Source organism: Acyrthosiphon pisum, chromosome A3 (assembly GCF_005508785.2).
Source record: "Acyrthosiphon pisum isolate AL4f chromosome A3, pea_aphid_22Mar2018_4r6ur, whole genome shotgun sequence".
Lineage (NCBI taxonomy): Eukaryota > Metazoa > Arthropoda > Insecta > Hemiptera > Aphididae > Acyrthosiphon > Acyrthosiphon pisum.
The window spans coordinates 13,370,132-13,442,220 of NC_042496.1; the positions used below are offsets into that span (position 1 = coordinate 13,370,132).

General features: G+C 33.5%; 1 protein-coding gene across 4 annotated transcripts; it reads right to left on the bottom strand.

Annotated features, from left to right (window-relative positions):
- Positions 1-4,803: 4,803 nt before the first annotated feature.
- LOC100164834 (Krueppel homolog 1) lies at positions 4,804-49,977 on the bottom strand. 4 transcript variants are annotated; one of them, XM_016808238.2, is made up of 10 exons: positions 49,698-49,975; positions 37,138-38,115; positions 34,069-34,146; positions 27,451-27,718; positions 15,559-15,743; positions 8,164-8,356; positions 7,804-8,001; positions 6,721-7,203; positions 6,257-6,638; positions 4,804-6,067 (listed from the first exon to the last, which is right to left on the bottom strand). In XM_016808238.2, the coding sequence occupies exons 2-10, from the start codon at positions 37,822-37,824 to the stop codon at positions 5,512-5,514; spliced, it is 3,030 nt and encodes a 1,009-aa protein (XP_016663727.1). In that variant the 5' UTR covers positions 37,825-38,115; positions 49,698-49,975; the 3' UTR covers positions 4,804-5,511. The 4 variants fall into 4 exon arrangements, with proteins under 4 accessions (XP_016663727.1, XP_029347477.1, XP_016663726.1 ...); XM_029491617.1 differs by having other exon boundaries at positions 8,164-8,335; positions 49,698-49,971; XM_016808237.2 differs by lacking the exon at positions 49,698-49,975 and adding an exon at positions 38,291-39,000.
- Between the last annotated feature and the right edge of the window lie 22,112 nt (positions 49,978-72,089).

The following is a 72,089-nucleotide window of genomic DNA, read 5'->3' on the forward strand; positions in this document are numbered from 1 at the left end:
TATGGCATCACATTTTGAATAAAAAATATTAATTTTATATATGTATTTTTGTTACCTAATTATGATGTGAATAAAAACCTCGTTTATTTTTAAGAAGCTTAAAATCCTTCTTAATATTAATACCCTGATGAAAAAAATATTTCGTTTATTAATAGAGCTTCCTGATTACAGGCCAAATCACCATAATAAATTATAATAATGGTTTGAAGTATGTACTTCAGTGTAAATATATAGTAGGTATATTGCGTTAAGGAATATCGATTTGATTTGTTCTATAGTAGGTTTTTATTTGGGTTAATATATCAAATGGTTCAGTATTGTAATATTTTATAATTATACTCATACATGCGTTATGCGTAATATAGGTAGAGGTACCTACGTGTTTTTATATACAATAATTATTACCATACCCGATAATTGTAAACAAATCTAACGTCTTAGGGACGTCATCTTCTGCGATAGTGCCAACTCCGCAATGAATATTACGTGAGGTGTGCACTTATTATATTATCATAATAACTAGATAGAATGTCAACTTAAACTTTAAATCGCCAAAATGTTGCTGCAGAACTATGAAATTGACTGTTTAATAACCTTCGTTTTTTTTTTCGTTTATTCTACTTCAAACAAAAACTAAACAACGACATAAACATGGTCGAGTGTACAATAATATTCAAATATTTATAGATTATGCACAGAGTTACCTATTTATATATGATTTATATAGGTATTGTATTATATAGTCAGCGTGTAAGTAGTCGTCTCGGTCTCGTTTAGCTCATTTTCTGGTGTATATACCTACTATACATAGGCGTTTATATGAGGCAAAACACACGCGTGGATACAAATAATAATCGATGAATCGATATATACATATATGATATATAGGTACTATAATGATAAATTGACCTGATTTAGTCCGGAAATTTCCTGAAATGGTCAAGGCCATGACCGACTAGTGCGTGCGTGTGTTCACGTTTTCCCGATTTGAACAAGATAATCGAATAGGTTTTTCACGGTTCATCCAAGTCCGTGAAATATGCGAAAAATCGTGTAACGCACTGTATACTTAGTCTGAAAAATAAAACTGCAGCCAGGAAAAGTGTGCTAAAGCCGATAAATATATAAGTATAGGTAGGTTCCGTATACTTGATAATATAATTAGATATTATTAAATAACTAGCTAAAACCAAACATATATAATATGTAGGCAAAGAAAAACGCGGAAGGTTCAAGATTTTAATGACTTTAACGTATATTTTATATTAACTAAATTTTTAATACAATATATAATATAAATATCGTTTTACTACACAAACATCATTTTTTATTTTCACTTATATTTTTATTTTTGTTCAATATTTCGAACCGAAACGTATAATATATAATATAGTCGTGTTTCAAAACTTCAGGACAATAATTTTCATGACAAAATATAATAATTTTAAGGAACCGAAAATAATATAGTAATAATAATAATAATAATAATAATAATAATAATAAAAAAAAAATCATAATGTTATAATATATAATATTAACATCGAATATCTAGACAATTGTTTCCCAAAAAATTTTTACAATGGTAATAATAATATATTATATACTTTTTAAATACATTTTTGTTCCAATTTATTAAATTTTTTTTTTTTTTTGAGCAACTTAATACAAATAATAAAAATAAGTTTTTTTTTTTTGGGGGGGGGGGGGGAGATGTGCATAATTTAGCATTAAAATCGTAGCTTATTATATAAAAAAAAACATACCACACGAAAAAAACTGAACAGATATATGCGTATAACATAAACTTAACACCAAAAGGAACACAATAGAAAAAAAACCAATTGTATAATTTTAAAACTATAATTGATTTTTGTAACAATAGAAACATCTTAAACATTCTGTCTGTATGAGTGTGTGTGTAAAACTGAAAACCGTATTATTATATGTATGTTGACTATTATTATTCTTATTCAAATATTGTAAGACTAAATATTCCAAACTACGTTTATAGTGTATATGTCATTCATTCATTAAAAAAAAAAACACTGTCTAAATCCAGTAACTATTATGTAATGTAATTAGTTTAATATTATTGAAACTGTAATAATGTATTATTGTTATAATAATAATAATTAAAAAGTCGTAGTGTACTGTAACTATTGTAACATAAACATAGTCAGCAAAAAACGGAAAACTAAATTATAACGATAAAACTACCTTTATAAATTATTAATTGCAATATTATTAAAAAGCTGATCAAATAAAACGGCAAAATGAAACTCAACTTGAATTAAAAAAAAAAAAATAAAACGTTAACGTATAATAAAGTAGGTACAAATAGCGGGTGAAAAATAAACAATAATGATGATAAAACTAGGTACCCATTAAAAATTAGGTCAAAATAGTTTTATAAAATTAAATGTATTATTTTGTAAAAAAAAACCAACAAACAAAATAATAATTATAATAATAATAAAATAATAATAATAATAATAATAATAATAATAATAATAATAATAATAATAATAATAATAAAGGTAATCACTTTGCACGTGAACAGTTACATTCGTCATCAATCAAACAATAATAGAAATATAACGTAGTGAATTCGACTATCAATATTAAAGTATACTGAAAAACATATTCAAGATGAAAGAAAAACTTAATAAAAAAAAAAAGCTAAAAAATAACCATTGAACCGTTTTATTTATCTCAAACTGTAATTAGTATCATTATTGTTATCGTTATATGATTATTATTATGGTATTATTTATTTTATTTAAAACGGCACTAAAAGTATCCTACGAACTATGTATTTGAATTACATCTATTAACTAAATAATATCCAACGGATTATAACTGATTATCAGTTTTAAAATAAATAAATAATTAAAAGAAAAAAATACAGATTCGACGAATCTGCGTCTGGGTATATATTATGTTGTTGGTCCATTGCACGTTCGGGTCCCGCACCGGACGTCCCCGAGTTTGTAGTACTTACAGTAATAGTATGAAAGTAAGTAGGTACTTAATTAGTGTTACAACTTGCGATAGGTGTGGATACGCGTTCATAAAAATTACTGTAGCGGCGAATAACGGTTGTTGTGGACGGCCGGGGGACGGATATAATATTATGGAGAAAGTGAAACCAAAAATTCGATAACATTTCAGTATCATTCGACCCGAAATTTTGAACTACTAGCAATGGCATGTGTGTGTGTGTGTGTGTGTGGCCGGAAACTTTCCGGTTTGGGCTATTGTATTATACGCACAGTAATAATATTATATCGTATAATTAACAATTATATTAAATACAGTGCGTATATTATTATATTCGGACCTATCCGCTAAATGAATATATTATTATATTGAAATCTGCGAGAAAATCTTGCATAATGTGTGTTTGTGTCTGTGATACACAGCGATAGCGTGTATTTGGGCTATTGTTTATTGTATTTATATTGTATGTGTGTGTGTGTGAAATACGCGATTTACACGGACTCGGGTACGCTAAAACAACTTTTGCAGAAGTTCCGTCGTACATCGAAAGATTGAGACATGATCGATTAATCGGATCGCGTATTTTTTGTCTATTGATCAGTTTGATTATTGTTTGCATTTCGTGTCTGTGTCATCCGTCAAATGGTACTGAGATTATAATAGAAACATGTGTGGTTTATATCATTATATATTATGTACTATCGTTTGTATATTATAGTGTGTTGTATGGTGTATGTGTTTATGTGTACATATTTTTATATACCGCAGCTCGTTCGTCTCAGAGAATTAAACAATAATAGAATTTGTATTTTTCCTTTATTTTATTGCACGAGATTGTTTTGATTGGCATGTTGACGGGTAAAAAAAAAACAATAATATTAATAGGTAAATAGAAACAAATAAAAATCATATAATTTAATATTATTGTCCTCCTGCTCCCTACTCTTGAGGTGAGAATAAAGCGCACGTGTAATATGAACGAGGAAAAATGATATATAAAAGGAATTACAAACGAATGGTCGATAAAACGATATTTTGGAAAAAATATGAAGAGAACACGACAGCCGCTTTTTGCATTGGTTTCACGTGGACAACACAAATACGGTGAGCATATCATTTCTATGTATAGTTAACATAATATTCGTATTGTTATGCACGTGATATGAATGTATGGGGGGTATAACCCGGACGGGTTGTAAGCGCCGTACGCGGGGGAGAGAGTTAGGGTTAGACATTTTATAAGATATCGTTACCATTTTATCATTTAATTATTATATATTTATTATGTACAGGATTGGATATTCAGAAAATATTTTGTTTTTAATTGTTTTCATTGTATTTACAAGTAAATAAATATAATAAAACGTCTGTTCTACTATTATCACTATCATATATGTACAAGATTGCGCGCTCTGTCGTGTTGTCATAAGAACTTTAATGTTGAGGAAGGAAAATGCAGTGTATTTGTGAGAGTATGTTTTTCATCTTATTTACATGCTAAATATTATTACACGGTGTTTATTTCTTAAGCTAAAGTCTCCGAAAATATTTTTTCGTATAAGACGTTTTTAATGGGGTAGTTTGCATATACATGATCTACCTACAATATTTCTGGGAGTCCTATAAAATATAAATGGGTTAATTCATGAGACAAGTTCCTCTTCGAAGAAATTATAGTACAAGACAATAATCGTTGTATTAAAATTAAGTAAACGAAGTGAATCAGTTAATTTTTACTAAAAAAAAATATTTAAGCCGAATAAAATAAAATTGCAAAAACCCCTTGGATGAAAATTAAAAATAAAATAAATACAAATTATAACAGTACAAATTATTTGAATGTTTATAAGTAAATAATAATATTTTCGGAACCTAAATGTTGCTTTATATTATACGTTATTCGAATCTCTCGCGCTGAGACATCCGTATAAATTGGATTTATCGATTTAAATGTATTTTGTTTTTATACAACTCACGTAAAAAACCACAAATATTATACATAACTGTACAACAAAAATTTGCTAAACGACGTTTTTAAAAATCACTTAATTTTTAAAATCGAAATTATATATTAATTAGTATGTACAACTATTTACAAACTTGACACGATAGTCGTCGTCGATGTAGGTAGGTACTCATGACACGGTCGACGATGACGACATGTCTTTCAGTGGGACAATTATTGTTTTGGTAAAAATAAAATTATTATTCTTATGGTAATAATAATATTAAGTAAAGTATATGCCTAATAATTAATATAATAGTATAGTTATAATAATAAATAAATATCGTAATTACAATAATAATAAATAATCATGTGCGCGCGCTGCAGCAGGTCCGCCGTTGAGCTTTAGGAGATGGATGTGGTAGTGGTGGCGGTGTTGGTGGATGACGACAGTAGCATATAATAATATAATAGTAGGTCAGTGGCTGGCGATGGAGGGGTAGTTTTGGAAGGGAAGGGCGAGGGAAAGAGTTTATAGGACCTCGCCGTTAATAGTAACTGAACTCTCATGGGTTGATATGACCCTGTTGGGTGTTACCGAAACTGAAGCCCAGAGCCCTTGGGTCACCACCATGTAGCCTAAGTGCCTGTTCGAGCCGTTGTTCCTGGAGCCTGAGCGCCTCGGACAGATCAGGCGACACTTGGCCTTGGTGATGGTAAGGGTTCTGTCCGTTCATCAGTTGCCCTTGCGCCATGGCGTTGTAGTTGATTGCCACGTTCTGTTGTGTCTGATGTGCGTTCTGCTGTTGCACCGACGACTGCCGGTTCTGTTCAGGTACCTGTTGCTGACCCGACGACGCGGCCACGGCTTGCGATACGGCTAATCTGAGTGCTGCCTCCGCCTGAGACCTGAGTATGGCCTCCTGCATACGTAACGTTGGTGAGCTCTGCTCGTGGTTGGACTGTTGGTGGTGGTGGAGCATGGACTGGTGACCAGACTGCTGGTGGTGTCCACCACCTAGCCCGTCAACCATGGACGACATGGAAGCCCGGACGGCTGCGTTCATGGCCATCTGGACGGCCGATTGCATCGAGTTAACTGACGAGTTCGAACCGGAACCACTGAAGAACCAAAAAGTTAACATTCGTATTAATACACATTATATTCATCATATCAAAAATCTATACAACCCTATTTGTTGACCTAAATCTTTCTATAACACTCGTCTATACGTCTTCCATCAACTGGACATAACATGTCAATCCTACCCTACTCCCATGCAATTTAATATTATCAATATTATAGCATACCTGGAAGTGGTGACCAACGGGTTTTGGTGCATGGCATTCGACTGGGTAATACGCATAGCCGCCGCAGCAAGATTGGCCGCAGCTGCTTGCACTACAGACGCCGGGGTTGGTGGTGCTGATCGCGGCGAGTGTGACGGCGATGGTGGGTTTTGCTGAAGTTGCTGCTGTTGCTGTTGCTGCTGTTGTTGTTGCTGCTGTTGTTGTTGCTGCTGCTGCTGCTGCTGCTGTTGCTGTTGTTGTTGCTGCTGCTGTTGCTGTTGAACCTGTGAAACAGCAGCATGGGCCTGTTGCTGGCTCATAAATAATGCAGCAGCCCTCTGAAGATCATTGGCGTTGTACTGAGGTTGCTGGTTCATGTATTGGTGACCTCCATTACCGCTAACTGTAAGTTAGACAAACAAAAAAATGTTTTTAATCGAAAAAAAATTCAAACGCGTTATGCTGGACAGAGGAGGTTTACTTACTCATGCCTCCAGTTCTAGCAGCCATCAGCTCGGCCAACTTAATCGCCGTAGGATTGTTGTTATTGTTATTGTTGTTGTTGTTCGTCGTCGTGTTGTTGTTGTTGTGATGCAACACTAACGGAATTTGGTTGTCGGCTGGTGAAACGGATAGCCGGCCACCCGTGGGAACAACGACGTTTCCGCCTGCTGCAGCTGCCGCTGCAGCCGCGGCCACCGCAGCAACCACAGAGTTATTGGTGCCAGTGCCAACTGAGCCTGTAGAGCCAGCTCCACTGGGACCGTCCACTTCGCCGTTGTTCGATGAAGATGAATCTGAGTGAACAGAATGAGGTGAGGCGGGGCCACCCATGCTGTTGGTGGCCGTCACGGCGGCCAGGAAGTTTTCTCGTTCTCTGCGTTCAGCAGCTGCTCTGCTCAGAACGTACTGCGCGGCGAATTGATGCTTGGGATCCATGCGCATGTGTTCCATGTGTGTCAGCAGGCCTGCACAAAGTAAACGCGAGTTAAGATTACGTCGGTGCTGTGCATAAATCTATAGTTAATAATAAATTGCGGGGCATAAAAAAATTGATTTGTTTCGTATATTATACGCATGCGATTATTTTTTCTCAGTCGGCAACATGACGAGATTTATGCGACATGCACGCCGTAAATCAGTTATCATCGCGATATTGCTAACATGGCACAGTATGTTTTTGTGATGGTCATTATTTTGTTCGGACAAACCGGAATTTGAGTTAAAGATTTATAATCCTAAACTCGGATTCAATCCATTGAGATCCAGGTTATCCTACACATGCATTTATTATATATTATATAGTATGCGTATAACTATCATTAAAATCTAGATAGAATATCAAAAATATATATTTTAATATAGTATGAATTTGAAAAATATTTTAACTATAAAAATAAATAACATTATATTTGTAATTCAGCAAGCTTGAAGGATTCAACAGCTCAATTGATTATATTAATAATATATGCATTTTATATTCTGAACATAATCAATATGAATTGATCAGGACTTGATAGCTATCACTGCTGCACTGGTTTTATCACTACAATGCATTATTGGCTCACCTGATTCGTGGGTGAATACGGCTTGACAAACAGAACATGGCCACATCCTGAGTTGGGCGTACTGAGCTGTTTCCGGATGGCAAGCCAAATGTTTACGCAGACTTCCCTCATTCACGTAGTGTTTACCACACACAGGACAGGGATGGTTGGCCGTTCGACGTTTGGCCATGTACGGACCAGTACCGATATCCGAGTAACCTGTGAAAAAAAGACTAATGTGAAAATTGTTCACATATTTTTCGAATACTTTATTTTGAGGACTTTTTTTTCGAAACATTTTAGAATATTAAGAGTCTTTGGCCTTAGGGTTTCAGAACTATTATATCATTTATCATCAATTATTATTATTATGTCACTCACTTTGTACGACGGCCTGCGACACGGTGGTCGGATCGTTGTGGTGGACTTTCATATGTTCGACCAGTGACTCGCTACCTAGGAACAATTTATGACACAGCGGACAAGACGTAGTGCTCGCACCGCCCATCAAGGCGGCGTGCTGCTGGAGCACATCCATGCGAAGTTCAGCTTCCTGAAAATAAAAAAAATGTTCCTGAAAATAACAATAAAACATACGTCAGGTATAACCAGTAATCAGCGAACCCGGAAGTACGCGCGTGTTCGGGACTTGTTGGCGGGGGAGACACTATATTATAGTATATATTATGATATACACACAGCCGCCGCCATTGCACAGCGTGTTTCCTTTCCGCTTCGCGTGAAGAAACACAATACCGACATGGTCCCTTTGGACACACGTATTAATCTACTATCTACTATCTAGATATACAAAATACACATATTTTTATTTGTATATAAATATATTCTGTCTGCTGTGCGTTTGAATGGCCATTTTGAAAAAAATTATGTTTCCGTTATGTTTTACGTACGCCGTACACGCATAAACCTGACCACCGCCGCCGCAAAATATACGCTCGGAAAGATCAAATTTATGGTGCGCTGCTGTTTAGGCGACTGCGTGCTCGGATTTATCGTTATACGCTCGTGTATATTATAATATACTCTAAAATTTACCGACCGGAGTTTATTGTCGCACAACAATAATATTTTAATCGTTATTATTTTTTCCACCCCGTTCCGATATTATGTGCGATGAAAAAACATACGAGAACAAAACTATACTGTTATATATGTATATCATGTTATATATAAACACAGTTTCTACATTTATACAATATGACATAATGTATATAAATGCTGGCAATGGTGTGCGGTGGCTATATAGAATGTTACGATATCGGCGCCTTGGGAGATGTGTCCGAGCAAAAAGTACTCGACCGGTGGAGGAGAAGTAGGCGACGAGTAAAGGGGATGGCAATAAAACAAACGTAATTTTAATTTTTAAAAGCCCTTCCGACTACTTGCAGCCCGGTGACTTTTATTAAAAGTCCGTCTGCGGCGTCGTCCAAGGAGCGGAGATTTACATTTTTATTAAATATTTTATAAACAAAGTATAATTTATCGGTCTGAGTGTTCTCGAAAGTCGAAAGAATAGGCGCCCGCCCGGACTCGGGACACCGTTAATAATTACTAGCGGTTTTTGCACGTGATTTGTATACGGCTTTCGTCAAAGTATATAGCTATCCACTATCCAGTCCTTGTACACAGAATATACAGCCTGGTAATCTAATAGTGTTTTTTTTTAAATTAGCATTTTTTTTCACAATTGAATATTATACAATATTAATCCCGATAAGTGTTACAAAATTAAAAAAATAAAATAATGGAAATATCGTAATCAACCAATAATGAGTTTTTAATAGTTCAATTCAGCACTGTGTCTATACTTAAATATATTGATAAAATATAAAAATAATTTTTTACTAGTATAGTAGTATTCATTATATTTTTCAATAATGCCTAGTTTAAAAGTTTACTAACCCAACCTCCAACAAGTCATTTGAATATTTAATGTTGTGTATTTTTTTGTACGAGAAACTATAGTCTATAATCGCATAAGTAGGTACACAATTACCAAAAGCGAACGAAAAATGTCATTATTAAGCATTAAATTCACCGTGACCATTACCATTTCCAATATAAACTTTATATTAATGCCAAATACTTTTACTTTGTGTACCTAAATGATTTATGCACCTTTATTGCATAAAACTAATATTTTCTTCATGAGTTTTATCGTTTTGCACGGTGGCGCACTGAATTAAATTATTTATTATAAATGAAATACAGAACGTTTCGCGGTAACATGATTTACTTGCGTACTTTCTTATCACGCCACTTATAGATGACCAGTTTTCAAACTATCTAGTCGTTACGATTTTGACTGGATTGAAAATAGATTTAATTATATTACATTTAAAAAAAAACGAGAGGAAAACAAATATACAGAGAAAAAGAATGAGTGAGAAGGAGAAAAATATGCGATTATAAACCCTTGTTCCACGAAAAAGTACTTAAAAAAATGATTATGTACGAAAATAGCGTTTGCAAAAGAAAGGATTATAATATAATAATAATAATATGACGGGGGAGACGACTACGATGAAATTGGAAAAATTAATGGAATTCCAGTGCGCAAATCCACTCGGTATATAATCATAAGCGTTATCGGCTGCTTGAAATGAAAAACGGGTTGGCATATTATTATAATAAAAATTACAATAATTAGGCGTAGTAGCTGTGTGGCACGTTACAATATTGAATTGGGTGCGCGTATGTTATAAAAACATAAATTATTACGGATGTCACTATTTTGTTTTTTTATTGACAGCTAAAAAACAATACGCCGATGGTCTGGACGCAAGTAATAATAATATAATATTAATTTTATTATTATTTTATTTAATTTACGGGATTACCTCAAAGTACTGTAATAAGTAAGTAAATTATACATGCATATATTATTATTATAAAATGTATCTATACGACATTTTTATTGTATTTCGTCCCGTGTTCCAGCGCCATGCCATCTATACGATATTATATATCTATTGCTATAATATTATGTTCTGTTGTACAACTCTAGCGAAACGTTCGCGGCACACGCACGCACTCACGCACGCACGCACGCACGCACGCACGTAAATACGCAAACTGTAGAGAAAAATGCGGTTAAACTTTCCACGGTTTTTCGTGTACACGCCGCCGTTTCCCCGTCATCGTTGTCGTCGTCGTTCCATTTACGGAAAGTGGTCTACGACGACACGAGCGTCCGCGCCGTGTATTGCCCGCCGCAAAATTTATGGCCTCTTATTAGAATATCATGTGCGCGCGGCTTCGCTATAATATATAGGTAGGCACACACACTCACTCACATACACACACACACATACACGTATACGAACACACACACACATAAATTTATATAAACACACACGCACATATATATATATTATATTGTATGCCGCGCTCTCGCGTCACCTATCTATACCGCGCTCCGCTCTTCACCACCGCCGACGTTCACGGTCCGAAGATCGGTCCCGCTTTTTACGTCCGGATGAGAAAATAATGAGCTGCTGCCATTAAAAATATAAGAAAGAAAGAAATAAATAAAATATTATAACGTGCGCGCTGTGCACCGGTAGATAAGTATAGGAATACAGTATAATATATCGTATACGAGTGAGTAAAAAGCGAAAACGCGCGTGCTGGATATCGATCTTTAATATATATCATATTATATTATTATACACTGCCCCGCGGAGAGACTATTAAAAAGTTATTATTATTATTATTATTATTATCATCATGAATGAATGGATTAGTTGTATGTAATATAATATAACATATTATTACATATTATGTGTGTGCGCATGTGTCTATTAGAATTTAGAAGTGTGCGTGCAGCGATAAACGCGCGTTATAATTCGAATAATGAAATGCGTTAGCCGATGACATTACTAACGATACCGGCGATCTAACAAAACGCGTTCGGAACGAGAAAAATAAATAAAAAGTAAATTAATTAGAACAGAAAATCCTGAATATAAACGTCTAGACGGATTTTTCGTTAACGTAGTAGTACAGATGTCGAAATGTCGATACGAAACTTAAAACAGATCACGCAAAAAATGAAATGTTGATAAAATATGATGGTATTCTTATAATAGTGGCAAGTATTCCTACTTGAAAATTGAAATCATAAAATGTTAAATAATAAAAACAAATAAGAATGATAGAAAAAAAGGACCGAGACGCCGAACATTCGTGTTATTTATTTAGGACAGCGTGCATGTATGCACAATGCGTATAGGTACTTAATTTTTTTTTGTATTTTAATAACGATTATTATGCGTACAGCAATTTGAATGCGAGTGCATTCAATCAAACGACAAGACAACGTGCAATTACCTCCGACACTTGCATTATTATTCAATATTGTGTGCATGTATATACAAACTGTTTCAACACCTGCTATACGCGGGATGCATCAAGCTAGTATATCGCATATAATTGTACATGCACCAGGAAAAAATCGAACATCGGGTGGGATGCATAAGAAATTAAAATAATTGTTTGGTGGCCAAAAAAAAAAAATGTAACTGTACACAAAGAATTGTTTTTTTTTCTTTAAAAAGTGCCTGGAAAAATAAATAACACGCCCACGCCGGATAAAAGAAAGAAACCGAACAAACCACCTGTATGCTCAGAAATCAACAGTCCCTAATTTATTTTTTTAGTTTCGATAGAAATCAACAGAAACATTCTTTCGTTTTGTTTTCGACAAGTGTTAATTTATTCTATTTCCGAAAAATTAATCGTCCTGTGCGTAGTATGTAAATCGGTTCACCTGCTCACGCACTACATAAATAAGCGCCTCGGGATCCGTCGCGTGGCCTATAAGATTTACAAAAATTCTGAATGTATAATATATACGTTACGCTGTAAAAAAATATATATCTGTGTTATCTAGTTCCCATGTTATTTTGGCGTTTTTGTTGTACTTTTTTTTATATATACACAAGGGTCATAATACGCATAGAAGTATGTTAATAAAAGGCTGAACACAAGAAGGGTCAATAACGAATACTCTTAATACCCTTTTCACATTTTTAATGAATATCGTCGAATAGTGGTGTTTTTTTTTATTACGTCATATTTTTGCACAACCCTTTTCATTCTAATTTACATTCGTGTTACACTTCACCGGATTTTCGCCCTATTAAACATTTGAAAATGCAATGATAAAAGAACATAAAAATATATATAAATTTGAAATGCAAAAAAAAATTCTGTGAATCAAGTGCGGTCTGACCGAACCACATGAATTTTGAGGAACGGCATAATCAGTTATGTTTTATTAGTTGGGATTGTTTGCATAGATATATTGAAGGATCTTTTGTGGTAAATCAAAATAATTGCACAAAAACACATTGGAATTGCAACGCCAAGTTTAACGACCCGAGAATGTGTTTATGGTTGTTTCTATTTTTATGGATCGGTCACTTGGCGAATATTATGCAGAAATTCAATTTATATACATACTCTCAGAAAAGTATTTCGCATCACTGCCACAATATTATTGAATAGACACAATCAAGGCCACACGTTGATTTAAAAGAAATATTATTTATATACTAAAATAATAATATACAAATATGTCTTTTTATGGTATGAAAAAAAAGCATAAGGCAATAAACACTTTGGTTAATTCAACACGACAAAAAAAATAAAATGGAAAAAAAGAAGTGGAACGTTTTGAAACAAGAAAAACTTTTACCCTACTGTGTTAAATGTTTCACCCTTTCGTTAGACTATACAAACTTTGAGGCATAAATTAACAATAAATAATAATCAACGATCGTAAATGAAAGGTGCCCTAACTAAAGTTAAAAAAAAACATGAAATGTCATTTTAATCGTATAAGTACCTATCTACTAAAAATTATGACCTGATCATTTTTCAAAACTTATCTTCATATAAATAAAAATAAAAATATTTTAATTTGTTTTATGATTTTTGGGAGTTTTGTTTACGGAATTTTTATAACAAAGCGTGTTCTTAAACAAAGTCATAATGTGTAATGTTTTCAAACGGCTCGTGGTAGTAATAACCGCACTATTGAAATAATTATTATTGCAACTTGGCACACGTTCTGTACACTACACGTACGACAAATAGTACCGCATAAACTTTTTTTCTTTTAGACTGCATATACTTTTGGATTTCCTACAAGATTATATACATGCGAATAAAATATAAAAATAACGTCGAAAAAATACGATTACTGCACATTTACACGTTGGCCCATATATTCTAAGTTTCATTAACAGAATAATAAAAAAACCTATCTAAATATTTTTTTATTGATATAAATAATATTAACTTAACAGAATTTGGAATCAAGAGAATATTTAATTATTTATAGTTCACGTATTTGTTGGTCTTACTGTTTTGTCCAGACCGAGAAAAAAAAGTAATGATGCTTTTGCTTAGTCTGATCACCAGCAGTCGTGACGACGTTCGGCGGCAACGGTATCACCGGTGGGATAAGTGAAGCCGAGAGGGGAAATAAAGTCCATTTTTCGCAGTTTTAATTACAGCAGTGAAAATCGTAACGTGGCAGATTTGAAGAAATAACAAAATTAACTAAAAGTATAAGATGTCCGTAAGAATTAAAACCCTTTTTGCCAGCTTTTTCCCATTAACTTTTCAAATAAGCCACCGGGTTGTCACTATATTTCATTGGCCGCGGCGCTATCCGCTACTCCACACACCCTCGTCACCCGGTCGAGTACATATAATAATATAATAATAATAATAATATGGTGCGCGCTTGCGTGTAATGCAATCTTAGCGACCACGACGAAGACGGCATAATATTATATACATATTACATATATAATAATATAATATAATTCTATAACGAGGAAAATATTATTGCGGTCGTTATCGTGACAAAACGATTAAAAATCCGTACGTCTAGCCAGTAACTGCGTATATTTTATGGACATTATACGTGCATAATATATTATATACATATGCTAGAATAAGAGTTATATGAATTTGCAGCATTGTGTGTGCGGTAAAAAAACAACTTCTCAACCTATTTAATCTATCATATATATAGGACCTGATGTGTGTAATAATATTTACATATTTTTTTATTTTATTTTTATAGTTATTTCATTTGTATACAATATATATCATATTTGAATTTTCTATAAGTCCCTGTTTTTTTTTTTATAAACGCAAACACACACAACTATAATTATGCTGTACACCATCATTCGTGATGACGTCATAAATCATAGGTTATGACAATAACGACGATATATCGTCGTCATCACCGATACGAGATTGGAGGGATAAAACCTACGCATCACCGTGAAGAAAATCCTCTTTACCTACATAACTGGGTCAAAGTCATCTACCTCTAATGGCACTACTATACTATACCATTATTCGTGCTGTTATTCGGTCGACTACCGCAGCATTTGGTAAGCGGAAATTCGATTAAAACTGACAAAATATTTTGTATGTATATAATGACGTCATTTCTTAACGATACGACTATACACAAGAGAGACGTATGTGCCTATAATATATTTCTACACATACATATATATAAATACACACAGTACGGTCGCTGTATATAGTATAATATTTTTTATTAATAAGCGTTGGACACCTGCTATACAATATAAGCAACATCATATAATGTATATATTTCACACTGCCACTGCCTATAGGTACAAAAATAAACACAAACAGGCGCGTGTCTTACTAGCGAGCCGAATAATAAATAACGATATCGAAACAACGTCTCCTCACCTTAGCCGTGTGGGTGCGCAGACTGGACTCGGTGGCGAAACCTTTGCCGCAGATGGTGCAGTGGAACGGCCGGTTTTTGGCCCTCTCCACTTGGGCATCGTGGTTGCGGAGATGTTGCTGCAGATTGGACAGCTGTATGAAAGCTCGTCCGCACTCGGCCAAGTGGCATCTGTAAGGTCGTTCTCCTGTTAAACAAAAACAAAATACATGAACAACGAAAATATAATACGCGTTTCAACCGTCATCGTACAACAGCAATCACAATAATAATAATAATAATAATAGCGTGTCGGAAGAAAACAAAAACTTAAAAGTAGTAAAAAAATGCCATCATAACCGGTTATACTGCAGTCGTATACGCGCAGCCGTTTCATATGCAAATACTGACAAACATTATACAGTGCGATGTATACTGTATATAGGTACGTGCGTGCAACGATATAATATTATATAAATGTGGTCCTTTGCGGAAGGAAGAGCCGCTATTGTTTTAACACGTTAGCACGATGCCATCTGATTTTTTTCACTAGTCGTCGTTATATTATTATATTATTCTATTTTTTTTTTTTTTTATATCTTTTTTTCCCTTTTTGTTTTTAACAGTGCGTATTATATATATACTATAGAATATGCGTGGACCTATACCTATACGCACTGCACTGCCGTCTCCCGTGTATATCCCGTCGCGAGTGATACACACTGCGGCACCTTGAGAACCGCGCGTATCCAATTAGATATTCTTTTGTTACATTTTTACCGACACGTTATGGTAATTTTACCCGGATATGTGTATTTTTTGCGCCAACAAATATAATAATTCCCCTTTCGTCTAAACCCCTTTTCGCAGCCTGCAACGCGATCCCCGCGGATGCTTTTGTTTTAACGCGAGCATTTCAAATGATTCACTAATTTATTTATTTAATTTTTTTACTATTATTATTATTTAATTTTTTTTTTTGTTCACTTCGCTTCTTAGCGCGTCTTCCGTGAGAGAGTATTCATCGAAATTCTAACGTGCAGATCACGTAGTACCTACCTACTGCATAGTGAACTATGCGCGCATACAAATGCTGTTGCAAAGGACCGTAGTAAACTCAAAACGAATACTATTAATACTCGTTTGCTATAACAGTGCGCTTATTTTATAAAATATTGTTGCACTTTCCAACCGAGATTATTCTTATATCTAATAAACTTAATGCGTATGAATGAGGAATGCACCTACCTATGTAAACAATTTTATTTATCGTATAGTTATATTATATTCGAAACTGTTTTTTATTTGTTTTTGTGATTGGGAGAGGCTGAGTATACGATATGGTATATAGTGACATACCGTTATTACCTATGTATATATTATTATACATATACATAATGTGTATTATATAATCACGTTAAAATGACGTATACGGCTGCCAAAACAAACGTGATTGAGGGCAGTGTAATAAAAAACACACGGGTGGCAGACTGGGTGGATTTTTCCCTGAATGATTTTCGGAAAAACAGAGCAAAAAATGTATATATATATATATACGCACATCTATGTGTATAATACATCTATATAATGTCACGAGATTTATGTACCGAAACGGGTGGACACATAAATCGCATCGTTCATATTTTTCGCAACGGCGGTGTTATTTTTTGTCCAATTCCCATCGGTTTTTTGCGTGTTTTCATTATTATAATATTATTTACAGTCCCTGGCACCGCGTTGTTTTTTGGTCAAAAAAACAATTCGGCTCTGCTAGAATGATTTAAAACACTGGGGTCCACAAAAATACAAAATAATAAAATATATTATGCGTACAATATCGAAATTCATATACGTCATCCTGTCGATTGCCCGCACGCACAACAGCGGCTAATGACAATAGTATTTTTTGTTTATTGTCCGGTCCTGTCTCTATATACGCATGTATACAATATTATACTCTATTATACAGGGTTATTCACCAAGTATGGTCATCCCATTTTTTTAAATTTAGTAATGGATTTATTCAAATTTTGATTTTTGAAATTTTTAAATATATGTACTTATAAAGACCATAAAAAAGATGGTTCTCTTTTGAAAAACAGAAGTTTATATCTCCACAGAACTCTCCTTAAATAATAAAAATATTAAATCTAAATCTAATAAAATACCGTCAAATGTCTTTAAATACCTTTAAAAATTCTGTATTAAATAACTGTATTATTATTGAAAAATTAGAGAGTGCGCATGACCGGTGAATCATCCTTTATAATATAGATTAATACGTTTACACACAGCGATTGTATTATTACGATTATTATATTTACGTGTATCTACATGTAATATTTAAAAATTACGTTTTTATAAAATAGACCGCATATATAGGTAATTATATAATCCGTGTGGGTTTAATCGGACAAAGTAAAATAATAATAATATCAAATGATAATAATAACACGGTGATACGGTTTTGGCGACAGGTAAATGGCAATATAACTGGTGGTGGATATTTTGTTTTTCCAATAAAAAGTTTTCCGAAGAGGAAAAAAAAGTCCGGTAATTGTTTGCAGAAAGCGACTACAATATAAATAATTGAATTTAGTCCCTTTTCAACCCTTTGACGGGATTAAAACGGAGAAAAAAAGACCTTTTATTATTATTGTTGGCGGCCACACGGTAGGTAGTGTTTTGGCTTTTGCTGACCTTTTTTTTTTCGTGTGGTTTTCAATCGTTTATACGTTAATAATCGTGGTAATTATACGAATGATGCTGTAAAATCTCAGCGGTCAATCCTTAATATCGGTGTATACGTGTATATTGTTAAGCAAGTTACCCTAATTATACTATTAGTTAAAACGCATTACCGACCTTAAAGTATGCATTTATTATAGTTATTTTTTCTTAAGTACTAGTAACTATACTAACGAATGTGATTTTTATTATAACTTGTTATAATGATTAAAATTGATAGTTTGTAGAAAAATGCTGAGTTGTGGCTGAGAATTAATAACTGATTATACAGAATATTATAATATTGTAAGTGCATTAGTGCATATACCAGATTGACCTTTCAACTACTGATAACTATCAAAACATTATAGTAGCGATCACCTTGAAAACAACATCGAATAACACCATATAAACACCATATACCTAACTATAATTCCCGAACTTATCCCGTGCATATTCGATATATTATATTAATTATAGTTAATATCTACCTATGTCAATATAATATAATATATTATATAATGACGCGTTTCTACATATCTAAATACCTATAATGATGTACCTATTCCCACTGTTATATAATATTATGATAAAGTGTACCTATTATACATTCGTATTTGTGCACACATAAATTGGACGGATAGAAAGATGAAAAATCTGTTAAGATAAGCGGTATACGTTTGTGAGCGGGTTGGGTGGATTATTATAATTTTTTTCTTTTTACCGATGCGTGCCTATGTCCAATAAATGTCGTTCGTGCCCATAAACGGCTTGTTTTCCGTTAACATTCTCTATGTGTACGCGTCCTATAACCGCCGCTGCAGTGCACACTGCGCGCGTACACAAGTCTGTACATACACATACACATACACACATATTATATATATACATACAACGAGCATGAGATTGGAAAAATAAGAAAAAAAAGAGAGAAAAATATCGAGTAAGCAAAGAAGTAATCCCGTCGATATGTAAAAAAAAGAAAAATGAAAAAAAGAAGAGAAAAAATAAATATATATAAGAAGTCGATTTAATCCATTCGGAACGTGACCGATAATTTATTGCCTCGAAGTGTTCAACTGAATCTACATACTTAATGAACTTTGTCCACTTTTTCATTAACCCAACGTGTATAATGTCGATAAATTCTGCTGTAAATCATCGTACATCGCGAGCTAGACCTAAAGTGACCCTGTTCAGAGACACTTTCTACACACACACTCACTTGCACCTTATAAACACATGCGAGTATGCACACACACATACACATGTTCCATACTCAATATACGTACGACGAGCGGCACATCGGCCGTCGTCGGACTTGGAACATTGCCCAAACTCATTCTTGTATATATATATATAAAATATTATAATGTATATTTCACACAACGTGTATAAGTATATGTATGTATAATATATAAAGTGATAAAATATGAGAGCTGAGTGCATATAGATTATAGATGCAATACAAACGCGTACCTACGTATTATTATAGGTGTATACATACATTATATAATATTAAACATACAAACGTATACGTTACTTCGACGACGTCTTGATGGTATCTGTGTACTTGATGATATGTGCACGGATATTTATCGGATAAATCGTTTTGGAGCAAAAAAATAAAGGGAGGATGTGCGTGAATGTACGCTTAATGTTATACAGACTAAATAATATTATTTATTATACGAGTAATATATAGATATGCAGCCAACGTTACTATTTTCATATTTTACGTGTAGCTAATAATTTTCCGACCTATTGTCATCGTCACATTTATACGCAAAATAAAAATACTTGAAACGATCGATTTGTAGAGGCAACTTAAGTAGTGTAATTTTTAACAACCACTTTTTCTCACCTCGCAAAATACGTGACCGGAATACGATTACACTTACTTGTCGTTTGCCCAAAGAAATATTGTTATTATTATACGGAAAAAGGCTCAGTTTTTCCGGACACTTAATAATAATATTGTATCGCCTTTGCTTCGTTTATATGCTAATGACCGCGCGGTTGATGACAACGGTGGGCGTGGACAAGGGCCACAAAATTAACTGTGTTAGACGAGAAAAAAAATGTATAAGAAACTTAAACACTCACCACCACCTTATTATCGTGACCCTTTTACGGAAATTAAGTGCGTACGTTTCGCGTGAGTTTTAACTTATACATTTTTTTCAACCCTTCCCGTGAACACAGCAGGTATCGTCCACTAATGTCTTCTGGTTTCCTGGACTAAATTGGCCTTACCAAAATATATTATATGAAAAAAAAATAATAATAATTCCATTCTATTTCTCGATTACTTATTTCATTTCTGCCTATGCACTAATGAACGTTATTTTGGCGGTATGCGGAGGAACAAAAACGAGTTAAAGAGTTCAGACATATAAATCGAGAACCGTGATTTCATGACGCCACCGTAGTGGCTGTATAGAGCACGCAGAATACACGACCGCCACTGCCACCACGTGACACCGTGTGTGAACGCGTAACGCATAGACCAAACGTGTTGACCAATAGTGAAATCGCTAGACACGGCTAGACCAAACCCATTTTCGCGCGGCCATCAATGCAGCAATTTAACCCCCACCGCAACCGACGCCGACGCCGCCACCGCATCCGACGTTGACGACCATCAAAAAGGGTGTCCACCGCCACTTCCATTTCATTTCCCGCCGCCCTTTCCATCGTCTAAAAAGCGTCCCAGTTAGGGTCCAGAGAGCGAGAGGGACCGAGTGAGAAAGAGAGAACTGTCTATGTGTACACATGGAAATCAATAATTTTAGTTTGTATTTGAGACGAAATAATATTGAAGATATATCTCATATACAGAATACGATTTCGTCGTTTAAAAGTTTATGAGTAGGGTAATACCAATACTGTTACTTTTCATATAATGTTTTAAAATTTAATGGTGGGGGGGTTGGGTGGTTACATATATCTAGGTATCTAGGTATATTATATAAATATATACTTATATCACGATGAAATGTATAATAAGTATAATAACTGATTTAGTGTAAGTAAATTAGCTTGTTAAGGCGTATTATCATTAATCGTTGAGCGCACAATAAATGATGTGTGATCCCCACCACATATATTTTAAAATGCGTACAAGGTTAAAAGTACAACTTTTTAGACACACTAATACAGTAGGTATACCTACATATAATATATTTTAATATAAAGTAAAAACAATACATAGTGTATTATTGTTTGTAAATCAGCTGTATTGATGTAAATTTATTGGACATGATTAGTATCTAAGTATAAAATCCAAGATTCATTTTCCAAATTAAATTTTAAAAGAAAAACAATTGAAATTTATGTGTAGATACTTCATTGGTATTGAACAACCGAGACGCATTATTTTGTTAACATGAAAAAATGAAACGTTGTAATCGTTTGAACAAATGCGTTGTGTCAGTAACGTTTAAAGATAAATCATTATGTACGACCCCGAGGGGGCGTGTAATTATATACATTTTTAGTCCATGAGTTTTTATCAAAAAATCTCGTTTTGAATATTCTAGATTTTAGTTGTAAAAATAATATAGGTACCTATCTACCTAATGTTTTTCTTTATTTTCGTTGTTATATACCAGGATGTTTCACCAACTAAATAATGGCATTAAATTAGACCTTCCGCAGTTCTCTCGAGTCGCAACGATCATTATGAATATTATTTAGATTATATAGTAATATAGAATATATATATATACACATAACAAATTTATATAATTATATATAGTAATATAAGACGTATGGTTTTCTCATGAAAATGTATTAAGTGTTTTAAAACCCTGGAGGTATTTGTTTTCAAAATCATACGCTAGTATTAAATATTATGTTGTTAAAATAGTTTTAATTTTATCTATAGTATTATAAACGTAAAGTAAAACAATTATTTTTAGTATTGATAGTTGATACCTATTCTGGATATGTCGGTTATTGAAGGCAGAAAGTTAAGGTTCAGATTAATGTCGGTAATCGGTACACTGAACTACTTTATACTTAACTGATTTATTACGGCCGCCTATCGGTTACAGCGCGGGGTAAAGACACATGTAGGTAGGTAGGTATAACTGGTATAATTTTTATATCTACAAATGATAATAGCACATCGAAAATGTACAATAATCGTTGAAATACATATTATATAGTATTCATATAAATTTTAACTTCGTAATAATAACAACAATATAATATGCTAATGTTCAGATAAACTACCACTGCAGCGCGCCAGTTAAAACCGATTTGCCGCCAATCAGTCGGCCGCCGCCGTCGCCGCACGGGACGTGTCCGGCGGACGTCTTTATTCTAATATATTATCATACAGATAGGTATAGGTACTGTATTACTTAACGTATTATATTATTATATTTCTCGACCGTCCGCGCGTGCCGTTTCTACGTTTATTCCTACGACGGTCGTTCTTCCCACCGCCGCCGCTCATTACGCGGCCGCCGGTCGTACATAATATACATTATACACAGTGCGTCGCTATTAAAATATTAACACACACCGCTACGAAACTGGTACCGGTGCTTCCGGTGAATATATTATTATTATTATTATTTATAATATTAGAAAATTATTGCGAAATGCGAATAATACGAATTAATTTTTATATAGGTACGTCCGGGGTACGACCGGGGTGCTTCTTGTTTACGTACACGAAACGTCGCCGTCGATGTGACTGGGCCACTGCCATACCGTTGTTCGTGACCGCCGTCCATACCATAATAATGACTTATAGCCTATATAGGTATACTACTATATTGTATAATATTATAGTCTCTGTGAAGTGTGCATGCCCGCGAAGTCGTAATTTGCTGATATTAACGTTTGCACACATATTGTAATAAATAAATAATAATAATATACTGTAGTGTGTATCAAGGATACAAGTACCAACTATAGTCTATATTAGCAGTGTACCTAAAACCTATATACGGTATTATTGTTGTTATTATTATTATATAGATATTATAACTTTTACACGCGGTTTGATTGCCTCGGCGATTTACCTGTCGTATTTATTATAGCTCTCCACCACCCCGCTGACTTCTCCACCGCGGATGACGAAGCACAACACACCCGGAGACTTGTGAGTAAAAACGCACTGGTCACATTCGTATTCGGTGTCATTTATAATATATACCTATATATAATATATATAGGTATAAATATCATATTATGTAGAGTATGAGAAACGGCGTTATAATATAATATTACTATGAGTTAGTTAATTATTAGTTGACCGCGGAGAATACGTTTTATCGTCTTCTTACCACCACCAATGATAATTATTATTTTTAACAGTGATTCTTTTTTGTCGACGACAACATTTTTCACCGGAGATTGGCGTACACGCGGAAATTGGTTTCGGTAATTTGATTCATTCCCACCGGAGCCCGACCAAAATCACATTTACGCACCACCGTTGCTCTAATATTATGTATTTATCAATTTTTGGACGTACATTTTTTCTCTCATTCGATACCGATTTTATTTTATTTTACATGATTGAATGACCATTCGTGGGCATTAAAAAGCTCAGAAATTTTGAGGGATATTAATAGTAATGAGTTTGTACACGTGGACAAAGTGGTCATTTTTAAAATACAAACAAAAATATATTTTATGCGTTTATGTGTAATATAATTTGTAATTTGTAGGTACTGAAAATTACGATTGAAAAATAATCATATTATAGATTTTAAAATACATGTAAAAACAATTAAAAGTTCGCTACAGTGTTTGATCTGCTATTTGATGTATTCTGATTAACAATATCGAGGAATTTTCGGAAAAATACAAACAGTATTAAATTAAAGAAAAAATAAATAATATTCCTCCGTTGATAATTAAATTAATGTAGAGCATCCGTATATAATTTTTAGTGTATGATAAACGGTTTACTCCGTAACTTGTACTACGAACCTAAACTAACCTAACCGTAAAATGTACTCAGTTGAAAATTATTATTAAATTAATATAAATTATAACATAATCACATACATGTATAATAATAATATAGTCGTTGTGACTGCGATTAGACACAATTCACACATTGGTGGTTAGTTGTATCGGTGGAAATGACAGGGTCGTCAACGTATAGTGTATTGCACATGTTACACAATTCACACATACAGTGTATAATAACAAATAATAATATAAAGTTGACCGTGATGCAAGAATGAAATTCCCTCTATTGTAGCCGTGTATATAGGTACACCATGTTATATTATCATAAAATATTAAGTGTTTGTCATTAGGTATAATAAAGTAAAAAACTAATCGACGTCGAGATATTATAATAATCTGCGTTTTTCTAGGACTATTCTTATATCGATAACATTTGTTTTACCCTTGCGTATTTTGCGTACACGGTGCTGGACATCAGCCATGTTTGATTTCGCACACGCCCACATGTGCGCGCCAAACCCCACCCAGAGGGGGTGAGAAATGAGAATGTGAGATATTACCTATTATTATTATTATTATTATTAATATTATTATTATATACATATACGATGTCGATGTGTGGCGTGTGAGAGCCAGTTCTGACGCAGCTGCAGTTTTAATCGCACGCGTACGAATCGTACGTATAATAATAATTGAGTATGGTGGTGTATGTGTATGTGTATGAGTGTAAGTGGAAAGACCAATATTTGTTTTGCTATTAATTAAAAACGGAGTCCGATAACGCTCGATTAAAACGCTATATTATATCAACCTATGATTATGATACAGAAATGGTATGGAGTAGATACAACGGGGAAAAAATGAGTGTTTCTATTAAAAATGTTGTGCATTTTTTAAAAATATTCAAACATAAGTGTGTACTATATTATATACATATTTACTTTTTAATAAACGTCAGGATTAAATGGAGCAAAAAAGCGGTGCCGGGCTACTTGTTGATGATATTGAATTTATCAGAGGATAATTGGAAACTTTTTCGTTCGTTTTTTTATACAATTTTTTTTATGCGACAACGCGGGTGTGCCTGCGAAACGCCCTTTTTTTTCCAATATCTGTTAAAAGTAAATAACAATAAAACGACCAATGAGTTGACAAGGGTCCGTGCGCGCAGCCACCGTGGTCGTCGTTGTAGGGAAAAATCAAGAAGGTTTTTTTTTCGTATTTCGCCGCTCTTTTTATATTCATAAAAAGGGGGACACTTTTCTCCGAGAATATTGAAGGGAAGAAAATTAACGGGAATGAATAGCTGTTAATGATGGACCATTTTTCGAAACGTGATTTATTCGGGAAATGCGAAAAAAATGATTATATTTTTTTCGTGTAATTTCATTCCATTTATTTATTTAGTTTTTTCCGCTTGTAAAATGGTTGATGCTCTCACTGCAATCTTTTTTTATGGACTATAGAGGGATATATTTACATTTCAATTTTCAAAGCTCAAACGCATTATTTATATAAATTTCATCAGGCGGATCGCGTATATTATCTGCAGCTCGATACGCCTACGATAGTACGATGGTTACTGTTATTATTCACACATTATTATATTATGTGTTCGTGTAATAATAATTATTAATAAATCGTGAATTACGACTGACCTAGATTTTATTACAATAATAATAATAATTAATAATTGTTGTTCGCTTATCGATGCGTTTGGTTTTTAATGAATTATCCGTACTTGACGCAGTTTGGTCGTAAAAGAGAAAAATAGGCAAAAAAAGAAAAATACCTAACAATAAAACATTGCACACGTTATTAGCAAATAAATCAATTCATATCGTCTAAACAACGCGAGATATATACATGGCTCTGAGGCGATCGGGGAGATCACGCCTCTCGTCCACCACTGATAAAGTTGCACATCGGTTCACTGACACGGCCCGCGACTGTTCGAAGTTAATTTGCGGTCTTTATCTCGTTCAATTAAATAAAGTCTATAATAATATGTTCGTATTAACTTTATAATTTATATTGTACACAATATAACATAATATATAATATGTATTATCGATACGTGAAGAGAATGCTATTATATTATATTATTATACGCGATGTAAACAGTTTTGTGAAGTGCACGTCGTCACCGTTGCACTAGACTACTAGAGCATAGAATGTTTTATTGTACTGCAATGCATTTATAATTGCAGCGCATTATATAATTCGTATTATCAGAGTGGAGCGTTGGACGACGTATAATTATTTATAATGAGAACTTTTCCATCAATAACAAAAATTGCAATAACAATGTAGAAAAAATTTGAGTGATTAGGTACCTACTCAGTTTTTATTTTTTACTCGATCGTAAAAAAGACAAAGCCAGGTGGTAATTCGATTAGTAAAAACGTCGGCGTGACTATTTTGTAAAACTTATCGGTCGAAATGTATAATTAAAACTCCGTCACCGTTTCGGCTTTTAGGAAAATATATATTTTTTTTTCACAAATCCCGAACCAGAACACAACGGTACATTTTTACGAGCAGCGGGAGGAAAGGCTTTTCAAAAAGTTTGAATACATAATAATATAAGTGAATGCGCCCGAGAAAGTGTCGAACAGAAAAAACATCTACGACCGATGATGGGCGCGGGGTGAGTTCCACGAGGTGATGGAGAGGTGTTTGACGGGAGGAGAGGGTGCAAATTGGTTGGATATGATTGGAAATTCGTGGGCTTGTAAGAATTAAAAACAATATAACAACTTTACTCGACTTTCTTATTGTGTTTTACCTCGTCGTCACAGCAGAATCAGTATATATAGTTACACGACATTCTATAAAGAATTTTTTATTTTTATTTACTTTTCTTCGCAATCACGTTATCCCTTTATTTTTTGTTGCTTCCAAAAATCCATTTCCTATAATTACAGTTGAAATAGCGGCTGTGAAATTCCGGCAACTTACGCGCCGCACCCCACCCAGATACAAGTGTTATATATAATTTTTGCTCGTTCGCTATTTACTGCAAGTATAGTTTATTGTATAGTGATGTAAGTTTAAAGCCAAGCTCACAACTTTTATATTGAAATCTAATCAAATTTCACCTTATATATCGTCCCATATTATTATTATTTAAAATTACATATCCTATACGGTTATTTAAAAATTAAATACAGAATAATCCGTTACGAATGTGCGGTACTCGCATGTATATAGTATACTATAATATTTTATGATATTTTATTCAGTACCTGTGTGCAGTCTGGTGTGCTGTTGGACGTGGCTGAGCTGTTTGAATCGGCGCTCGCAGTAGGAACACTTGTACGGCTTCTCGCCGGTGTGGACGCGAATGTGCTGAACCAGTTGGTGGTTGGAGCTGAACGACTTGAGACATTGCTGACACTGGTGTGGTTTGCTCACTTCTAGGCCGCTGCCACTTAACGAACTACCACCGATGCTGCCAGGCCGGCCGAAGTCGCGAGCCTGCATCTGCATGGCCGCCGACTTTTGCATGAATATCTGTAGCACAAACGAAACGCCTGTGAGTAGGTACGCGGCGGAGGTGCGGACGATTGCCGTGGAGACGGCGGCGGCCGCGTCTTTGGGTTCATCATTTCGACAATAATTGTGATAAAAATTATAATCGAAATAAGAAAAAAAAATGCTATACACGAGACGAAACTGCTGCTGCTGCTGTTATTATACTGAGCGCGGCTGCTGTACGCGGACAGAGCCGGTTCGGGACCGGTATACGGAGTGCGTGACGAAAAAGGGTACAACATATTATCTGCCAGCCACCGCGGCAAAAGGATTAACGGGTAGAGGGAGGGGGAAGAAACTAAAAAAAATTGAAATACTCGTATATGGGGTAAAATAAACACGCCGCCTATTAGGTCTCGCGAGGGTTGGTACACCTGACGTTTTAAAACCGTATGCGCGAGATCATATGTATTATAACGCGTTGAAACGAGGGATTAATTAAAAAAAATAAACCCTTAGTATAGGGTTGAATTACTAGGTTACAGACTTTTTTTTTATTCCGCTCTAAAATATTAATTGAAATGCTGCTTTTTTAACCCACCCGTGCGGTTAATTAAACCGGAGCAATTAAAAAATTATACTTCGTCGCCGCCTCCACGTCGCTGCCGTGTCATCGTCACCCGATGTAACACACTATTATTGCATATTATACTATATTATAGATTAAACACAAACGCATACACACACGCATATACTTAAATACAATAGCTCATACAGTATAATACAAGGGACATATAAATACTGCATAATGTATAGGTACTACTGTACGGACACAAGCATCATGCGAGTGCTTTGGACGCGTACACATAAAATAAAATTGGCAAAAAGTGGAGAAAAAAACACGAGACGACACTACAACAACTACGGTTAAAAACAATAAACCACTTAACATTGATTGCATTTTCTCGGCAACGGTGATGGCCGTAATATAATATATATTTTTTTTTTTTAGCACCGACTGAAAGTATATAGTGGTAAAAAAGGGGTAAATCCATTACAGACACTTAACGCAGACGATGTGATTTTTATGGATTCCGACGATGATTAAAAACTATTTTTTATTTTTGCACGCCCGAACGTCGTTTAACTGATATCTGAACATTTACACGACGACGATGGAGGCGGCCGACGCGCGTTGCAAATCAAACAAAGTACAGAAAAAAAATTAAAAAATAACAGAGGGAAATTAATTTTAATATTATTAATTTTGATTTACGCTGTACTCGGTGACGTCTTCCGCGGAACACAAACACACACCCCACGTGCCTATGATCACCTGCAAAACACCACCACAACCATCGCAGTAGTAGTCAACATAAGGTCAACATAAGATAGTGTCTACGACGGTTCGAAACACCAGGTGATGGTCGTAACGGGAAAAAAAAATTTAACAAACAACCCTTTCGGAAACCCGTCAAACACGACTAATGAACACTAATGAACTATTCAGACAGACACAATCCATCAACCCGTTCGGCGATGCGTATCAGTACTGAAATAATAATGATTATTATGACGGGAAAAAATATAAAGAAATCTTCCAATTGATTAGTATCGATCGAATAAACTGCAATACTATACAAAAACAAATACAGGCGGGCAGATTTGCGGAATGTATAATAGGGCTAAGAGGTTAAATTACAGTCGTGACTCGCGTCGTAGCATCGTCATTCATCAGCGACGTAGGTACTATATATTATGTATTTAAGTATATTATGTAGCTAACCGATTATGTAGCTGTACCTGCCACTCGGGTCAACGCACAGCGCGATGATAACGCTTATCGTGTTGAGGTTGGTCAGTGTACATATGCACGCAGAGGACGAGACCATTTTAAGTGGGCGATACATATATATTTATTATATAATAATAAAAGATGACGAATCGAAAAACAAATTATAAAATAAATGCCGTCCGAACGACTCGGTAGGGGGTCCCGTGTGGTTTTTGGGTTTCTGAGAGTTGGGATGGCGAGCGTGTGAGTGGTGGGATTCGGGTTCACGACCGGGCGGACGTATTATAATTAGATATAGTCTAAAAATAGCGGACAAGGACGCGGAAGGAATCCGGGCGAGTGGTGACGCGTCGCGGAAGACAAGAAGACCACCCCGCAGTCTTCGACCCGATTGATTTCTACGGGTGGCCAATATAATACAATATAATGACAATAATATTATAATGTCATAATATTATTACTATACAAGTCAATATCTATAGTAGTGAACGGTTTGAGCGTATCTGTTTTTAAAAATTGACGTGGCGATCGTGCACCGACGGAAACGCGAGCAGGACGCTCGCAACGCCGCATCACCGCCGTTAGCCACATGTCGACGCGCAAGACCGATGCAACTGTTGTGTGTACACTATAAATTGTGTGTAGGCGTGTTTGGGTAACGTTGGTACTAGGTTGTAAGAGTAAATAATAATAACTAAAAATAATAATATAAAAAATGTTGTAAGAAAAAATGTATAGAATAAACATACCCCGGCGGGAGCGGCGGCGGGTTGACCTAGTTAAATCGGTGCGGTAAACGCGTGTGCGGCGGCAAAAATATAAAATGTAAGCGCGATTCGTAACTATTGTATTACTCACTTTGATCTGAAAGTCTAAACAATTGAATTTCATGATAAATCCGACGGACCATCAAAACATTTTTTCCTTGTTTTTATTCGAACAGCTTTGAAATAATAACAATAATGAGTTGATATAATATAATATTATTGTAATAGCTTATCGCGCCAACCGCGGCGACAATAACATCATCACGGCGGATTTCGCTGTTATAGACGCCACCCGCGGTTGTTGGACGAACGAAGACGCAGACAGTACTGTACGCCGCGCCGCTACCGCCGACGTCGATATTAGCCTAGCCCAACGTTGACTTAGGTCGGGAACTTTACATATGTGCCGTGTGTGTGTGTGTGTGTGTATGTGTGTGTGTGTGTGTGTGCATGTGTGTGCGTACATGTGTTTTTAAGTGTATATTATAACTGGTGTTCTTTCTTTATCGCATCGCGTATACGTCACCAGACGTTTAACGACCTCGCGGCGAATCCGAACGATCACCCGCAAACCATTCGAGATTATGATAATAATAATAATAATAATAATAATAATGCCTAATTATTAATAATAATATACCGCGACGTTGCGGTCGCCCTAGTGTGGAGTGTCGTTGCGCGTCGTCATAATATATTATTGTATTATTATTACGCGCACCTCCGAGTAAGTGTTGTTCTTTTCGCGGACGATGCGCGCACCACTCCGATTTTTTTAGTATTTACGTTTTTGTTTTTTAAATTTGTTTTTTATTTTCACGGAAATAATAATTTTGTATAAAGAAAACACGGCTAGGTGCTCACCAGCGCCGTGCATAATACGATAAATTTAATTTTGATCGGAGATTTTGTGCACCGCGGTTCGTGTGGCGTTTTTGGCCACCGAAATCAGATAACGATACATCGTAATAACAATAATTTTTTTCTTACTTTCGAGGGTTGGGCGGCGCCGTCCGCCCCGGGACAATACTATAGGTTTACCTATTTATATTATAAAATACGCGCGCGCGGGATTTTCTTAGCAGAAAAATAAACGCGTTGGTGGCGTTTTATTTATGGCCCCATTCGCGTTTCTCGCGTGCCGCGTTCGAATTTATTTCTTTCGGAAGCCTCGACGACGTTTTTCGTTTTGTTTTACTACTCGCATTATAATAATATTATCATTATTATTGTTGTTGTTATTATTATTATTATTATAACTATTATGTATAAGTATTTGCGTATGAAATTGCTGGGTCCGAACTGCCGCCATTGTGGTGAGCCCTCTCCCCTCCCCCCCTTATCTACCATTAGTATCGCTAGGTGTTGTTTCCTCGGTCCGGCGATTTTAAGGCATTGTGTTCTGAGTACTTTTTTAATTATTTTCGATTATTTTATTTTCATTTTTTTATGTTCGATACAATTTTTCATTGTTTTACAATAATAGGTTTACGGCGTACCGCTGCCGCCATCAGGCCTTCGGATTTCGGACCGCTTCATGGGTTGGCTTCCGCCGGCCGACGTGATTCGAATGCACGCTCACTATACTGTACAATAATTTAAATACTAAAAAAAAATGTATTCCTCGTATCATTGTTTCTGCAATGGGAGCAAAAGGGCATAATACGAGTATATTATAGTGACTAATATTATTTTATAGGTGCATTAAGATATTACACCGACGAGAGCTAATTAAAATTGCTATATTTTTCCAAAACGTTTGCGTTCAAATATATAATAAATACACGTTTATACGTGACCGGTGGTTGCAGAAATGGACCGGTAAAATGAAAGTTAAAAATTATAGATTGCATCTTTTAATATAATTATATAGAACATAATATTAATCAACAGATATGCAATATTATTATGATATATTGTATAATATTGTACGGCTACTATTAAGTATTAACTATAAATACTAATGTACTATAAATTACTTTTTGCTGCATATTTTTTTAAGATTCAACATTAACAAAGAATACTATGTTAAAAAACAATGCGATTAATGGCGAAAATCACAAATAGGTATTATATTATAATACTCGAATAACTTTATTAATTAAAACAAGTTATAGGCATTTTATTTTTATTTTTTGTGAGTTTAAAATTGCTGCAGTATGTATATATATTATATTTTTATGAAACTATAGCAAATAGTGCCTTAAGTTTTACCTATTAAACTGATAACATGTTATAAATATAGAATCGAATGAATATGAAATTTATAATATTTGTAATTTAATTAATTACAATATGTTATAATATGTACATGAAGTCAATTCGATTCATTTAATTCATATGTACATAAAAAATTAAGATAAGATAAAATTTGAACGAAAAAAATAAACATTTTAATACTGTATTAATACCGTTTTAGTGGTGTTTTTTTTTATTTTAACCGTTGTAATACCGTATGTAAGAGATATGATTTTTTTTTTAATCCTCTTGTTAATGAAAAAAATAAACCGGATTGTCCCCGTATGCATGATAACAGACTGGGGTTTCTATTTTATAAAACAAAAGGACCGTGTAAAAAAAAATATATAATTTTTTAACAGCTGCTAACGGTATTTTCTCACGGTTTCGAAGATGAACGGATCGCGGATGGACTTTCAATGACTTTTATAGATGCACCGGTGTGCTCGTATATCGCTCTAATTAACCTTGTCCGTGGCACATGTCAGCGTCATGTCTTCTCGGAGGAAACCGCGACGTGGATAATCGGGTGCGTGGTGGAGGGGAGGTAAAAAAAAAGGTAAAAAGGAGAATTCATTAATTGAGTTTGGACGGCGGAATCAAGATAGCGGATGGATGTATATTTACATACAAAAACACAATCGGACTTCATACGGCTATTATTGGAGGGACAAGAAGACAGCGCGGCGGTGGCGGTGACGGCGGCCGCCGTTACCAAACAGAAGGAGTATCCTTTGTTACGACAAAATGGTTTTAATTGACGTTATGCAAAACTTATAGAGGGTCATCGATCCTATATAACAGTAGAAAAATGGAATATTTTACCCCGAAGATCTCTATCTCGGGAAGTATATATTGACGGACGATTTTATATTGTTCGACGATCGGTTTTTATTTTATTTTTGTTCAAAATTGTCAAACAGTTAAATTTGAAAAAGTATAATAATATTAAAAACAATATAATATACTACGGTACATATATAATATATAATATTATGTATATATGTATATGTACATATGGATCGTAGGTATATAATATGTTTTCTCGTGATAGAACCAAATGAGCAGCTTGATTTTTTCCACACGATTGCCTGCAAAGGGTATTTGTGTGTGAGTGTGTATATTGACAGGAGACGTCCGTAGGTAGAACGGTCGCGTGACCTGAAGACTTTTGTAATACGGTATTTTTCTTGGTATATTTTTAGTGCTCTCACTCCACCCCCTCTTGACTGATATAGGTATAAATATATAAACATATATATAATATATATATATACAAATAAACAATACCTATATTATGATGTGTTGTATAGCACACAAAAATAATATCGAAAGGAACGTGCAGTAAACAAATTTCAGTCATATTACAATAAAAAGCGATTTTGACTTTTCGGGAGGGTAATAAAAACATGCAGGCGAAAAGTGAGCAAAATAATAATGATATAATAATAACCAAACAAAAATTCCACACACACGCATAAAACACGCTATTCGTTCGAAATAAAACCATAAACAAAATGAAAGTACAATAAAATATTATATAGAATACTATACGATTATACAATAAATTGTTATATGTAAAAATAGCGTACTGAACGAAAGACGTTCCAGCTGACTCGCTGAAGAGTGGACCAGCATTCTTCAAGAGTGCGGTCTGATATCGATCGGTTCTGCACATGGTGAATCCACAATAAGCAGCATTAAAAAAAAAAACAATACACAAATGTATCTTTTTTTCATTGGTTAGAGTCAAACGACAAAACATTTTATTAGTAACAACATATTATTGTATATAGGCTGTACTGCATATAGGTTGGTAGGTACTACAAGATTTCGATAATCACAACCCGGATATTTGAGAGTTTTTTTTTAATCGATATCATATTATTCATAAGTAAAATTATTTTTTATTGATTATATTTTATCTTTTATCTAATGTTGGTCTAATGTGGTACACTTTTATTCTGATTTATATTTTTGAAAAATCCTGTCGGCAGTTATCATTACTGTTATATATTATTAGTTTATTATACGTTTAGAATAATTATCCATATTTTTTATTTTCGAAATACGTTTGTCAGACACATGTTATTTGGCTTCAATTCGGCCAAAGGGGTTGTGACTCGTGTTGTGTTCACGTGGTCACTACGGTTTGGTGTCGGTGTCGGGCGGCAAAAAGCTCTGAGTGAAGAGCGCGCCACCGCACACTGTAACCGACCGGCAGAAACGCGCAGGTCCTTTCCGATTCCTTTTGCCCCTTCGTCCTTAAACTGAGTTTCCTTATGTCCTCCCCGTCCACATTCTCCATACACTCACCCACCCACAAGTTTTTACCACGCGAGTTACTCCTATTTTTTCGTAGGCAAAACTTTCAGGCCTCCCCTATAAAAAAACTACGATCATTCTCAATATTATAATATTGTTTTTATAGCATAAAAATTGTAATTATTATTATTATTAACGATAATATGAGTTTTTTCCAGGAGAATTTAAAAACTGTGTCGAAACTAAAGAACGACAGTGGCTCAAATGGCCAGTCGGCACCCCAAAAATATAAAAATGAATTACTAAGGGCTACCCCATTTCGAAATACCCTACATGTTAATAGGGGTCGCGCGTGTTGCGTAACACCTCCTGGCGACCATCCGGTTGTGTAGCCCGTGCTCAAGCCGGTCGACCGGTTTTTATAAGGTTAGGCATTCGAGAAAAAAACTACCCCGCAGGAGTTTGGGCAACAATGACCACGGCATACTGGTGTACCGTGTCCAGTCGTTCACTTCAATTTCACAATTCAACATACTAATTTTACACATTAAACATGATCATATTTTTTGGTATTTAATTGTTTTATCATTACTTTTTTGCCGTTATTTTTTGTTTTATCTTGTTATTTGGTCAACAGTGCATTTTACTTGTAAGTTTATAGTAATGTTTTATATACTTTTAAAGCTTAGTTAGTTTGTTTGCTATTTTTCGTTACTGTATCTACTGTACAATTATTAGTAAACGAGATTTATTTCGGCATGCTTTAATTTTTTAGTTTGAAGCCTTTCAAGAGGAATGAAGCCAACAGTCCATGCTTGGCACGCCATTTGATGTATATATTATAGATATTACTTATTTGTACTTATTAGTTAACAGTAGAATAATATTAATTCATAAAAGTTTGATGCAATGAAATAAAACACTTACAAATTTAAACCACTAAACCAACGTAAAATTATTTTTTGGATGGTTACGAAACATAAATATGAATTTTTCATACATAAAATAACAGTGGTTTTAAGATTAATACCTAATATTAACTGTCAATAATTCAGTATCAATGTCAAGGTTATTTTTTTTTATTTAATAGTTTATATTTTGGTTGCTTTATTTAAATTAATTTACACAAATTATCTTTCTCAAAAAAAATAAAAAAATCTATCTGACTATCTATAAAATAAACATATACACTTAAAATAAATGTTTTTATACTTGGTATTATATTAGTTCTTAAAAAGTTAAAATTAAGTTGACTAGAAGATTTTTTTAAATATAATTAAGAAAATTAGAGGATATTTATATTATGAACATTTAGGTATTAATTTTTTTAATAATTGCGATTGAGTAACAAAATTAAATATTAAATATAATATCTTCGGTTTTTCCCTATCATAATTTTTACCTATAATATGTCGCTTATAATTACGTTTTTTTTCACTGGCCGTCATCAACTCTTTCTATTTGGTATTATGCCAACAATCTGTTTTGTATTAATATTATTTCAGTACATTTATTTTTTTACCTCGGTATAATTTAATTTTAAAAATAAAGATGTGTTTTTTCTACTTATTTCAATCCAAGTACACGTGCAGGCTTTTTTTACTTAAAAATAATATTTTTTTTGAAACTAATTCGTATGTGATATATTTTAAAATAAATATATATTATGAACAATAAATAAAAATTTTGCTTTGAGATAAAACGGGAAATTTAGTTTAACATTTTATTCATTGATATTTTAGATGAAAAATTTATTTTTTTTCAAAGTTTAAAATACAAACTCAATAGCACACTTTGCAATGATAATATTTTGAGTGTTACAATTTAAAATATTATAAAGACTAAAAAAAACTATTATTTTAACTATAAAATGTTTTTCGTTAAAATATATCATTTAAATGTTTTTTCAAAGATTATTTTATTTCATTCGTTTAATTAAATTGTATCAGCCATGATAATAATTTTGTTCTAATTGTAATTTATTTTAATTAAAATTGGATTGTAACATATTTAATATGTTTTAATTAGACAAATTATATTTGTAGTTTGAAAATTATTATTTTTAAAACTAACATTATTTCGAGACTTAATCATAGGCAACATATTGTTATATCATTAAAAAAATTATAATAATCGCTTTACGGTGGAAAATATATTCCCTGTCAAAAAAAGGAAAATCCTGCACGTATTTTTTCATATTATATTGTTATAACGTTATTTTTAAAATCCAATTTCTCATTAGAATAATAAAAAAAATCTTAAAAAAAATTTGATATAAACACTTGTCGATAAATAAATTGTTATTGTGGAGGGAAAGCGGGTTTTATTTTTGTTTTGTGGACATAATATTAATTATTGCAATGTAATTACGCGTGGAAATAAAAATATGGACTCACCTGTAGTTCGCTGACCAATTTTTCGGTCATCATTTTTGGGTCGCTCAGCACGAGAGAATTGTTCTGGTTGATGACGACGGATACGGACGGGTCGCCGGCGACCGGTGGTTGTCCGGCCAGTCCTGCGGCTGATGACGAGTCCTGCTGTTGCTGTTGCTGGACGGCTGCGCGGATAGCCGCCGGTGACGGTTGTCCGACGATGACGTCCGTGTCGTCGGTCATCTCGACGTTTTGCGTTTGTTGTTGTTGTTGCTGTTGTTGTTGCCGTTGTTGGTGTTGTGCGACTTGTTGAGCGACTATGGCGATCGCCTCGTCAGCCGTCACCTGTACGTTGTTCGGCGTCTGCTGCTGTTGTTGTCCGACTCCGACGATGGAGGATGGAACTTGCTGCTGGTCATGGTTGACTTGCAGCGTGGGCGGCGGTGGCGCTGCCTGAGGTTGTGGCGACGGCGAAGAGTCAACCGCCTGCTGCTGTTGCTGTTGCTGCTGCTGCTGCTGCTGTTGTTGCTGCTGCTGTTGCTGCTGCTGCTGCTGCTGCTGCTGCTGTTGTTGCTGCTGCTGCTGGAGTTGCTGCTGCTGCTGGTACTGTTGTCGCTGTTGCTGCCAGAAATCCGCGGCCGGGTTCATCTTGAACACCGGCCGTTGCAACAACACAGACTGCTGTTGCTGTTGTATGTCCGCCGACATTTCGTCGTCGTCGTCGCCCTGCAGGTGTTCGTGGCCGGGCGAGGCGCGAAGATCCAGCGGGGCCGAAGAGATCGTCTTGACTGATGTGAAACAATTTTCTGATATATTTTTTTCTCTCTGTTCGCTCGTGTGTCCAAACGATGATCAGACACAGTGGTGACAGCGGTAGTGATAGCCGTAGTAACAGTATTGGCCGCACATGACGCGCGTAAAATTCGTCCGGAAGCAATTCACTCGATCTGCACTACTACACGATTACGGAAAGAGAAAAAGGAAATTTTTCTTTCAGATCTGTAAAAAAAAAAAAAAAAAATTGAAAACCCGAGAGTTAAAACGTGTTTTAAAACATGAAAAAAAAAATATTTTATAATATATTTTTGAAATAAAAATAACGAGACGAACGCGCGTGCCAGACGAGTGAAAATTTTTTATGAATAAAAATAAATCATAAAATATATCAACGAACCGTGCGTAAAATAGTATTGCAAGCTGCGTTCGCGACACTTGCTGTATACGAAATTATATACTATCGGAGTGTCGCAGAGATGTAAATAATTGTATGTGCGTGCGTGTACGCCTAAATCGGGAGTCGGGCACCTAAGGTGTTCGCGACGTCGGAGTAGTCTTGAGACTGAGCGACGTCTCAAGACGCCGGGCCGGAAAAACGTCGGCTGTACGAGCGCGGCGAACTGAGCGCGCGCGTGTGTATGTGTGTGTGTAGCACTCGCGGCGGCGGCGGCGGCGGTAAGAGCGGTAAGAGCGGCGGCGGCGGCGGTGGCGGCGTCTTGTGTCGGCGTCGCGGCGCGACTGAGGAGATACGCGGCCAAGATGTCTTGGAGTCGCGGACATATCGCCGTCCCTGTCGGTAGCGTGTGCCGGCCGCCGCGCGCCGTCCTTTTCTACGGCCGTGCGCGCCGCGGCGCTATAGGGGTCGGGTTTTCCCTCTTAGGAAGAGCGCGCGGTACACCGCCAGACGTTTTCCTTACGTGCGTATTTCTGCGCCGGCGTCCGCCCCTAGCGCTCTCTCTTCTCTCGGTCGCTCGTCCCACCCCCGCCACAGACGGCGAAGAAGCGATAGGGGGTGTAGTTTTCCCTCCGTTCTACCCTTATTCTTATTTTTTTCGTTTTTCGTTTTCCCGCCCCAGCCGCAGCCGACCCAGCGCCTTTTTTCCGCTCCCCGCACCGCCCACCCACAATACGCTGCTCGGTTTTTCCGTTTCCTTTCACACCGTCTTCGCGCCCGACGCGACACGCTACTATCATATAATAATAATTGTATACGATATATATGTACACGGCGCCACGCGAGTGTCCGAAAAATATTTTTTATTATATTATTATTCTAACATATTATTAGATTTAAATTTTGTACATCATAATATCATGTATAGGTAACGTGGTTCTGCATAGTATAATATAATATAGTATAATATATATATTCTGGTCGTTTGGTCGCATAAAGATTTACGTTTGAACGCTTCGCACGAGAAACAATTGAGAATTCGAGAATCTAGTCGGTCAAATGAAAAATAATAATATCATAGATAATTTCATATTACATTATAAGGTATGTATAAAAAAAAATATATAGACTATGTATGTAAGCTTATGCAATCGAGTGTTTTACGTTTGTGACTATATAGATAGGTAATTGCTTAAATAGTTCTGTTTGATTTTTTTTCGTAAAAATTTTAGTGAACTTTCATGACATTAAAACTCGTTTTTGATTATTCTGAACGTTTTTATTGCCGTCTGGTGGCGCTGCCTTACGGACACCCTTCCCGAATTTAACCCTTCCGTACAGAAAGGGTTGAAATGTTTCATATTTAGCCCGGAAGATATCGTTGCGATTGACGTTTCGGAACGAAAACTATACAATTAAATTACGCGAGAAACTTCGGATATTATAATTTTATATCAACATGATATTACGTGTAGAATTAGAAAACGAGATGACTAATGAGATAAAAATGTGTGAGTAAAAAAAAAAATATTAATGTGTAAGTTATCATCTATGAGCACAAATTCAACAATCCTCGTATTTTGTCTTTCAATCGAAATCGGGAAATAGTTTTTCTACGTACCTAGTACCTACCTACAATATGAGAATGTCCTCTTGTGTGATATATATTATAATAATAAAAAAAAATAATATAATAATATGTCTTACATATTTTTATGCTGGAGTAATCGCCCTAGCGACACAATTCACTCAACTGAACAATAACGATAAAACTCGCGATTAGTTATTAGTTGTTATTTAATATAGTTACATTTGAAACAAAAAAAAAAAATCAAACACTAATTATTAGTTCTAATAATATAATAAAATAAAATATTATACATCAAGCAAAACAGTTGTGTAAGAAAATCATTTACATATCACTACATATACTATATGAGCGTCAATTGATCGATAATATAAGCCGTGTGGCACGCGTCCACGAATAAAATAGAAAAACAAATATTGAAAAGAAAATGTAAATACATATACCTGCTAATAACATAAAATATATAATATATAAAGATACTGTAATAACCTATTTTTTTTAAATTTTTATTCCTGACCTAAAAACAGGCTAATAGTGCCTCGATGCAGTTTCCGGGTTTTTGAAATATATAAATATAAAATGTGTAGGAATATAATAGGATAAGTATAAAAACATATAATTAATTATGCATTTGTGCAGTGTGCATTGTAATGCATTTCTGATAAAAATTACTGCAACGTTTGTTATCTAACTCACGGGTTCAAAGATTTTTTCCTGAAATGTTTGCTGATGTATCGTTATAATTCTTTCAATAAAAATATGCAATATTATTATCACTTCAAACAAAAAGGTAATGAATAAAAATATACGGTAATTTATGCATTTTCCGTTAATGATATAATATCATATATTCATATGTAAATAACCAAAACCATATTCCAGTTCAGTAAAGTTTTATTTCAAAACATAATTTTCAAATTCAACTAACCCATAATCTTAATATAATTCTAGTGAATCGGTTTGTTAAATTTTCACAACAATACAATTTTAATAATTATTTTGTTTATTTAAATCCACGACATGTTAAATTTCAAAAAAAAACCCGAATATCCAATCGATATATTTGTATCTGAATTAAATTTGTCCACAAACATTACTGAACTGTTCGTTTTTAGCATTCCTTTTATCCTTAGGGTAAGCAATGTAAATGATAATGAGTAGGTCCTTGTTATTTGATAGGTACGCATAATAGGTAATTTGAAATCATTCTAAATTTCCAACCCAAGTACATAAACATCGTCCGGTGTCGTGTGTGTGATCACTGGTCAGTGGTCACATATGAATTCCGGTATTTTAAACTTAACATCTAGTCGTTACACAGATTAATAAATTAATATTTTTTATAAAATACCATGGTATCATTGCATTTGATCATTGAAGAATACATCATATTTTAAATTTTGATGTAAACGCATATCAATAGACAAATTGCATTAGTTTTTTTAAGGTTAAATAATAGCCAACAGGTGAACTTCGCTTTAAAGATAATTATTTCATATTAGCTTATTTATCTCGAGTGAGAATATAAAAAATAATATCTATGGGAAACTACGGTTCCATTATCGCTGTATAAATAATTGTTATCGATAGAACATTATGCTAGTTTATTTAACCTCTAACGCGGTTCATTCATTTTAACTCAGAAAATATTGTATAAACTATAAACAAGGTTTTAAAAAAAATCACCGACTACACAGTAGAGCACTCTGCTACGTTTGTGCGTTCCAGAAACAAAATTGTAAACTGGGTAGATACAAATGTTTTAATCACTTTAGGTATAGGTGTCTATAGCCTATGTATTACTTGTATTACTTTTTTTTTCATAGTAAGAAATTCTAATGGGTAATTATACAAAAAAATCATTTTTTTTTATATTAATTGTTTCAATGCATTTTATTTGTATATTATATAGTATAAAAAATGTATTTGTCTGTTAAAAAATATTAAAATTATCGCAATTTTAAATCTAAATAATCGATATAACTGTATATAAAACGTAACGTTATTTTGCATTACCTATGTGTTTTTCACTTTAAAATAGTATGCCATTCGGTATTCTACGTATTCTGCGTATTCAAAAATAAAAACATAATATACCACCGCTTCGTGTAACGTTCGTATAACGCTCGTATGATAATTTATTATTATATATAGACCGCGGGTATAAAACGGGAAAAGTTCATCGCCAGGTGCGCGGCCAACATGCGCCGTCTAATCCGACGGAAAAAAAGGGATGACCATCAATGGCCCATTAATAATAACAAAAACGAGTATTTTCATATGTGCGTTGGAACGAGCGCGTGCCTTTATACGTCATGTAAAAAAAAACGACCGAGTACTTATTATATTATTATTGTTTTCGGGCGACGGTCGCGAAGAGGGATCCGCGCGCGGGATAGGTATGGGCTATGTATACCTATATGATGTATGGTCGCGTTGTCCCGTTTTCGGTCAAAGGGTCAACTGGCGGCTGGTCGCCCCTTAAGGGGGGTGCCGGGAGACCGTTGTCTGGTGCAGCTGGCCCGCGGACATTTATGAATAAATTCGCGGGCATCGCGAGCGCAGCTGATGTGCAAACGTATTATATAATACAGTATGTGATATACAAGTCGTCGCGGGTCGTCCGCGATGATGACCCGCGGTCTTTTGTTGTCCGCGGACGTAAATGAAAAAAAAAAAAAATAACGAAAACATTTATAGCATTGTTTAACGAGAGAGACATTGTGAGAGTGAGCGAGAGCGACGAAGAGGAGAGAAAAAAAGGTCGTCGCGCCGTTATAGCTGGCATTATGTATTATACAATTATGACCTCGGGGCAACAATCCCTTCGCGGCTTTTTGTTTTCTTGTCGCGGACACTACGACGGCGCGTGCTTACCCCCCCCCCCCTCAATCAAAACCCGACAGTGGAATATCGTATACCTGCATTATATTCGGCGATTGCGATTTATTATATATATTATAATATTATATTATTATGATATTATTATCCCTCGCGGACCAGGTGTCAGGTATATACTACACATTATATTATTATTATAATCAACGTCCGCGCGTATAAGCACGCACGCACACGGACGTCCAGCTGCACGTCAGTTAACTCTGGCCCACCCCTCAAAAGTGTTTGCCCCTATCGCGGCGGTAACCCTTTTTTTTTTGTTAATTTCGACGACGGCGCTAATTAAACACACCGGCCGGTCGTGACCGCCGAGCGCTCGCGCCCCGACACGACGTCACACAATCACCATTTTTTCGCGTGTGCAAACTCGTATTTATCGTAATATTATAATATTATGCTGTTTACGACGGTGTTGGCGTTTTTTTTTTTAGTCCACTTTACAGAATTGTTGTTTCCGAATGCGATGTCGTAATGTTATAATAGTTTTTAAACGTTGTGTAATATGTACCTACCTATAATTTTCAAAATGAAAGGTAAATTAAAAGGGTGTCGTTGTTATTTGATTATCGCGATAATAACAATATTATGTTCAAGTTGCCGTTGCCGTTTTTATTGAGCGTACCTATACGTTTTATTGTAAGGTTTTATTATTTAAATTATTTCAAAAGAAGGAAAGACATTTCACGCCGTTATATAAGTTGAGGTAGGTACATCGTATATTCGTATAATATGCTAATAATTATTATAGGATTGACTTATACTACTATTATAAATTATAATATAAAGATGTTTACTTGATGCATAAGCACAAGTACACATGAAAAATATTACTCAATCAAAATTTGACAAATTCATATAATTTAATATATCTAATATTCGTGTTTTGATAATAATTGTGAGTATGATGTATTTCGTTGGTATGGTAGTCGCGTCGCCAAATCAATTTATATTTTATACTATCGATAAGATTGGTATACTATAGTAATAGTCTATACTCTATAGGACATATATGCAATGCAAAAATATTTGCCGACAAATAATTATACCACACATAAGTGAAATATCTAACATATGTTTTACCAATTCCTCGACAGGAAAAATAAATCTTAGTCCTCCTCAAGTGACCAAATTCCGAACAAAAAAATGTAATTATTAACTTTTTAAAATCAAACTGTTTATTTAATTAGATTTAAAAGTGTAATTTTTAAACTAATTGTTAATTTTTCATTGCTTGTTTACACTACATAAGCTATCTGTATTGAAACTAGTTGCAAATATAATGTTATAACATTAGTTAGTATACTAGAACATGACTCGTGCTGACGAAGTTGTAAGGTATCAAAAAAAAAAAAAAAAAATTATAATAATAAAATGAACATAGTTATAACAATCATTAATAATGCCTAAATAGATAACATTTCTAAAAAGAAAATTACATAAATGTATCACAGTAACTAAACTTACTGAGCGTGCAGATTTGAGCACAATTTTTTTTTTTAATTGTTATATTAATGTTTAAATCAATTCCAATAAAACCTACACTAATACTCAGATTATTATACTAGGATAAGGAATATTTATTTTTATAAAAAGTGATTAATGATGGCTTTTTTTCCATTATTTATTTTTATTATAACTATTAAAAATGATTACTGTATAATAAAATATAAACAATATAATGAATAGACAATGTACATACTACCTTCACGTGGATTTTCTGAACCTGTACTAGTGTACTATTATTATTATTATTATTTATTTTTAATTGGACGTTGAGAACAAACTTCTAAAGTTTTCATATTGTAAAAAGTTGGTGTGTAGGTGGATATTATAATGGCCGATAGTAAAAGTAATGCGCTATAAACCTATAACATGATACGGTTCATTTATAATTTTTTCGCGTGTTATCTTTAGAGCGTAATAAATATTTACGGTATAACCGTAATAGCGGCGAAAACGAGGAGTAATATTATACAACGCCTGGTGCCTTATTTGGTAAATATTATACTTTTTAACGGCAAAAAATATAACTGCTTTTGGATTTTACACGCGATCACTTAAACTATTATTATTATGATAATTGCTGTTTGGATGCACTAGATATATTATGCATTTATGCATCGTAATACGCGTGTGTGCCACAGCACGACACTACGGGGTGGAGGGGCAGACGATTTCCAGAGAAAGAAAATACGGTGCAATATACATAATATTCTTGTTGCGACGGCGTGCGCCTCGATGACGGGGGGGTGTGTATATTATAATATGACGTATGGTGCACTTTCGCGACGAGCCCTGCTGTGCTGGCCGATATAATACTGTTTTAAACACATATATAGCTATATAACATACAGGTATACCTACATAATAATATATAACATTGAAGTCGGTAATCCGAGCTCAGTGGCGGCGTACGCTCTCATATTATTGTTTCGATTCCCACGCGTGGCGACTGTGGTTACAGCAACCTATATATAATATATTTCTATATATAATATTATGTAGGTATTGTACCTATATGTTCATGACGTATATACCTGTATGTTATATTAATATTGTACGCGCCGCGTGTCCGTCCGTTTCACCGCCGCAGCAATAATAACGTAATAAATCGGGCGCGGATATATTATTATTATTATCATTATTATAAGAAAAGTATATGGAAAAAAGGCAGAGAGACATAATATTATATAACGGGCGCAAAGAAGAAATTATGACCGCCGAGTACGTGTAGTGCGCGCTGAAAGCTCAGAGGTTTTGGCATATTATAGGTACGTATACGAAGCCGATAAACAATTTCGATTTATTATATTATACGTCTGCGCTCCACCGACGACGAGACGACACGTCGACGATGCACATTATATTATAAAATTATCATACTTATATATACCTATATAATATACGTTATTTGCACGCGGAAAAAAACAGCATACACAATGTTAAATATGTACACACACATGCAGGCAGGTATATTCTACCTATCCCAATAAGAGCCTGCGCATACGAAAAAAAAACCAAACTGCATCGCGAGCACTGAAAAATTACTTCGGCCCGCATCTGCTGCTCGTGTCTCATTTCCCTGCCGCAGTGTACCTATATATCATACACGTGCGATTGCGATATTTATGATTTCCTGGCCGGGCGCGAGCACATTAAATAATAATAAAAATACGAGTTTTGTTCTTTATACGATTAAAGGTATATTATGTATATTACTATATTTTACGCGCACATAGTCGTACGCATTAGAAAACGACTTTTGCGGGAGAGACGCAAAAAAAAAACCGTACGAAAAGAAGCGAACAAATATTATACGTTATTCACGCGGTCTCGTTGATTTATGTATCGCATTCCGCCGACGTGCAGTGCAGTTTACCACCGCTGCAACGGCGTAAAAAAAAAAAATTAAATGTAAATCGCTACAACAGGTGCATCACGTCGAAATTAACGCACGCGAAAAGAACGGAGAAAATAATATAATAATTGCATAATAATAAGACGCAAAACCATTTGCAGACTTACCCCGTGTTCGGTTGATCGGACTTTGTGCGCACGGTTAGAATAGTCATATACTGCTCAGGTATAATGTATATTGTGTATTTATACGAACCGTCCGCGTGTTTGCACAACAACACCACTCACGGTCGCGCAAACGTACGATAAAATGTATTTTATACATCATCGCGGCGAAATATACATATTATATTTTCTAGTAACGCCCCGGTGGCGCTGCCCGACAAAATGCCCTCCCCTAAAAAACGGATAGGTTGGTGGCGGGAAAGAGATTGAGGGGGTGTCCACTATCACAATAATATCATAATAATATATGAATATATACGCAACGGCTGTGTAAAATAATATATGTATACATGTATAGTGGACGGTGTTTTTCTTGTTGATTTATCTGTCGGAATTCCTAAACCATTACCGTTTGTTGGTATTATATTTTCAAAAGGGATTACAACAAACCGCTCGCGGTCATCATAACAGATAAATTTTTATCTATCCCGTCCACCCCCCTCCCCATCCGGCTGCAGCACAGCGCCCGCGGACCGTCCGGCGTCCACTGTCCAGCAATAAATATTTAAATTTCCGCCAAAATGGATTCGGCCATTTACAATATAAATATAACAGCCCCTACAGCAGCCGGTATGCTTATAATAATATGTATGGTATTTAGATGCTAAACGGACACGGGACAGAAGTGGCTGTGATGGGTGGCGGCGAGGGCGTGAGCCATGTATTGATAATAATTATTCATCATAACGATAATATTATATATACAGTGGACTACGGAGTGCGAGTTTATACACGCATATATTATAATAATAATATAGCCGGGAGACTCGTTCGGATACATTATATAATACGTCATACACATTGTGTTTTTGGATGTCAAGTAGGTACAGCGGAGACGTGGCGAGCGGTGCGGTGAGGTAACGCGTGTATAATACATATTTTATAATATTTAGATTGTGAGAGAGTGGGGAATTTCTTGTTTATATACTATATATAGGATTATAGTCAATTAAAAAATATAGTAATGCCTACCTTATAGATGAAAAATTATATTTGACGTGTATTTTTACTAAATCCGCATAATATTATATTTTAATATATTATATAGAGGTACTTGCAGTAATATATTCCGTTTAGTGTATAAAGTAATATATTATATTATAAGTAACCGCATTTAGAAGTATTATATAGGGTAGGTACCCATAATATTATTTAGATGGAAAAAAACTACAGGGCTTCGGAATTATAGTGGACGTATATCTAATATAATATAGGGAGACCTATTATAACACTAGACCAGCTCTATCGCTGTCGTACTAGTGTGCGCGTGTGCGTGTGTGCGTGTGTGTGCGCGTGTAGGCGGAGCTAGACCAACCCAATATATACGTGGGGATGGCCACGGGCGCCGCCCTACCCCGACTCTTCTTCCTCTGTATAATTTATACATCTAGCATCTGCCGCCGCTACGAACGTATAATATAATATATTATTATATTATTATATACACACGTGAACATTGCTGCCCCGTCGCAATCGATTTACCCTTCGGATCCATTTTGGAAAACACGCGATGACCGTCGTATGCAGCTTACGGTATATTTTGTCAAGGCTATGTGTTATATAAAATATCTAAAGTCTACACCCCCGTACAGCGCTGTTACGTGGATAGAGCGAGGCAATTATATATCGGCCAGGAGCAGATTGAAATATAGCGTCGTGCAAGTGGATTTTCGACGTATAGGTACTTAAACGACGGCCAAAACTATTTTCTGTGTATCATGTAATAACACTTATAATTACCGTAATGTTATGTATTTCAGCCCGATAACGCCAACTATTATAAAACCTATTTACTTATTATGGGTAAATGTGTTTTTTTTCCACCATTTCGTTTGCGAACGTTTAAGTCTCCTCAGTAATGACCCCGTCTAAAATTAAATTTATATACGGAAATGAGAGTCAATATCAATCATCTAGGTTTATAAAACAACAGCCGATAAGAAATAATATCGGTTTTATACATTTTAAAAATTAAAAAAATTCAGATGATTTATCAATACACGAAAGTGCTAAATTATAATAACTCATATGAAGTTAAAATTTAATAATTATGTTTTTGATAATTATTATTTATTGTTTAAATTGAGTTTAAACTGATAATTAACAATAATATAATATATAACTTTGATGCGTAATTTATGATAATTTAAAAATATTATTTTTGTATAAGGTAAAATAGTTTCTACTTTATTAGTTTTTATTAGAAGTAAAATCTCGAACAGTAAGACCAATATATTATTATGTATATGTAGAGCTAACAATAAATTGACAACAAATATTACATCAATTTCCATAATTTTGATTCTCAGGTATATGTAAAATAAATATATATGTGAGTATTAGGTAGGTAGATAAAACATTAACTACAAACAATACATGGATGGTACCGCAGATATTTTCTGTTGTTAATATGCAGGGGTACTTTTTGTGAAGTAAAAGTATAAGACGTATGTAGGTAGGTTAGGTTATTCTTCTGGAGCAGTCAAATATTTTCAGTTTGATATCTTATAATATCGTCATATTATACGTATTTCATAATATTAGATAGATAGGATGTGTATATCTACTTTCAGAAATACAATAAAGAATAGAATAAAATATGTGCTTATCGTATGTAATATGTTTCCCGATAAGAAGAATCCTATTGATATTTTCTATAATTATCTACTATATATTATTATAAAATTAAAAACAATGAATATTTACTTTTATATTTTTAATTTGAATGTTCACACATTTATGTTTTATATATAAGATAAAATTGCAGTAAATGGTATAATATATCATATTTACATGCTGTTAGTAAATAAAATACTGTTACTTTTTAAATACAAAATTACCCAATAAATTATCCGGCATAAGTGTGATTCAAATTAAAGTTATAGAAATAACTATATAATTCTAAAAAATTGTATTATCTATACTTAAAAATAAAGTGCAGGTTAAATAATACTAATAAAATATTTATAGTACAATGGTATGTTTAATATTGCTTACATTTATATTCTATACAATAATATAAGTAAAAGTAAATACATCGCGCTTCGTAGGGAAGTCCTAACGTATATTATGTTAATTAGATATACCTTTGAGGTATTATATAGGTACCTATTGTTAATAATAAGGAGTATCACAATTATATCTACTAAAATAATATTGACTTGCTTAGTGATTAATCTAATTTAATTAATCTTTCTGATCTTCGTAAGTAAAAATAATTTTTTTTTTTTTTTTAGACATTTTATCAGTTGGTACAAAATTATTTTGATTTAATTCGCAATATTTTCTTTACATAAGTAATGACCATTATTTAAAAAGTAATATTTCATATTATACACTTACCGGTCAGATTAAGTATGCCTTGGAATTGCGCAGATGGCTTGTTTGTTGGTATAATTTAAGGAAATATAACCTATAGGAGAAGGATAAAATATAAGGAACTAGGTACCAGTATATTATAGTATATTATAATATTTATCTCTCTACTGAAAGTTTTTCACGACACAATGCGTATAAAAATAATATCACATCAATTTAATATAAATACTTCTTTTTTATATCACACAATATTCAGGAACATCGAAAGGGTAATATTAATAAAGTTAAAAATTTATAAAATGTTGTATAACGAATTTCTGATAATTTTCTTATTGTATAAAAGTTCCGAAAATAGTAATTCATGTAATTGAACAATAATAAAATATTTTTTAAATTTATTTATTTACTTATAGTAATTAATTTTTGTAAATTTGTTTAGAATTTCAATGTTTAAATTTTTTTTTCAAATATACTATGTTTAACTTAATTTTGTGCCAAAAATATATATTTAAGCAATTTGTTTTGATGGGGAAATGTACGTTGCAATATTTATGGTTGTTAAGTTTGGAAGATTAAGATTGAACGAATTTGGAGATATCGAGGAGCGTATTTGTATTACGTATATAAGATTATGTTTGTGTGTATGTAGTGGTACTATTAGGGATGGGATGGAGCCTGTATGGGGAACGTTGTACTACGTGTTAAATTCTAAACCATTTGTCCCCTGTCGTGTTCACTCCGGAAAATGATCCAAACAGCGGTGGTTAAGTGGCACAATATTTCCGTTTCGTGTGATATTGTTCCTATTGCCCGGGTCCGGTCATACCGTCCGGTGATGTGGTGACAGCGATGATGTGCGTGTGCTGTGTTGCCGGATCGCTTGTCCGTGGATCGTACCTTCGCCTCATTTATACCGCTCAAATCTCCTGCAAACCCAAAGTGAACATTTAATAATTATGTACCTATAATCTATTATATAATTGTAATGTATTGCATTTTTACAATTCAAATCATACGGCACCTATTACCGATATATATGAGATTTCAGATTTCTGTGTATTATATAATATAAACCTCATAAAGGCATACACCTAGCTAAAATGAAGTTACTATTTTAATTTCACTAAAACCAATTTGGTTTTTTTTTTAAATTATCCATAATTATGGAACAAAAATAATACCTATTATTATAATAATACTGTCCCAATTCGAAGTGTAAAATAATTATTACTAACGGATGGGAAATTTACTGTAACGGAATTAGCATCATCTTTTGTTTTCTCCCCCTTTATTATTAAAACATTGAAAGACATTATGTTACACGAAGCAAATCTTAGGGTTGTTATTCACGGTTAGCAATATATAAATATATTTTATTTTATATTAAAATTAAAGGAATAGAATCATATATTTTATAAAATATATTAGAATTGAAGATTATTTATTTTAAATCATCCATTTTATTGATATCAGTTATTAGTGTTTTAAATATGATTATCTCAAGATATTCGGAATATAAATGTCGCCACAGGTGCCACTGTATACCATTCATAATAGTTTAGACCGAGATATTTTATAATAATTTATAATCAGTAAATCAAATTTTTTTATTATCTTTTTTAATATTATTCAATTTAACTTTTGAATAAGATTCACACGTTTTACTATGCATAATGTGTAAACAGTAAATACCTAGGTAAAGATAAAATAAATAAAAAGAGTAAAACTTATTATTTTATATTATACCTATAAATCAAAATTTATAAAATGTATGTAAGTTATCTATAAATTATAAATATAAAATGCATGGGCATAAAAACAACCTTAAAATATAAAAAAATATATATGATTACGAATCCCACACACATCAGTTATATTGATTAGAAGTCTTCAATATTTGAATAAATTAATAATTATTTAATCAATATTTGAAATTTAAAGAATTTAAACTTATATTTATGTATTATAATATGAGATATGAATTTATATCAACTTAAAGTACTGTTTCGAATGTTTAGATATATCTTTACAATTTGTTAAGGATTCAACTTTCACATTAATATAGAGTCTTTTATCAATTTTTTCGAACTCGTTTACTTGTATAACCTACATTGTTAATTGTTAAACTTTTAATATCGCATATTATAAATGTTTTCAAATCAAACTTGTTTGTAAGTCTATATCAATATAATAACTATGTATATTTAAACACTATTATTAGGTAGGTATATACAATTTATATGCATCAAAAACTATTCAATAGTATATTTTTAACTCTTCTTACAAATCCTTAACCCTATACGCGGGTAAGAACAATGTTATAACGTATATAATTATAGTAACATAATAATATTTTTAATTGTGGTCCGCAATTTATTGTTCGCCAACATATTATTATGCAACCTATATAATAATATTATATAAATATATATGTTGAATCATAAATTAATCATTGTGGTCACGTCTAACTGATGCAATCATTTGGCACATTCGATGGGCACGGGTTTTTTCGATAATACGGGAGTATTAGTGGCCAAAAGTGTTTATTGATTGGCTTTAAAATTAACTACTCTGATTACCTATTAGACCGAACGTTTCAAATGCAGCGAAAAAAAAATTGATTTCACGTTAAAAAAAAAGTATTGTTTGTTCACACAGTGAAGCTGGCGGCGCTAGTTCCACCTACCATTATTATTATATGCGTAAATTCGGGGACGGATTTCAAGCGCCAAAAAATCGACCCTTGCGTATTATTTTATTTTTTTTTTACCAAGGGTGGGTGGAAAAAGTTCCCATTAATCACGTGTCGCCATAAAACAAAACAAAAAAAAAAGATGGTTTCTCCCCGTTCCCAAAGCAGTGACGTTTGTTTTTTTCCACACATTTTGATTCGCCCGAAATTCCCTATAACGGATGTACGCCTATATTATTCATAATGGAATCCACGCTAGTGTTGTAAAAAAAAAAAAACACACAAAACAATAATAAAAATGTATATATATATATATATCCGCGTTTGCGATAGTATTGATTAAACATTATATCCCTGGGGAATCCGTGTTGGCAATCAGCATTTAGGGAGAAAAAAGTGGAAATAATATTATTATGACGCAAAGCCCAGTTACTTGGGGTATGAGAATTTCAAACTAGATTTTATATAAATTAATCATTCTACATACAATAATGTCAAATAATGACTTATAAAAATTACTTATAGCTAATTTATAATGTAGTAGGTACTATATGTCTTAAGTACCTAACTAATCATGTATCAATCCAAGCAGCCTAATATCTATATTTATTATTTAAAGGTGTATACAAAAGTAATGAAAGTGTAAAAGAACAGCTTGTGTTTACATGATAGATAGAAACCTTTTTTTTGCTTTGCGTAATACCTGTAGTTATGTTTGTTATGGAATTTGTTGATTCCATTCGAACAAAATTCACGAATAATTTATATGATATAAATTAATTGGTTTGTAATTAACACATTACAACTTTAATTAACTGTATTTTTTTTAAATAAATACTTAATAAAAAAAAGCTCGTAATTTAATTACACAGGTATTATGGAATAGGTTTTAAATAATACGTAAAAATATAAAATTATTTAGGTGGATAGTATAGGTGTCGGTTTAACATATTATTTAATTATTATTAATCTTTAAAATCTATTAAATATACAGATATGAGATAATAGATATATATTGCCGAATAGATTATAGAAGAAAATCGATGTATTATTTGGTGGTATCTATATCTATTATATATTAATTATATCAACATAGCCTTTCTACCTATAATATTATATATACTCGTATATATTTATAACATAATAGATATGCTTATACAATTTTCACAAACTAAATAAGAACTAGAAGTAAATGTATTATGTATAGAATATATAAATATAAACCATGAGTTATTGCCATTTTCTATCTTACTAAGAATACCTATAAATTGATATAATAATAGTGCAATTTTTTAGTTGTTTTTTTGTTGGAAATAATTGGTTAATTTAGATTGTATGTTTAAATAATGAATTAAAAAATTTAAATCACTGGAATTTATCATTGTGCATGATTTGTTTTATCAATTTTGCATGATTTCATGCTTCAAAAATGTAAAATGTCATGTAATCGTTTGCAGTAAATTGGTATTAATTTGAGTATTTTCTTCAAGTAAGGCATAAGGCAACATTGTAAAACAGTTGTTGAAATTTACAGTTTACTTATACCTAACTTTTTATGATTTAAAAAAAATTTTAATCCTAGAGACTTGATATTTTTTGAATTATTTAATTACATTTTATACCATAGACATTAAATTAATTTAATAACGTTTTGATAGTTGTTGTGCTAAAACCTATAGATATCTTGTTAAAATTATGTTGTATCTCAAAAATTATTTTTTCTTTATAATAGTTCATCTAAATTTAAATTTCATAAAAATAATGATGTCTTAGATATTAATATTTAATTATGTCATTTTTGATTTCTTTATAGTATGTTTTTTTTGTAGCATTATAAATTCAAAAATTTCATACTGAACCTTTATAGGTAAATATCAAAACTTATCTACTCAACTATTAATATTAATAAGTAATATTTTGAAAAAGAAATTCTCCCGTGTAGGTAATATCCGTGTAAACAAAAAGAAAACTATCAAAAAACAAATATTGATTTGATTTTTTTTTAAATTAATTTTAATTCTAAAGTAATAATACAATCATATCCTTGCTGAGCCAAACCTATTGTTACGTAAATGCTTTGAGCTAGGTCTATTTCTTACATTTAAAAATTTCAGTAATTTGTATCTCCTATTTTACTATCTATGGTAGGTATAGGTCATTTATGGTACCCACCTATTTATAGTTTTGAATATAAGGCAATGCATATATTATTTAAAAAATACTTTATTTTTTATTTATCAATAGTTTTTATTTGAGTATATAGCCTACCATTTAAAACGTCTTTTAATTTTTTTGTTATATTCATATTATTTTTATACCAATCCTAAACACTAATCTAAGCACTACCTAAACATTTTTAAATGCAGATATCTTTAGGTATATTAGAATAGGTAGGTATTTTCTTGTAATACCAAATTAGATATATAGAGTTTTAAATATGGGTTATAATTATATATAATAATTATTTAGGAATTATATAAAATATAGAAAAATTTAAACATAAAACTAAAATCTTTTTTGAAAACATTAATTCACTTAATTGAACTAATTTATTCATAAATAATAGTATATTGAAGTTAATTTTTTATAATATTCTAAATATCCATATCTATAAAATTGCATAGGTACATTTTTTTTTAAAGAATTACAATCTATACAAGTAATGAACCATAAGTTCCTAATTTATTTACAATAAACTACCTATAAATAATGAAAACCAAAATAACACGCGAAAGGAAGTCACGGATGAGACACCTAATGATTTAAAATTATACAAATGTTTATGTAAAGAAGACAAGACACCAATTCCGTTTGAGTCGTCTAGTCGAGACGTGTAAAGCCGATAAGCTATAGTTAGAATTAGATTTGAAGTTTTTCATGGTAGCGTAGGGATTTATTTGAGATAAACAAGGAGCTCTGGTAATTATGTGATGACTTTATTATATTTATGTGTACACCTACCGACTACCTAGTACTTACAAAAAAAATGTATTACGTGGTGTGCTTACGTGATTATAAAATTCTTAAGCTACATAGTATACTAAAATGTGTATTAAAATTTGTATTATTAGATATTTATAAATCAATAATAGAATTAAAGTCATCTAACATTATTAAAATGCGGGATATATTATAATAAAGATTATGATAACTGCATACTAATTACCTATAAATGTTATATTTTTAAAATAAATCTAAAATTGTAGAGTACCTATACATAAAATAATTGAATTTAAATTGCATTTAAAAATTTATTTTGAGTTATTAATAAAAAGTGGAACACATTTTAAGACATTTATGTGTTCGATCAAATTTAAGCAATAATGAAAATACTATAAATATTCTGCACCTACGAAATTAATCAAAAACCAAAAAAAAAAATTATGTTCATAGCAAATTCATGACTAATTTATAATTTAAATGATAAGATATAGAAAAGACATTATTGTTGTAGTCTAAATTAGTTTTAAATTGCATAATTACTTTTAAATTTGGTAAAATAAAAATTAATCGTATGACACTGTGTGAACGAATAAATAAGTAATTATTCAAAATCACGTAAAGCAAAAAAGTACAATATTCTGGAAAGAATATATTATATACAAAAATAAAAAATGCTAAGTCTAATAATAATATTATACAAGTTTGATTACTAACTTTGTAGGCAGGTATAAAATCCGGATGGCACTTTTTGGTGTCACTTTTCAATGTAAGAAACAAATAAAAACAAAAAAAACAAAATAAAAGTATAAAAGAAAACTTAAAAAAATAATAATAATACAAATAATAAAATAAAATAAAAATAAAAACCACCGTAGTAGTGAAAACCCGACGATGCGTTCAACTGGTGTAAGTTCCGCGTAGTGCGATCGTAGAGTAAGTGCCTACTACAGCTATCGACGAACTAAAAATAAAATAAAATAACAACAACAAAACACATTAAAAAAGCACATCGGTCGACCTGATCTAGTGCGTCCCGAATGTAGTTTAAACCGGTGAACGGTCGGCGTGAGACATATAGGCTGTGGCGACTCGTCGGCTATTACACCTAGAGCGAACCACCCCCGCCGACACCACCACCGACCCCCGCCGAAGCCACCGCACACGTCCCCCGACGTTCAAAAACACCCCTCATCCTATCCCACCACCGATGCCACCAACACCTACTCCTTCATCCCCTCAGCCCTCCACCCGGTCATCGTACAGCATTTCACCACCCCCGCACCAGCACCCCCGGCACTCGGTTGCAAAACATTTTGCAAAACCGTGCGACCACCCACGCCACCTCCACCGCCTCCGCGCCACGATCCACTATCCCTTCACCCCTTACCCATCGAAAAACACACTCGCACACTACTTCAACCCCACTGCACGCGTCCGAATGGAACCCCTATAATATTTTGGCGTACAGACATAGCGCGACGGGAGAGAGACAGACAGAGTGAGAGAGAGAGAGTGAGAGAGAGAGAGAGAGAGAGAGATAGAGAGAAATTATAATAAAAAACTCACGCACAGTTCGAAAATGGGGAGAAATTTAAAAAGTAATAATAAAAAACGGCCAAATACCGATATGCTGCCGTTGCGCGCAGGTTCGTCAACGAAATATTGCCCATATTATATTATTATAATTATTATTACGGTTATGCAGATTGAAGGTATACGCTATATATACAGGGTTGGTCGAGTACTGCTGTAATGCACCCGAATACAAATAACGGTTTATCGTACGATCCGATCGGTAGATTATGTACAAAACATTAGATATTGTAAATTATCGTTAAGCCGTTAATAATTATTGTGGTATAATAATAACAAAAATGTACACACATTGTGCACTATACCAAAACTGTTGAAACGATTGACGGCGGCGCAGCGACAGCTTCAAATGATATCAGTATAATATTGTACAGTGAATAATAATATAATAATTCAGTTAATACCCTGCACTATTAAAGCGCAGTAGCCGGTGTAATGTCGTGTCTGTGTGTTACGGTATAATATTATAGTTTCGACGTTATAAAATAATACTGTACAATGTGATCGCGTGTACGGACGGAAAGAAGAAAAAAACCGCAAAAACCTCTATATAATTCCTGTCGAGTGGCATTACGTTTTCAACATTCTATTTGCCGTGAAATTAAATGAGGATGTCGGCGGCGGCGGTATCGCAGTTATCGCGTGGACATCGTCGGATGAATATGTATAAATGTAGTACTTATACCGACCATACACATATTATTATACGAAGGAAAAGCACGTTCCGCACCCAGCGAAATGCTAATCGAACAGCCGCCGCGCCGAGCCACACCGTGTGATCCTCCGGTGTCACGATATTATTGCGACCGATCGTAATCGCCAGAGAGCAGTCGGCCCGACAACGGTGGCGGCGGCGCGTACGACTTCATTAAGTAGAACGACGTAATAACATAATAGTACGGAGAAGATGAAAAACAAGCCTTTTCATTGACGTGTGCGAACATCGGCGAAATCTCGTTTGGAATCGCTTACAATATTATTTCATATAACGCATGCATATACATAACAGCATTGGAAAACGTATACACGCGTCGTGTTCGTATTCGAGAGATAAATGCAAGAACAGAAAAAAATTTAGTCCCACTGAAGTATATATATATATATATATATATATTAGGTATTACTGATACAATTATACAATATATTCAGAATCTCGCGTGGGAAATGAAATAATCACGTCTACGAGTCTTTGTTTTTCTATAAAATCGTACCAATATATTCTGTAACGATATATACCTCTCATATACCTATATTATGTCCTATACCTAATACATTAACACACGTATAGAGGAAGTACCTATATATTATTGACATTACGCCGTTCTAATCGTGCTGAAATGTTCGATCGATCGCGTATAGGTATTAATATATAAATACATGTACGAATGAAAATATATAAAGCATAGTATATGTATATATAAGTTAGGGTTGCATAATAATATTATAATACGCGGATGGCCCTTTCGGCGCCAAAAATTCGAATCGGACGTATTGTTCACGCGGCTTTGGCGCCTCTATTAAAATTCCAAATCTTATATTCTGCCCGAAGACTATAATATAATATTATATCGCATTATTATAACGATGTCATACTTGACCGCGATGTATTATTGCTGTACATGGTAGTACCGACTTAAGCGGCAATTATAAACTGTGGTCCACGCCGAACAAACCGGTTGCCGCGGCGCCACCCCATTACACGATAATAATAATATGATATGCATCCTATATATATATATAGGCGCTATAGGATGCTGCACCGACTCCGCAGACACAACTACGCCACCACACCTGGGCCGGCAAGGGTGACCCGTGCCCGGGGTTTTATGAATGGTCCCGGGACACGCGGCCCCGTGACCCATGAACCTTATTGTATTGTAATACGCGCGTACCTATATATGTTGTACGTATAAGTGACCCAGTGTCCTAGTCGGAAGCGGAGCGAAAGGGGTCGCAGTCGATGCACAGGGGTGTCTTACATTATTCGTCCCTATACGAACGCGTATATCACGCGCCACGACACACACGCACAGGACGACTCTTCACCGACAAAATTATAATAATGATAATATTTGCCATGCGTACGTCTACGGAACGCGACAATAATATTATTGTGCACGAGAAGAAGGGTACGCGTTCGGCCGCATACTCGGACCGGACTCTCGAAATAATGTTATTCAGCACTCTCGGGCTGTTACGCGCTCGGTATATTATAATAGGTATATGAATTCGCTTACTTGACCCACGGACGGACCCCCATCTACCCAAATGCGTATAATTACACGTATAATATAAGCCCTGTCCCTTATATCATATCGTAATATAATAATATCGTATATAATATTTTACTAGGAATTAATAATATACGCGTGCAGGCTGGGTAATATAATAATAATATATAGGACGCGCTCGTTGTATATCCCCCGTAGTTTTACCGCGGGATAAATAGAGCTCATTTGTCGGCGGTGGTGATGTGGGGGGGAGGCTAGGGTGGAAGTGCATGATCGGCCATTTTTGGAATAGACGATGACTATACTAGACCATTCGACTTCCGCGCGGCTAATGCACACGCAAACACACACACACACACACATGACAGGGTCTGTACGCGGGATTTATCGTCCTAGGCAAAAGCGTTGTACATATATAATAATATACTATATAGGGTGTACAAGAGAGCTTTAAATGTACACACACACGTACACTATTACTGGCCATCACGTCAATCCGCTGCCGGACTAATCGATTTCGGACGAACTGATGGCGAGGCGGCGGCGGTGTTAGCTGCGCGATATATACATGCACGGAGGCCGCGGTCGGCGGGTCGGGCGCGGGGGTCGCGAATCCAACGTTGGGGTGTCACCCCCGAAAAAAATTATTTTTTTCCCCTCGTCGTCCGCCCCCGCTGCCGACCCGGCACAACAGCCATTATTGTTGTTGCCGGGTCGGCCATATACCGCGAACGGATTCCCTATGGGTGCTTATATACAACGTATATGTATATATTATAGTACAATAATGTACACATATCCCGCATAAGCACACACGGAAAGAGGATCGCTGCCGTCCACGCTTAATAAAATACATATAACAATACCTAGCTATATACCTACGTGTGCTATGTGCGTATTTCGAATTTCGCGGGATTAAAAAAAAATAAATTAAAAAAATCGTACCGATAAACCGTCAGACGAGAAAGGATTTTTCGGCCGCGTGGGCGGAAGACATTAGCATAAATCTTGAACGACGAGCCCGTCGTCGTATGCAAAACAAAGGCGCCCGGCAACTCTCCCACGCTCTCGGGCTGCAGCCTCAAACCGGTATGCGGACCTATACCTTAGCCGCCGCCGCCGCCGCTTGCAAGTGCCGTCCGTTATGACCGTTTTTTATGTATGTGTCCGTGACAACAACAAAAAAAAATAATAAAATCAAAATAACGTTACACAAATAGAACCATAAACAGTAACACCCTTCTCGAGTCTCGACATGGTACAGTAATGCAAAAAGCAACCCGGAAGATATTGCAATGTGTGCGTATTATACGTATTTAGGTAGGTATATAGGTACCTATTCGGTTTTACAGAATGGTTTTTACATGTATTTGTAAAATGTGTTTAGACCATATTTTGAGCATAATTTATTGTTAAATTTAATTAAGAGTTACACAAGATAGACAAGCTGGATATATTATATTACACGCGATAATATCTTTTTGAATATTATGTAAAAAAAACCGGTATATTAACTATCGAACAATTATCATGCAATTATTAATAATCAATGTGTCTTATTTCAATTGAATTACTATAATATAATATAATATAATAGAAATACAGTATTCATGTGTATCAATCATTAAAGTCATTATTCTTGATACATTTTTATCAATTACACTGCATATAATAATAATACCTACAATAACCAATGTGCAGTTCATTGACAATAGTATTAATTAGTTAATTTCCAAGTTAATTTAGCATAACAGCGAATAAACGTTACATAGGTGTTTTAAAAAATAATCCACCTTAATATACAAAAGAAATGTCTTACCACATACCTAGGTACTAAAATTAAATTTTGGTTAATACATTAATGTGTATATTTAGTTTTTGTTTTCATTACTCAGCGGCAACTATGGCAATTTGACTTAACAATAGGTACAACACATTATATAACTAATATACTCATAAACAGGGTGAGTGAGCTATATAAATAGATTACATCAACTTTTTCAGTGGGAGGAAGAATGAAAAAAATTTATATTATTAAAATCACAAAAATGTAAATATTTAAATTGTGAAAATCATAACTGTTGATTTTTTTTGAACTAAAATTAAACATTTTGACACATTTATATTGTATTAATACTGTTTAGTTGTATTTAAACCGTATATTAAACGTAACTCAATTTGTAGATACGTTTCAATGTTTTATGAACGTATACTGTTTGAACACCGTTAATCGATTAAACATTTTTTTACTATAATTTATTCACTGCTTTGTTTTTGTACAGGTATACTATTTTATTTTGATAAAAAAATTCGTAATTTATTTTGTGTCAAAAACCAACTCTATAATTATCTTTTAAGTTTTCTGAACACATATTTTAAATGCATGTATTGCAATAAAAAATGCGGACAATTTCATAACAACAGAGTTTATAGAAAATTATTATTAAAAAAGGGATAATTAATCATGCTGTGAATATCATTTTTGAGCTATGCTATTGTCATTCTATGCGCGAAGTACATTGTGCATGTACATAATTTATTGGACTGAAAAAAAGCAAAATAAAACAAAAAAATTAGCCGCTATAAATGAATGTGCGGTTGTTTAACGGGGGGAATCAATATATTAAACGGGCCATTAGACGCATAATAAAACCCTTTGCCAGTATACACGCGATCGTACGAATTTTTTTCGTATATTTATAGATAATATTATAATGTAGTTTGATGTATATAAATGTGTGTGCAATATACGCGCAGTGCACCTTGCACAATGGCAATATCGCAGAGCACACACAACAAGTGTGTAGACATGTGCCCCTTGTGCGGGACACGAGCTGCAGATATAGTTACGGGACCACACCAGTGCAGTGCATCCCGCGTGCGACCCGACAGCGGCCGACCCGAGCACCTCTATTTAACCTCTCACACGAGCCAAATGTGTATATGAATACTTCGGCATTATACTCGATGAGCAGGACAATAACAGTATAACAAAAATAATGCAACACAATGCGGAACAGTGGTGACGACGACGATATTATATCGAATAATAATGTGACGGTGACTTTCTCACGGTTCGTACCTCCATAATATTATATACCCTGCAAACTGCACTGTGCGCATAGGTACCTACTACACAGGAGCAACGCGCGTAGAATGTAGGAACCGGATTTCCTGTTCACCTCTTCCTCGTCGCGCATCCCTAACGAAATGGTTTGTTCCTGCGTGTATGTATATTTGTGTGTGCGGGGGTGGACCCATTGTTAATCTTCATTTGCACGGTCAGTGTAACGTCTTGGCGGTGGTGGTAAATTATACCGTACGCGGTTTTTGCACAGCGCCGCAAACAAAATTCATAGTAGGGAGGGTCACCTGGATAATATTATCGTCGTCGTTGTGTTGGCGATTATTCACTTACCCCGTTATTTCCGCTCGTGGCGATTTATGACCCGCACTTCAGAAATTGCCGTCTGTTTTGTGTATTATACTCGGCGAAATTTAAATACTACGACGTTTTAACCCACCGACGATACGTTAATTCCTGCAATGGGCAATATATATATATTATATATGTGTAGTGTCACTGGCTGTACCTATATATCATTATAAAAAATGTCTGAATTAATCACCCAACGGCAGCCACCTACTTATTCCGCGACGAACATTCGAGGTTTTAGTAGTTCTTATGAATAAAGTAACTTGCAGACTCGCGAAAGACTTATACAAATACGGTATAGTTATACAAACAATATTATTGTGTTGTATATCAAATTACTTATTTTAAGTACCCGTGCGTTAGGTACAATTCAAATCATTGGTAAAACGTTTAGTTTTAATTTTATCATATAGAAATGTTTGAAATAAAAAAAAAAAAATACAAAATTGTTTATTATTAAATCAATACATTTGGTAAATAATTAATAAAATAACACACACCACGTGCAAATATTTAACAAATATTTCCGACCTGCATATTATTCATTTTTTTTAATGATATAACAATATTAAAATAGAGAACTGTATTTTTGCTGTACGTGCATTTTTTTTTATAATTTATATACCAACAGTAGTATACTCGATCAAAGTAAAGGCTTTAAGGAATGTGTGATTCTTAAATAAACCTCATTTTTAGTCGATTTTATGACTTTTTTTAATGTAACATTTGTTTTCCACTTCGAACAAACCGGTAAAGTTTGTTAAGATAAAAGACCAAAGGGAAAACAAAAAATATAAAACAATAAAAATTTCCAGAGACAAGAAAAACGCAGACTTCTAAAAGCTGCAATAAATTTCGGTTAAACTTTTTTTTTTTATTTTCTCTTATTATTTTGTTGGCGTTTTAAATAAAAACTTTCGACTGTGAAACTTTTCCGGTCGTTTTTCTTCCCAGTTTTTCTTCCCTTTTTTCTCCGGTCCTTGCCACACCTACTCTACTTCCTACACTATAAATTTCCTGGTCTCGTTGTTGCTGTTATTTTATTATTATTATTATTATATATACAGAAATAATTTACCGACTATATCATAACCTTAAAAAACTTTGTATTGTATGGTATAAAAAAATAACTTTTTTCGGTCTTTGGTCGTGTTTAACAAGGTGGCATAAAATATCTACTGCTATTTTTTCGAGCGGAACCCCTTTTGTTTTAACCAACTCATTTATACAAAAGTTATGAGTTTTTAACCTTCGTAAAAATAAACGACATTATATTGTATAAAATAATACGCAAAAACAAATTTGTTTTCATAAATCAAATATTTCTAATAAAACATTTTACAATAGTTTACTTTAAGTACCATTTATATTTTTTAGTATATCGTTTAAAAAAAGGGTCAAGTTAATAATTTCATTTTAAAAATCATTATTTATATTCTTTGAAAAAATAACATGTTCTTAATATATTTTAGACACATATATAGGTACTTACACTAAAATATGTACATATGTACATTGTACACTTGTGTGAATAAATTAATATTGACGTGTGATCGTATTTTGGTTTCAGAAATAGGTATTTCATGCATTGTACACATATAAATGAATTCGACGGTGTTAACTGCACAAAACGTATTGTTTTTCTAAATTTTTTTGGATGTGCATAGACAATCAATTAATATTAACCAAATCAATTTAAAATCATTAAAAAAAATAAATACTCATTGTACTATACAATTTGTAATATACTTGATATTGCATTTGTCATTGATTGTACCTATTTATTAATATGTACTTAATTATTTTAAAGTATCTTTTAGATTTTTAAATAACGTTTCAAAGCAAATAATAAATGTACAGCAATTAAATAATAACCAATTTTACACCAACTATTTACTATTTAGTATTTAAATTATAATATTATAATATTATTATTTTTCATTTTCAGACTTTGAAGAAGAATCGAAAGAAACGGACATAACAAAATATATTAATCAACAAATAATATAATGGAAATGAGGGGAACGCCGTAAATGCATTTGTAATTTTGTATAATGTTGTAAACTTGCAACATTCTTTCAGTTATATCAATCAAAATTTCATGTTATATACAAATATACAACACTGGTGTCCAGATTTCTTTTACTGTGGTCTATGAGAATTTTTTAATTTTTCTTTAGAGTTCCTTTGATGTTAAAGCTTATGTTTTTTTTTTCATTTTTAGGTTAATATAGGTATATACTGGGTATATGTAATTAAGTGCTAGGTATAGAATATAGAATATTTTCAATGATCATTATGTTAGTGTTCACATTTCAATATTATAATAGGCATATTATATTTTCTAATAAAGTATTCTTGGAGGGAAATAAACTATATAGTTCATCGGATTTTTGGTAGAAGCGTGATTTTAAATTCTGAGCTGAGAGGGAATGTATTAGTTTTATAATAATGTGTTTTTACTTTTGTTTTTAGTTATTTTATCGATTTTAAACTTCAAGGGAGTTTATTTAGTATTTTTAGCAAATTGAATCTGATTATGGTACTTTAACGTCATATTAATATGTAATAGTTTGGAAAAAAACATGATGGAAAAACGAGAATAATTACGTAAAACCAATTTTTGACAAAATCTTTTTTGTTATTTTGTTGTTATTCAAAAACGAATAACCATAGATATTTGAAATCAAAATATAATTTTTATACATTTCTAGACGTGGTACGATTTTCAAAATATTTTGAATAATTTATGATATTTTTTACACTGTTCTAAAAGACTTGAAAATATCTACATTCAAAACGCTTCTCATAAGTTTTTCTTACTAGAGTTGAAAAACAAGTTGAGCGTTAATCCACGTTCATTTTTTATAAATGTTTTGGTAGTATTTTCAATTTTGATTTGATTTTCAGGGGCTGGATATTTTTTGCAATTATACACATTATTATTTACAATTCACAATTAAATAATTAGTTTAGTTTTAACTTTTAAGCTATTCATACCTATAGATACCGTTGACCAGTTTACGGTTCGTCGGTACCTATTGACTAATAAATTATTAATAACGGTTACCTTCCTTATACACAATATAATTTTGCGATTAATTTTTGCAAAACAATAATTTAATCTACTGTATTACAAATAGAAAAATAAATATATTTACAACTTAACACATTCTTGACAGTAACCTACTCAATGGTGACAATGAACACTCGACACATATCAAAGATCAGAATGTCAGACTATACCCCTGTTTAATGTTTTTATTTTTGATTATCTATGTTTGTAATAAATTATTATTTACTTTATTTTAACTTTATCTTTACAGCGTTTTAAATTTCAACTCATTGTGTAAGTGCTTTCAGTACTAATAGTACTAATATAATAATTTATTTGTTAGTACAAAATATATAAAGTATGTACTTTCACATTTTTGAATTTATCGGGTCAAACGAAGTACAAAAAGCTTTTTTATTCCAACTCCATATGACAGTGTTACTATAATATTGTCTATTACAATAAAATAATGTCGTTCATTTTCAAATAACGAAAAAGAAACATGCAAATTTGAAATATCGCGAAAAATGGCAGATAACAATAAATTGTGAATAAAATATATTGTGGAGAAAAAATTATATATTAAATATATAAGCTAGAAACTTCAAACTTTTTGCAGAAAAATCTTAATCTAGTGACCTATCTAAATTATGATAATTACGTCATAAAAATCAAGTGCATCTCAAAGGAGTATAACGCGTAATGAGGTGTTTCATATGGATAACTACATGGTTCCAATAAAATCACGCCTATTAAATATCTTAATAGATTATCCACAAGGTTTTTTGAGCATTTGAAAATGCCATGGCTGCACCTGCGCGTACTATACGGTCTATGACGACGACCTTAACAATTGATTTACAGTCTCCCTTATAAAGATGACCTTCAATACCATATACAATAATTCAAATTATGTATAGAAAGATAAAATTTAAATTTAAACACTGTCCTATTAATTTAATTATATGTCAAAATGTATTCCTATTTGTATATCGGCGTTGTAAATAATTTCGTTGATAGTTTCAGGTCTGTATACAGCATAACAGATGATGCATTTTAAATTATAAATTCAATTTTATGAGGTAGGGTGGTGTCGTAAGTTGAATCGGTTTTTCAGTTGCGTAGGTTCAAACGTCAGAAAATAAAAAAAATGTTCTTCTACATTAGTACAATTATAATACATTTGCTAGAGCCGCAATAAAATTTAATACCTGATACTATCTACATACAATTATTTCTACTGCCAAAACGCGGTAGGTATGTATGAAATAATGGTATCAGTATCACTAATTTATTATATGATATTTTAACACTAAAATTATCAACGATATCTATATAATATCAGTGTATCATGATTTTGCTCAGAATTTAAAATCAAAAAAATTCAATAATAATATCAGTAACAATAATAGGATGTATTGGTATGTTATATTATACGCATCTTATAGTCCATTATATAATAATATTACAATTAGTATCTAACGATAAATTGATATTATATTTGCGTACGTACGTTTTTCGTGGAAGTCTGACAAATAGAATTTGGCAAAATTTTATGTTGATAATAATAATCATTCGAGTCTAATTTGATAAAAATTAAAAACGCAGTATTTGAATAATTTTCAAACACAATTATTCGAAATTCTTTTCTATAGTAAGTGATAGTTTTTATGTTTGATCCAATAACAATATAACTGAACGTCATTCGAATGAAATTGTACTCTTAGACAACACTTTATTCGAATAAAATCAATAATGCTCTACTCGGCCGATAAAATACAAGTGGAAATCGTCGGCGGCACTGTAGTGGTGTAATATATAGATCGTCGATCGTCGTATCCTTGGGCATCACACAAGTATATCACATACCTACCATAATACATACAATACCGCTCGCAATTAAATCTTAACGCATATAATATAGGTAAATGTGTGCGTGCACAATAATATAATATATACCTAATATCGTAACGTCGTTGTATACGCTGCAATGCAACGGGGCAAAATAAGAATGCCCAAGCCCAGCGCCACCGAGGTCGTGAACGATCGCTTTTGCGTGCTTCCAACGTGTATAATATATACGCAGCACATAATATTATTAATAATATTATAATGTGTAATCACGTACGATGTGCTCCGGAACCGTCAGACACGGTTAACCCATTTGGCCAGACCCTCAAGACCCGATCGACAGGTTGGCGGGAGCGCCGACAATGTATAATACAGCGGGCGGCGCGCGTTCTACTCTACCGCGACGACCCGCAAACGTATAACACGAACGGTGATGAATAATCGACGGAGGCCAGATATCAGATAGACCACTGCTATAATATTGACCCCCTCAGTTGTATACCGAGCACCGTCGTCGTGGTCATCTCCTGCACGATTTCACCGTGCAGCATCGCATTTCCTATGCCGGCGACATTATAATATTATACTATACGATCTCCTGTACCCGGAGTGCAGGGACGCATTTTCAATCGAAAAAATGCAACCACTCGAGCCTTTTATTTTTTCAGTTAGTCTTATACGTTTCGATCATGTATTGCACAACGAACAACTTCTCCCGTCGGCACACACAATAATGAGTGAATAATCACGTCATGTTATTCAATAGTGGAATTGTACAGTAGTTGTACCGGCAAATTAATTTATTAATATTAAATAACAACTAATAAACCTACCCCCCCTCCCCCCACTATAAATCGCAGATAATATGCCGTACAGGACTATCGACTCTAACCATTTCTTGCTATGGAATTAAATCGTGTATTGTAATAATATAATAATATACTCATAGAAAACTAAATTATGTGATATTATATAAATCTAATGATGACATTTTATTTATTAGTACTTCTACTGAAATTATTCAGAATATAATTATTATATTATGTTTATAGGTTCCAAAATAATTTGTTTTCAGAAATATAATATAATCGCGAATTATATTCGAAATTGAGTACAGAAATAATTTTCTTATGAAAATGTATACACGCGTATTTTATTCGTAATAATATCCAACCGTTTTAGCATATAAAATAATTTAATTATTCAATTTTACAAACATTTTCCGGCTATCAGTGTGTACTTTGTAGTGCAGAGTTCAAGACTATGCCAGTTGTCTGCAGTAGTTGACCTATTTTTCTCCCGTGTAGGTAAAATCAAATAATAACTTTATACAAATTCACGCGTGTCCTACATATAGGTACCAAAGGGTGTGGGCATTGTTCACCATTTTACCACGTCATGAGCAAAGGGGCAAAGGGTAAATATTTTGCTGTCGCGTCCACCTGGACGGCCAGCGGGTTAGTTCCGAAGAAGAAGGGTTGTCGTCAACAACTTTCACGGAGCCCACTATTGTGTATTTTCGAGGATTACGAATGGATTAAATAAAAGGGGAAAGACACGAGGACTTATTATTCTTTTTCCTTTCAGTATTATTTTCTTTTTTTTTCTGCGAGCTAAAGGCATAAGACGTAAAAAACACATTAACGGAAATTGCGAAGGGTAAGACGCCATGTCATGCGCTGAAATTAACAAAAACTTCCAAACGTTTTCTCGTCTTCGTTAATCGCCTTTTTGCGAACACTTTTATATATTTTTTTTTTTCACAAAAAGAACGAAAGCAGACGGAGATGGAAAAAGTCGAAGAACTAGGAGAGTAATACATTCTGTTAATATCAAAAAATAAAATGTATATTCGCTTTTTTTCTTTTTACTCGTGTCCGATTTATTGTTTATATATATATATATATATATATAAAATATATTATATTGCCATTGCCGTCTAGCTCTGCGGGTTGGCAAGGGTCAACTACTCGCATGTGATTTATGTCGTATCTCGTGTGCCCTCTCTTATACCACACAAATAAATATGTACACGAGTGTTTCGTGCGCGCGTGTGTGTCATATAAGTTTCATTGGTGGTTGGCGAGGTAAGAATGAGGTGGTGGAGAAGCGGAAAAACCGGAGAAGAAGATTATCGGATATCGCAGGATTAATTGCGCATCCGGCCTGATATACATGTCTGGTGCGCGCGCGATATGCATAACACAAAGTATCCATTATCCTCGGGTATCGGCGGCTGACGTTATTTATTTTTATTTAATTTTATACGCTTCATAAACCCGTAGTACAATATAAATATATAATGATATATATAAGTATTGTAGACGGATACACGGTAGGTAGAATAATAAGGCCGAAAAAGAAATAACTACAATAACGGAAAGCCGACACAATATAGTTTAAAATCAAAGTGTTTTATTTTCATCGGAACGGCGTATCTACATTTTAAAATTGTCGGGGTACTTAAATCATCACTCTACCGTAAAAATAAAATTGTATATACCTATTACCTATATACACACTTGGAACTTAAAATAGTCTATGGCATAGAGTACAAACCAAATACTATATGTATTACCACCAAATTTGTATAGAATCCATCACTGCATCCTGATGGGCTTATAATATTTGATCAACGACTGAAGTTAAAGAATTTGATTTATAAACCAACGCCGTCTTACGGTGTTACAACTTATTTGCAACTGCATTTATTCAAATATACGGCGGTATTTATATGCCGGTGCATCGTTTGATTACACTGCTATGAATAATATTGACAATATTATTATGACGATTGACAATCTAAAGCGGTTGAAGTCTTATATAAGTTATAATTTTTAATTTACAGGTCTGAATTACTTTGTCGTAATAAATTAATAAATTGTAAGAGTATTACGTTAAAACGACCACTCCAAACGGCGAACATACATCATTATATATTATCCGTAATATTTTTAGTTAAAAATTTAAACGAAGCTCAATTAAACAATTATTTTACAGACAAAAAATAACTATTGTGTTCGTGTTACTAATATTATACTTTATAGGTACCTATTGTTTTTGTAATATTTTAATCAATATGTTGCAATTTGTAAAAAATTATTCTAATGATTGATTAATATTTTAATTTTCTGCTTAATGCTTGTAAAATATTACAACGATTAACTAATATAAAGTATAAATATATTGGAAATGGTTAAATTAAATAATAGTATTTGGGAAAAATCACGGATTGAATACTAAGGAAAATATGAAAAATCTTGAAGACTCGTTTGTATAGATGACGACATCTGTACAAATTGTGTAGAGCCCCATATTTCGTTATATTTTTGATATTCTTATCTGGGGCCAATCGAATTAAAAGCGAAACCACAGCGAGGTTTTTCCAGTAGGTCATTTATATTAAATCGCATGATAACAACAGCGGGATGCCTCTACTGCGCTTTTCCTTGTGTGCTGGACGAAGTGAAACAGGCGATAACGCCTAACGCTCTGTGTATAAAACCCGCCGAGGCGAAGGGAACCAAAGGGAGAGACAAACAACAAAAGAACAATTTTACGTTAAAACCCGTCTTTTTTGGCGGAAAACTACCTATTGTCCTTTGAATATAAACACAAACGTTAAAAAGTTAAGTCCATAACATCTTTGTTCTCAAAATCGTTATTTTTCACGCAATTTGTCTTGCTGCCCCACACCCACTCACGTCCTGTTGCCAACTCCACGACAAAATCCCCGTATCGTCTCTTCCGCGCGTTTCTTGTTTCTATTATTCGTTTTTTTTTCTGGAAGGCAATCAAAAAAACCTTTGATAATTTTTTACTGCCTATTGTATTCACAGTAACGTGTAGTGCGTTATTATTCAATAATTATTGCAACGGCAAGTAATGTACTTTTGATGAGAGTTTCTTTTTTCTTTTAATCTCATTATCAACTGGCACCGGTATGATTGAATTAGAAATAAAATAAATATTATAAACGGATTGCAAGAGCTGACAAAGTCTTTTTCTTTCTTTATTTTTTAACAATTTCTTATTAGTACGTTTATTCTTTCACAGTATTCATTTCATATTTATATCTTTCAGTGGACATTTTTCAATTATCACAGACGTTTAATCTGAGTTGAATCAAAAGTTTTTGATCCCTCGTGAAAACGGACGCGACCGCCGAAATCGAATAGATAACGCGGGTTAGGTTTTGATCCGAGTTTCGTGGCAGAGTACTTTCGGAAGAAGGAAAAATAAACTGTAGAAAATCTCCAAAAGTTTTTACATAGAAATGTTAATGGAGCATAAATCACACTAATCCTCCAAATTATACTTAAATTATATTTATTTTTCACTTAGCCACCACAAATCATTATATTTTCATAACAATTATAATTGTATAATATTATAATATTGTTTTAAACTTTTTATTTGAATTAACAACTTTATTTAAAATATAGTATGATAAATACATTTGTCACTAATAAGTACTGTATAATTGTGGTAATATTATATTATTTATAGTTTACTTTTTATTGATTTATAGCTTTCAAAGGTCCTTTTTTAATAATGCATGTTATGTTGCCTATTCCCAATCCTACAGGGCATAAAATCTACATTGATGTCACCC

Coding starts and splice junctions, on each gene's coding strand:
- LOC100164834 (XM_016808238.2), bottom strand. CDS start 37,824: ATGTCGGCGGACATACAACAGCAACAGCAGTCTGTGTTGTTGCAACGG. Junction 8,357..15,558: donor TGCGCACCCACACGGCTAAG/GTGAGGAGACGT, acceptor TGTTATTTTCAG/GAACATTTTTTTTATTTTCA. Junction 7,204..7,803: donor CGTATTCACCCACGAATCAG/GTGAGCCAATAA, acceptor TACTTTGTGCAG/GCCTGCTGACACACATGGAA.